Source organism: Nicotiana tabacum, chromosome 22 (genome assembly GCF_000715075.1).
Source record: "Nicotiana tabacum cultivar K326 chromosome 22, ASM71507v2, whole genome shotgun sequence".
In the NCBI taxonomy this organism is placed as follows: Eukaryota; Viridiplantae; Streptophyta; class Magnoliopsida; order Solanales; family Solanaceae; genus Nicotiana; species Nicotiana tabacum.
The window spans coordinates 52,107,853-52,179,941 of record NC_134101.1 but is presented as its reverse complement, the minus strand read 5'-3'; the positions used below and the strand labels follow the sequence as shown (position 1 = coordinate 52,179,941).

The 72,089-nt window shown below is 35.5% G+C and overlaps 3 protein-coding genes and 1 long non-coding RNA gene across 4 annotated transcripts; 2 read left to right on the top strand and 2 right to left on the bottom strand.

Annotated features, from left to right (window-relative positions):
- Nucleotides 1–12,267: 12,267 nt before the first annotated feature.
- Nucleotides 12,268–14,429, bottom strand: LOC107759299 (phosphoenolpyruvate carboxylase kinase 1). The gene is made up of 3 exons (XM_016577185.2): nt 14,016–14,429; nt 13,360–13,798; nt 12,268–12,764 (listed from the first exon to the last, which is right to left on the bottom strand). Exons 1-3 carry the CDS (start codon nt 14,358–14,360, stop codon nt 12,712–12,714), a joined length of 837 nt encoding a protein of 278 aa, XP_016432671.1. The 5' UTR covers nt 14,361–14,429; the 3' UTR covers nt 12,268–12,711.
- Nucleotides 14,430–18,058: 3,629 nt separating this feature from the next.
- Nucleotides 18,059–23,401, bottom strand: LOC107759298 (serine/threonine-protein phosphatase PP1-like). Its single transcript, XM_075244531.1, has 4 exons — nt 22,963–23,401; nt 19,516–20,075; nt 19,220–19,438; nt 18,059–18,431 (listed from the first exon to the last, which is right to left on the bottom strand). Exons 1-4 carry the CDS (start codon nt 23,135–23,137, stop codon nt 18,408–18,410), a joined length of 978 nt encoding a protein of 325 aa, XP_075100632.1. The 5' UTR covers nt 23,138–23,401; the 3' UTR covers nt 18,059–18,407.
- Nucleotides 23,402–32,071: 8,670 nt separating this feature from the next.
- LOC142176725 (uncharacterized) lies at nt 32,072–35,102 on the top strand. Its single transcript, XR_012705473.1, has 2 exons — nt 32,072–32,726; nt 34,767–35,102. It is a non-coding gene; the product is annotated as an uncharacterized LOC142176725 (long non-coding RNA).
- A 3,385-nt stretch (nt 35,103–38,487) lies between these two features.
- On the top strand, nt 38,488–45,211 carry LOC142175849 (uncharacterized). Its single transcript, XM_075242849.1, has 12 exons — nt 38,488–38,876; nt 40,643–40,874; nt 41,005–41,152; nt 41,402–41,523; nt 41,581–41,654; nt 41,761–42,223; nt 42,310–42,520; nt 42,593–42,741; nt 42,862–43,025; nt 44,481–44,661; nt 44,952–45,030; nt 45,075–45,211. The coding sequence occupies exons 1-12, from the start codon at nt 38,488–38,490 to the stop codon at nt 45,209–45,211; spliced, it is 2,349 nt and encodes a 782-aa protein (XP_075098950.1).
- The last annotated feature ends 26,878 nt before the right edge of the window (nt 45,212–72,089 follow it).

Below are 72,089 nucleotides of genomic sequence, written 5' to 3'. Positions count from 1 at the left end.
AGTTAATTGAATTTTAGCCATTTTTCAGGTGTAAATAATATATAAATAAAATATCCGTAACGTTAAAAAGCGAAAGCATCAGAGATCCGCTTTTGCATCTCTTCTATTTTTTTCGAACTCCAGGTTAGTATACTGAACTTCAATTAATATCTCTTTAAATTCCAGGATTATGTACTGAAATTCGAAGTTGAAGAACAAATTATGGAAGCAACTGAACGATGACTCACTTTCCGACTAACTCTTTATTGAACCCGATTCTATCTTATAAAGTAAGCACTGGCTCTTTTTTTAACTAATCTGAAACTGGCCAGCCCCCGTAAGTTTTACAAGAAGAATTGTTTATGTACAGTAGGCCCAATGAATTTTACTTGACACAATTAACACACTTTAGCATAATTCCCACTCACTTTGACTTAAAAATATGTTCATTTCTGACAAACGAACTGAAGCCACATCCATACAGTCAAACAACACTTGAATTTTGTATAGAAAAATTCATATTTGAAAGCTTCCATCCATAACTAGAGATCTTTGGTTCCAATTCTGGATAGGTTTTCAGCAAATCTATGTATAAATAAACATATAAAGGAATGTCACAGCAAATTATATCTCCTAGTTGCTATAGTCGAAATAATTGCATAAAGTGTGCCCAGATAAGAAATCAAAGTATACTTGCCTTTGTTTGGTTTCCATTTTTAATTATTTTCCTCAAGTAATTTCTTTTATTCATATAGCTCCTTTTACTTCTGTTGGTATGTAACCTTTCATCTAACTTGTAGGACATTAATAGAAGACTATTTTTTCACAACAAGAACTTTCTCTAATCACTTTTTATGCTGGCTGCTATACTCATTAAAGTTGACAATAATTGATTCTTCTCTTTTCCATCTTTTTTTGTTTCTTTTGGAGGGGAAAAAAGCAAGCAGGTAAACTTAAAATGGTACCGAGTTTCTATCCTTTAGAATCAAATACAATCTTTATATTTTGAAGTATTAAAGGCAGTTTTTAAGCTTGTTTTAATCTAGAGGATTAATGATTGATTGTTATCCACGGCCTATGTAGTATCTACTGCAACCGAGTCACTGACATATACTTTCTTTAGTAAGAAAGTTTTGTTTTTGAAAAGATTTACCAAAGGACCAAGCTTCACATATATGGTATTGTCTAGGACCCTGGGGATAAAAGTGTAATACAAATATTCGAAGAAGACAATAGGAGAGTCCTTGAAAAGAAAGGTGTAACAAGTGATTAAGATGTTCAGCCGGAAAATCTTAATAGCTTAGTTGGTTAATTATCCAAACTTTCATTTTATTGGTTGAGCCCGATTCTTTCTCCTATTTCCTCCTACACACTTTATAATATTTAAATAATAAATAATTAAAAAAATCTGTTCAACGCAACTTTGCTTAACCTAAATGGTTTTAAGCCAAAAAAAAGTACTTCATCATGATGTTTACTTAGTACCCAACAAGTTTGGATAAGATCGCATAAATGAAATGATAGTTTGATAAGAAATAGATTTAATCGATAAAATTATCTGTTCTTTTTATAAATATTAGTTTAAGTATACACGTGTTGCATTGTTTATCAAGTAGAAATGTATACATTAACGTTAAAATAAAATATAATTTATTTAAATAATAAAAATAATTTTCTCAAACCAACATAATAATTGTATTCAAAATCTTCTAAATATGTATAAATGATGAATTTAGTTAAATTAGTTGTACATTATTTTGTAATTATACATATCTTATAATATGATATATAAATATGTTAAATTGTCTCTTTATGATATCTATTTATGGATACATTTTTTATTCTGTTATTTCATCCTTATTTCTTAAAGTTTGTATTTAAAACAATTTAATTCTGATTTCTTTTAATTCAAATACTTAATTATTTTTTTAATCACTAAAGAAATAATTTATTTTTTTAGGATTCAAATTATGAATATTAGTTCCTGCTATATGTTAAATATTTAATTATAACTATATCTTTATCCACAAAAACTCTTGTCAAACGATGAAAAATCGAATTTTTGCATTTTATGTTTGTCGTAGTGTTAGTAAATGACTTTTGTCAATCACTTTTCTTTCTTTCTTTATCTTGCTATTATTAAATATTTTTCTAATTATATTTTAAAATATATATTAGTATTTATATCTAAGCAAATTATTGATCGAAAAATAAAATTAATAGTGAGTGGACCAATCTCACGTAGACTACTAATAGTATTTATAGGCTAATTACTAATTTGGGATAAAGAAAAAGGAAAAATACTTCCTATTTCTTTAATATTTTCTTTATTTTATTTTGTTTGCATCATAATTGTTCACCTAAAATTTAGCACAATTGTACAATCTTTTTTGCACTAAAAAATGTTCAATTATAGAAATTCATACGCATAAAAATTTGATGCTATTTAATCATACTTTAATTATACAATTTATATAAGGTAAACTTTTAATAATTTTAGCATCCTAATTATAAGGACTTCTTAGTTAATAAGAAAGATTTAAGTAATAAATCTGATTTAATTTAAAACTTTTAAATATTAGCTAGGAGAATAATCAAATGACTATTTTGTCTAATGTGAAAGATATTTTAAAAGGCAAAAAATAGCGAACGACATTTCTCTAAGAACCTTCGTGCTTTTAATATAGTACTAGTTTTTATGTACGTGCGTTGCACGTGTAACTCGCGTCTTGTTAGTATCAATATTATATAGAGCGAGAATAAACTAAGTATAATAGCAATTAACATCCAAATAGATTCAACATGCAGTTGAAATAAAAAAGTGAGTGTAATTACTTAGATGTAATAAGTGAATTTAAATATGTTGGACATCTTACCTAATATCTGTTTATAGACAGTGTTCTTGGTGTATGTCCTTTTCCATCTTGTTTTGTCATGACCAAAACTCTTATTTTTGACATCAATACACCTCTTGAAAGTACAACTTATAGTTACCCATGTGAAAAAATATATTACAGCAACTACATGCTTATGATGAGGATTGTTTGACCATGTGCTTTATTTATTGTCATTGAAAAATATAAACGTATTGATAATTATTTTTTGATGAATTTAAAAGAGCATCTTTTATTTTCTAGAGGCGAAAATTGAATTCTTGGGATAAATAAATGCTTGGAGGTATTTTGGCCTATCATTATATCATTCTTGTACCATTGCAGAAGCCATTTGAAGGATCCAAATTCTTTAGTAACATGATCGATCCATTTTCCTTTAATGCCAACCTGTTGTCACGACCTAAATTCCCTCTGTAAGAGGTCGTGATGACACCTAGTCTCTAAGATTAGGTAAGCCTATCAATGCGGAATAATAATAAATATCTAAAATAAATAAACTGTAATTCAAATAATTACAACTCCCAAAACTCGGTAGAAATAAGTCACAAGCTTCTAAGAATTTATTCTCTATGTCTCTATATATCAGAGTCTAAAACAAATAAAGAAGACAACATGGTAAGATAGAAGGGGACTCTGGAGTCTGTGGACGCTGGCAGATATACCTCAAAGTCTCCTCGTACAACTAGTTTACGGATGCCTGGTCTGATAAGACATACCTGGATCTGCTCAAAAAGATGTGCAGAAGCGTAGTATGAGTACACCACAGCGGTACCCAGTAAGTGCCAAGCCTAACCTCGGTAGAGTAGTGACGAGGTCAGGTCAGGCCCTACTAAAAAATAAATAATGGCATGGTAAGATGTTTAACAATATAATAAGATAAAATAACAATTAAAATGAATCAAGTAGTATGTCACCATTTAATTACACCAAATAATGGCAATTAATACCTCGTGGAAACAAAACAGAATTCTTTTCAACTTTAAGAAAATCAAAACAATAATCAAAGGCAATTGCGGCCATAAATCAATATCAATAAGGGCACTCCCGAGGTACCACCTCGTAGTCCCAAATCATAAATAAGTTCACAATATCTCATTTCCTTATAATACCCGGGAGCCTTCACAATTTATTTTAAAGAAAATATTTTTCTCGAAATAGCATCCCGCATTTTAGCCATCCTCATCACACCGCATGACTTCTAGTAGTTTTCCCTACTAGTCACGCGTATTAAGTCACCCTTATCTCACCGCATGCGTTTTAACACCCAAACCTTATACCATCGCATGCGTATCAATATCACAATTTGCATCTCAAGTGCTCAAATACTTCAATTTGCCAAAATAAATCAACAACAATATTTTTCCACAATAAAGAGCTCACGGCTCCATCACAATGGGTATGAAAATATCACCAAAAATATTCGGTAATAAATAACTCAACTAAATAATATTTTAAAATTTTAATACGTTGCTTCAATACCAAATTTAAAATTTCAAATAATTCATATTAATAATATTTAATTTAAGAAAATCAACCTTCAAATAATGCACAGAATAAAAGAAACCAAGTTTCAAATAAACAGGTAAAACAATTAGCAGGAAAAAATCAAGCAAATTTAAAGTATAAACATTTAAATCAATGATGAAAAATATAATAAGGTAAAATTATTTAATTGATATGCAACAACGATCTACACAATTTAAAGACATAATCTTTCACATTTAGCCGTGTACACACTCGTCACCTCGTGTACACGGCTTTTAACACACTTCAATTTATCACTTCAATACCAATCCTAGGAAAAAATTTCTCCACACAAGGTTAGACAAGTCACTTACCTCGACTTGCTCCAATTTAATCACGTATTATGCCTTTTTCTCGATTTTTCGACTCTGATCGACTCGTATCTAGTCATAATTAATTCAATACAGATAACAAAAATTATAAAATCAATTCCATAAGAAAATACTATATTTTTCAATAAAATCTAAAATTAACTCAAAAATTGCCCGTGGGGCTCACGTCTCGGATTCCGAAAATTTTCGAAGATAATCATTACCCATAACCTTATGAACTCAAATATATGACTTATGTCCAATCCCATGCTCAAATTCGTGGTAAAAATTCAAAAATACCAAATTCTAGATTTTCTACCAAAATCTCACAATTTCTACTAATTTTCATGTCTAAATCTATATATAAACCATGTATTTAACTTACAATAGGTGGGAATTAACTTACCTCCAAGTTGCTAGGTGAATGCTCCTCTCAAGAAGCTCCAAAGATCGTCCAAGAATGAAGAAATGAGTAAAAATGCTCAAATCCCTGCTTTAAACACTCACTGCCCTACGATTATCGCGCCCGCGGCAAATTCCTTTGCGCCCGCGGCTTCGCACCCACGGCAAAATCCTTCGCGCCTGCGGTGTCCGCACCTGCGATGGATTTTTCGCACCCGCGGCCCTTTTTCCGTATGTGCGATCACACCAGATATCAGCTGCCTCAACTCTTCTTCAAATTTCAAATTCGATCTGTTAACCACCCGGGGCCCTCGAGACCACAACCAATTATACCAACACGTCCCAAAACACATTACGAACTTAGTCGAGCCTTCAAATCACATCAAACAACACTAAAAATATGAATCACACATAGATTCAAGCCTAATGAACTTTAAAATTTTCCATTTCTACAAACGACGCCGGAACCTATCAAATCAAGTCCGATTGATCTCAAATTTTGCACGCAAGTCATAAATGACATAACGGAGTAAGGCTGGCAAGTGGACCAGTCCAGGCCCGGGACCGGCCCGGGACCGCGGGCCAAACGGGCCAGGACTGTTTGGTCCGGTTTTAGCGGGCCTGGTCCAGTCTCGTGGGCCGGTCCTATGATTTGGACCCGTCAGGCCCGGGATCGTTTGGCCCGCCAGGGACCGGACCGGGACCGGCCCGGTCCCTTAGTGGGCCTAGCGGGCCCAACGACTATAATATTTTTAAAAAAAAAGTTGGGCTGTCAAAAATAGCCGTTGGCTATTTATGAAATAGCCATTTAACCCCTCAACTTTGTTTTAACCCCAAACTTTTTATAATTACACTTTTTTCCTATTTTCAACTATAAATACCCCATTATTTTTCTTACAAAATCATCAATCTATCACAATCTCTCTCTAATTTACTTCTATAATTGCTACTATTGCTTACTTTATTGTTACAATTTGTGAAACAATTGTGAAGTTGGTGAATTGAAATCTTCAACGATAATCAATTTCCAACAAGTTGTTCGTCAATTCGGTAAACTCGTTCCAACTCTTAAGTTTTAATATTATAATTTTATTTATTTTATTTACTTTGCTTGATTAATTAAGATGGCTTATTCCTTAAAAAATATGTTTAGTAAAAATAAGAGAAAATCGAAGAGTGGTGAATCTAGTGGACAATATGTTCCTCCTCCACTTCCCCCGGCTCCCCGACCCAAACATGTTACCCGTCCTACACATCCTATTCTTGATAGCGATAATAGTTTATTACAATTTACCGAGAGTCAATTTTTCCATAATATTGCACCTGGTGAACAATTAAACCATGAATATATGAATGTTCTTTATGGTAATCCAACTATTGATGAAAATGATGATGAAGAAATAGATTTTGATGAAACGCAACCGGATGATGATACACCCACTAGTCCTGCTCCTGAAGTTAACCCAACTAATAATAATCTAGATGATCCCCCGTCTGACCCTCCTATTAGTGCCCCTACTTTTTCTAGACAACCTCCTAAACGGGCAGAAACATCTCTTGTTTGGCAATTTTTTACTCAACTAAGAGAAAAAAATAGGGCTAAGTGTAAAACTTGTGGCAAAGAGTTAGTTTTTCAATATGTTGGAAGTCGGGGGGGGGGACGGAAAGTTTGACTAGACACATATTGCTACACCCTCAAGATAAAGCTAGATATTTTCGTATGAAAGCTTTGGCTGAGGGGAGGGGGGACGGGAAGTTTGACTAGACACATATTGCTACACCCTCAAGATAAAGCTAGATGTTTTCGTATGAAAGCTTTGGCTGAGGGGACAAGTGCACCTAGTCAGGCTGACCTTAGTACCGGGTCAAATCAATTTCAACCGGGAATTAACATTGTTACCGGTGGTATTTTATATTATGATCCAAAAAAAGATCGGGAAGAATTGGCAAAAATGGTCACTGTTATGTGCTTACCCTATAGTTTTCCTTCTAACCCCCACTTTGTGCATTATATTAGAAAAAATTTATAATCCTACTTATAAAGGTTTTCCTCGCACAACCGTAAAGAGTGATATTTATAAATATAAACATGAATATGAACAATATTTGCGCTATTTATTTACTCATATAAATTGTCGTCTTGCTATTACAACTGATATTGGTAGAAGTGGTAATGACTGTGATTACCTTACTGTTACCAGTCATTGGATTGATGAGCATTGGTTAATGCAAAAGCGCATTATTGCTTATAGAATAATTAATTCACGTCACACAGGGCAGTTTATTTCTAGCACGATTGCGGATATTTGTAGATATTTTTGCATTAGTGATAAAATAATGTCAGTTTCAATGGATAATACTACTAGTAATACAAATGTTGTAGCCTTGCTTGCCACTATACTAAGTCCTGTATTTAGTAACATTTTTCATGTTAGATGTATTTGTCATATTTACCATTTAATTGTGGGTGATGGTATGCGAATTTTAAATGTTGAAATTGAAAAGGTTAAAATGGCTCTTAATTGGCTTTTTTATTCAAACCGTAGAAGTAGACTTAGAGAATATTTTAAAAGATGCGATGAATTTGGCCTAAGAGAAAGAAAGATTCCTAAACCTTGTCCAACTAGATGGAATTACATGTATGAAAGTTTAGTTATTGCATATGAATATAGAAACCCGATAAACTCAACGTTTAATGTTCATGTAAGTGATGATGATGAGCACCTTATAAATGCGGATTGGGCTAATGTTAAAATGCTTGTAGATTTTTTAGAAAAATTTTATATTGCTACAAATAAATTTTCTAGGCAACATTATCCTACTATTTCTAACTGTTTAGTTTATATTGCAGAACTTGCAAATTTGTTTGATCATTTTTTAGAGGGTGGGGAAATTTATCAACTTGCTATTGATTCCATGAGAAAAAAGTTTAAAAAATATTTTTTTCCTATTTCCCCTATTTATGATATTGTTGCATTGTTAAATCCTACTATGAAATTAGGAGGTCCTCAATTTTGGTATGAAACTGTTTATAATGGTTTAGCACTTGAAGATGAGGAGTTGTCTAAACTTCCGAACGCAATTGCCTCAATTAAAATAAATGTTCAAACTATTTATAATGCTTATCAAGTTGCATTAGATCATGCTAGACCAAATATTCCAACTCCTTCTTCTAGTTCTCAATCATCTAAAAGAACTGCGGGAGTAAGAGCACTTAGTGCTTGGGCAGGGTTCAGGGGTTCTCAAGGTTCTAGTACTAGTGATTTTTCACAACTAAATGAGCTTGAAGTTTATTTGTCACAGGGAATTGAGAAAGTGAATCCCGACGGCTTTTTTAATATTTTGGAATGGTGGAAGGACAAAGAAAAACACTTTCCGATTCTTTCAAGGATGGCCCGAGATATTTTAACTATTCAAGCTTCAACAGTGGCATCAGAGAGCGCTTTCAGTCAAGCAAGACTTCAACTCAGTGATTATAGAGCGTCTATGAGGGAGAGCTTGGAAAAATCAGTACTTTTCAGAGATTGGATCCGTTCGGAAAGAAGAAATTTTGGACTTGCTGAATCACAACCAGAGGTAGACGAAGCTTACGAAGAAATGCTAGCTGAACTTGCGGAGGATGATGCTTCGCCTGGAAGCGGTGATGAACAAGCTTCATTTCTGCCACCACCAACGAAAATTCCTCCGGACCTTAAAAGATTTATGAAATTTGTAAGAGATACCATGTAAATTAATATGTAACTTGTATTTTGGCACATCTTGATTAGTTTCTTTTTCTTCTCAATGGTGGTATTAGCACCTTGTTGTGCTCATTCCATAGGGAGGAGGAAGACTAAGAAAGATATTGTCATGATTTTTAATGCTATAATAAAAATATAACGCATTGATTTGAATATCTCTTTACAATATTTTTGTTAGAGATGTATAAGCTATATTCGATATACATATATATATAAGCCTATATATATACTATCGAATACGGCTTATATACTATAGTATAGTATAGTATAATATATATATACTATATATACAACTTAAGATATATAAACTATATTCGATATACTATATATAAACTATATTCGATATACTATATATACATCTTAAGATATACTATATATACTATACTATATATACATCTTAAGATATACTATATATACTATACTATGTATCGCGAAGCCCACTTTGGACCGGGCCCGGCCCACTTGCCACCCCTATAATGGAGCTATGAAAATTTTCGGAACTGGATTCTGACTCCGGTATCAAAAAGTCAACTCTCTGGTCAAACTTCCAAACTTAAATTCCTATTTTAGCCATTTCAAGCCTAATTTAACTATGGACTTCCAAATAAAATTCCGAACACGCTCCTAAGTCCAAAATCACCATACGGAGCTGTTGGAATCATTAAAATTCTATTCCGGGGTCGTTTTCTCAAAATGTTGACCGAAGTCAAACTTAGCATTTTAATGCCAACTTAAGGAACCACGTGTTCCGATTTCAACCCGAACACTTCCAAAACTCAAACCAACCATTCTCGCAAGTCATAAATTTATAAAAGTACATACGGGGAGTTTTATTTAGGGGAACAAGGTTCTAAAAGTCAAAATAACCGGTTGGGTCATTACACCTGTATTCCAAAAAAATATTTGTAGGTAATCACGCATGTGTAAAAAAGAAATATAGTTATAGAAAATAGACGAAGGTTCATTCTATTTGTAATTAATATTCAGAAGTCCATGTTTTTGGTTTATTATTTTTTTCATCGTTTCATAATATATTATATTATAACATATTGTATTGTATTTATGAATACAACATTTGAATTAATTGTATTATTTGTTGAGATTTATAATATATTTAAGTTTAATTTGACTTTGATATACCGGCAAGTTTGATAAAATACCCTTAATTACTATAACTATTGATTTTAATAATAATTACTAATAAAATAATTTAAGACAACTTATTTGTCCTTATTGATCACCAGCTATGCTTGTACATGTATTAAGTTAATAAATTCATGCAATTCTTAATGAAATTAAACAAGAATAAGATAATAACAAAAATAACTTATTTTTCTTGTTGAGTATTTCATGGCACCACTTTTCTTGAATGAAAATTTCCGCCCTGATGTTTTATCAGTTTTTAGTATTTTAAAATTTAATTACAGAATCGGCTGCTAATAAATACGGTCATGTATTGTCTTAGAAATGTGCTTTTGAAATAATATGTGAAGTTTCATTTTCTTCTATCTTTTCCTGGCATTTGTCTTTCATTTATTTAAATTGTTATTATTGAATTCTTTATCTTCATCATATTACAGGCTTGTTCTTATTTTTATTGGGTTGTTTTACTGCTAATAATATAATTGTATTTTAATAAAATAAGTGAATTTAGTAGTACTCAAGCCGAACTTGAAATAAGTTGTTTTACGTTATTTTATTTATTACCATGTAGTACTTTCTATTTTTTACTTTAGTCTTTATAGTGTAGTTTCATTTATGGAGCCTTCCCTAAGCTTCCAGCTTCTGCTATCCATACTTTTACCAAACCTTGCATCAGATAACTTTAAGGAGGAGCTCGTTAATCAATCTTTTAAGCTATTCTAGGCGATTATATTATTGGTATCTAAGTAGTATCTTATTTGGTATTTGTATTTTCAATTAATGGCTATAAATTTGGAGACATAACTTTAATTGTGCCTATTCCATGTGTGTGCTACATTTTGAACGTTTCTACTCTTATAAAAAAGACTTGAAATAATTAATAGCGCAAGTTCTAACGGAATACCAATAATTAGTGTACTATTGGAGCAAACAAAATTTGCAAAATGTTATAACATGTGCCACGAGAATCATGTTCACCGTATATTTTTAGATATGCTCAAAAGATAGTGAACCACAAACTTACCTATACAAAGAATTTCTAAAGTATTATGTTTGGACGCTCAAAGCAAGAAATGGACAAAAAGAAAAAGCAACGAAGAAAAATCCCCAAGAATTCTAAAACTAAAGGAAACAAAAACCAAAAAGGGAAAAAAAACCTTGTAAGGCAAGAATCTCAAATAGTGTAAATTCTAAACCTAAAAGAAAACGCATGGCAGTTTAAAACTGTCAAGTAGATTAATAAAATATTCTAGTGATATGAGTTAGAGTGCCTAACCAATTTTATGTGACGAATGCAACGATTCAAAACAACCTATATACCATTCGTATATGAGTCAATATTAAACCAATGATCATATATGAGATATTGTAAACAAAAATCATAATTGATAAATATTCAATAATAAAGCACGAACGACCATTATTAAGAATACAGTATATGATAGAAAATTTACCTTAAATCACAAATAAATTTATTTATGCAGACATCAATACTATGAACAGTTTATGATAAAGAATGTAGGATAGTGACTTCTTTTATAGAAGTGTTTAATTCCTCCTTATTCTAATCTGTTTTGGTTCTAAACTTTTTTAACATAAACAAAGTAAAGACACAACGTTACCATAAACTACGGTATACATTGAATCCTAAACCTACACAAAAGAGACAATAGAAATTGCATCCTAAACAAACACAAAAAGGAAAATGAAAAAAAGACTTACCGTAATTATAAAGTAAGAATCTAAGGAATCCTAAAACAAAATAAACAAATATCACGAAAAACAAATCCAAGAATCCTAAAATTAAAGTAAACAAAAACCAACAAAAAAAAAAATCCAAGAACCGTAAAACTATAGGAAACAAAAACAAAAGAGAAAAAAACTGCAAGAATGTCAAACAATGTAAATTCTAAAGAATTCTAAACCTAAAAGAAAGCACATGTTAGTTTTAATTTTGCTAAAAAATAATAATTAATAATTACAATTACAAGTACATCCAACATATAATGCACTTATGAAGGATAAAAAAAGCGAATAATATTTCGATAAGGCCTACGCATTTTTAATATAGTATAGATATAAATATAGATAGGATACATTTACAGTATAAGAATATTTATAAATTAAGTCATTTATAAAAGTAACTATAAATAAATTTTAATTAATAAACTTGTAAAAATGATAGCTAACTGATTATTATAGGTTAAAACTACATCAATAGTGTAAAAAATCTCTACACTGGTAATGCATATAATTTAAATCTTATATGCATCATGGCCAAAAAATATGATCTCTTAAACAACCTTTTGGCAACTGAATATACGTCAGGGGCAATATCTTCTTTCTAAATTAGACAAAAAGGAATATAAAAATGATGATAATTTAGCAAAATATCCCCCAAAAAAGAAGGTAATACATGTCATCTCCTTTCCCATTCGCAAACAGAAAAATACAGTGCAGGAAGGGAATATAATGGAAATTGCATTCAAACCTCGCAAATATCAACTGTTAATTTCACGCAGATGGAAGCCCACAAAGATAACTAGGTAAGAAGGTAGGTAGTTACTAGTTACTAGGCTGGTGGCTATACAGTAAATGGAGCAATACTAGTATTTACTAGGAGTAACTAATTCTATCTAGACGAACAGATTGCTCTCATTGCGGACCAAAAATTCCGATCGGTATGATCTTTTATCGGCAGACGCAAATCTCCTCAAGCTAAAATAGCGCAACTGTTCTAGTTTCTCCATTGCTAGTCATCCATGTGTGCCCTGTTTATCACCGCCACATTAACACAATTTAGTACCAGTAACTACAATAACAATAAATGGATATCAAAAACCAAGAACAATGATAAATATACAAATGACTGCTAAAAAGATCTACCTAAAATTATTTTAAAGGATAAAGTTAAATACATTGAGTGGAAAGATTTTTCTTTGACACTATCATTGAACTTTATCACAAGTTGGTTAATATTTTTACCAGATTACTAACTAAAATTATGTAACAAATTTATCTATGGTTGTGTATAAGATTAAACTCTATTAAAAACAATATGAGTCTAAGGTTATTCTGAGAGTTGGTCAAAGTCAAACTGATAGTCAATCCATAAGTGAGGAAGTGGATAAGAGATCTCAAAATTCAAAGAAAGCAAAAGAACAACTAACAGGGGAGTGAAATAGACGACGTTACTAAATCTTCCGGTTAATTAGGATATACGGAAAGATTGAAGTGCTAAGTAAAATCAAATTTACTAATCGACGTAATCAAATTTGAGATAACAAAAGTTTGATCATAGTAAAAGGTAGTAGTAGAGTCAATACAAGCTTATAAAAAATGATATGGTAGGAGAAGTACACTTACTAAGGACTTGTTCAGCAGAGAATCTTCTAGAAACGTCTTTAGAGAGCATTCTCCGAAGCAAATCCTTCGCAGCCGGCGACACCGACTGAAAGATCCTAGTCGGAAATCTAAGGTTCGCTCTGAGAACAGCCTCGAAGATCTCCGTAGCCGATTCCCCATAAAAAGGCGGGATTCCGGCAAGCATTATATACATAATAACACCAGCACTCCAAATATCAACCTTCTCACTGTAGTTCCTACCAGCTAAAACCTCCGGCGCCACGTAATACGGCGTTCCAACCACGCCGCTCATCAGCTGCCCCTCACGGAACCACTCAGCCGAGCCAAAATCAGCCAATTTCAGCTCGTTTGAGTTGTTGTACAAAATGTTATCCGGTTTGATGTCCCTGTGAGCAATGCCGAGCCGGTGACAGTGCGCTATTGCCTTCATCAGTGGTACCTATACATACATTATGCAGAAAATTTATCAGTAATTACGAAAAACTAAAATAAAAAAGCCGATTATGAATTCTATTTACTTTCTCCTCCAATTTTCGAAAATTCAACAAGGTGCTGCTTCGTAGATCGTTCCTGATTCAAGCCATTATACGAAGCAAAAGTAAAATTTCCCCTTTTTGATCAGCAACGAGTGAGATTGTGGTGATCTGGAAGAGTACCATAACATCAACGGCTTCAGACTCGGAGAAAACCGGTTGGCTACTGAGGCGTCGGAACAAATCGCCAGAGTTGCAGAGCTCTAAAACCATATCGAGGTGAGTATCTTCCTCGTAGACATCGAAGAGACGAACAATGTAAGGATTCGGCGAAAGCAAGTGCATGATTTTAGCTTCGTTGTAAAGGCATTGCCGGTCGATGGAGTCATCGGCGATGAGGCGCTTGTCGATGGACTTGACGGCGAATAGATCGCCGGTCGCCGCCGAGTAACACTTGTAAACGGCGCCGAATCGTCCCCTTCCTAACTCCTCGCTCACACGATAATTTCGCTTTAGTGACTCGCTCATTCCGTTTATTTTGTTTTTTACTTATTTTTGGACTAGTATTTTTTCGTTCATAGGGGTTGGTTTTATAGAAGAGAGGGTGTAGGAATTTTATGGGAGAATATTCGGTGGCGGGGTTTGGCCAATGAGATGCAGCCATTTGGAGATTTTTAACGGATTTGGAAGACGGCGTTAACTCTCAAGGAAGATTATAATCTTAACGGAAGATTAATAGTATCATTGATTTCCTATCTTTTAGGCACACAATTCGTTCTAACAACTTACTTATCTTCCTTATAACCAATTTATACTTACTCTAAACAGTTACTTAGCTTTAGATAACTAGTAGCTGAAAAATCGTTGCACTAAAATTATACTCACGACGGTATACATAATATGTTAATGATACTCTAGTTATCTTCATAGAAAAATAAAGGTGTTTAACTTAAGCAGTCAAAGAAATTCACAAATTTTTTTTTTGAAAAGGTGGAGAAGATAATTTGAAAGGATGTAAGAGGAAAGGAAAATAAATCATTTTCAAAATTATTGTGAAAGATTACACTGAATTAATTAACACGAACTGATTATTCATAAATCATAATACGACCTCAAGTTTTATTCTTATTCTTATTATTTTAACTATTTCAACATAGTATTTATAACAATTTTTGTGATTTAGAAAATATTTCTTGAAAAGATTCTGCTAATCACAAAAGGCAATTTAAAGTAAATAGCAATTAAGGATATGAAAATTTTTCTATTAACTCGCTGTCTGTGCTAGTAAATATTTAAATCTGTCCTTTTACGAGAAGAGAATTTATTGTTACCCTTAATTAGCCAAAGAAAAGGTAAAGATAATAGGTGAACGGTCGTTAGCTGAAAGCAAAAAATTACTATAGTACTATAGGGTATAGGAAAAAGTAGGAAAAGCCCTAAGAGTTGGCGATAATCACGGAACTACGAAATTTGAAATTCCGTACAGATCGGGTATGACTTTGATTACGTCCCGTCGTAAGGATTAAGGTATATCCAGAAGACTGTTGGGGTCCAACTTCCTTGTGGTCTGTGGACTTGAGGTTTACTTGTTTGTTTTGTTCTATATTTTTGGTGATAATATTACTGTTGACAACATAAAATAAAATTCTTTTATCGTAATTTTTTGAAATTATTTTAAATATGTGAAAGTATTAACTATTGTAACCTTTTATATTATTTCGAAATATGTAAATCTTATTTTAAGAAAAACTGAAATTTATAACTGGATTCACATTGTGGCATTTCTTCTAAGTAAGTACTGAATTTAATTTGCTGCAAAACTTATCCAAAATTTTGAAATTTTTAACCAAATACAATTAGAGAAAAGCTTTTAAATTTTGGAAAAAACTGAAAAGACCACTAGAGTAGTTTTTTCGCAAAAACTAAAAAAGTTTTCGGGCTAAGCAAAGGGCAGAGTTTTAAGTCAGACTGTCAAACCATAAAATAAAAAGTTACTCAAAACTCCTCTGGCGCATCTTCTCGCCTGCACAAGCAAGCAAATTAGCTCTCTCATTCTCTTATTATGTTGGTAGGTCGTTTGAAAAAAATAAAATTAATTTTTTTCATCACATATATTTGAAGCAAACGTCTTTGATCCTCGTACTTCAAACCTCAAGTAAAATAGAACGAAAGAGTAGTATTTAAGTTCGTCAAATGTGAGACTATTGCACTTTTTGTCATTTGCCAGTGCAAATACTTGAAGTGGGCTTGTTGGCCTGTATGTGGTCCACATGAGTCTTATGTGGCGCACCGATTTGAACCCTTTGAGAAGTTATAAAGCCAAAATGAGAGTCCCGTTAGCCTTTGATTACTCTCAACGGTTAGCAAAAGGAGGAATTTGAATGCTATTGGGGCACAAAAGTTGCTTTTCTTTTCAAAGATGTTTTGGTAGTAAATGTGATTTGGTTTCCCACAAACCTTAAACCACCAATTATTATAATGCTAATAACCCCATAAATTGCTTTATTTAATAATATTAAAACGTTCAGTCTCAAAGAAATATATAAGAAAATATTGCAAACATTGGGTGGAGTAAGTTTTCTAGCATATATGGATAGGACACCAAAGCAAATTCCGAGAATAAAATAATATTCATGAATTTTTTGTGTCTTATACGATAAGAGGAAAAAAATTCAAAAGAAGCAACATTGAAAGTGAAAGTTCCCCCCCCCCCCCCCACACACCTGCTTCTTTTTGTCTTTGTGAGTATAGTGGAAAGATCACTTATCATTTTGGGGTCGTCTGAATGGATGTATTAAGTAAAATAATATATGCATTACTTTTTGTATTATTAATTCCTGGTAGTATTTTTTAACATATGAATAATGTTCTACACTCTATTTAGTACTATTTATATACATAACAAACAATAGCATTACCAATACCAGAATTTTATAAAGACAGAATGCCCTTTCAAAACCTTTTCTAAATCCTTTCCTACGTTTTTGGAGGGTTTTGTAAACAAATGATTTTTAAACAAAAAATTATACAATGCATGCTTATTTTAATACATCAAACCAAACAATCGAAAACTAAACAATCGACGAGAAATAATCTCAGTATAATTAATTCAGGTTTAACTAATTCCAGCATAACTAATCTCAACATTACTACTACTATACCATATTCAGTACTATTCTTATATATCCCATACCAAACGACCCTTGTGTATATGGACAACTGCATATGGAATTTGTCTCACTCACAAAACTCTGAGATTCCAATATGAACTTTGTTTTCTGAGAATATGAAAATACTTCTACTATTAGTCCATCATTTAGCAATGAAAGGTTAAACTATAAGTCAGAATAAGTTCCTTACTGTCGGTAGTTCCTATTTGCAAGATAAAAGGATAATATATCTAGGCTCTAAATGATCAGAACACTATTAAAACGTAAAGAAAATATGGCATAACAAAATATAAATTACTTTAATGTATAAGTTTTCGACTTTTCTATCCCTATGTGATATGCAGCCAATATATCTCACAGCAAAAGCAATTGATAAGTCATTCTACTAATATTTGAATGGTCCGAAGACCCTATAGAGCATTCAATCTCTTCAAAATCAAAATTGGACCATTTAAACAAACTGTAATAGGTGCCATCAACCACAAATTTTGTGTTCATTGGATATTAACAATTGGAGAAAGTTCTTTTGAGTGCCTTTTGGGAGAAGCAAAGGGTTTAAACGTTTAGCTTATTTTCGTATTAAGAAAAGGATTTAGGTTGAAGTACAACGTGAGGTACAAAAGCAAGGACAATGACACGGAAAAAGCAGATTTCGACAACTTTGGCTTAGCAAAGACAACAGTCACATGTGCAACAAGATCAATTGTTGGACCAGTACTAGATTGTATACTCCAGTTTAAAATTAAAAGATTCAAAAATTTTTAAAGATAAGAATGATGTCATTCTTTTGGTCAAAAAGAATGTCATACAAAAAGGTGAAAGCACCGTTAGAAAATTTGCCCCTTCCATTATTTTTTAACTTGGTTTTGTTAGCGAGACTAAAGGTGCTCCACTTTAGCAAAGTCAAGGGATTAAAGATGCTCTCGGTTATATTTGAAAGACAAAAATGAACCTACTACCATAGATAAGGGACAATTTGAGTCAAAAACCCTACTTTAGGGTTCAATTGATAGTTTAATAATTCATCAGTTTAAAAAGTAATTGAAGACAAACAGCTAACTCAACAGAAGGTTGAACCACTAGAAGAGAAACATAAGAATCAAAGAGAACAGAGATTCAAGACATTTAACACAAAGGGTAACCTTTTTTCCCTGTATCAGACTGCAGCAGGAAAGATCCCTGAATAGACTAAAAGGGTTAGAAAATCTTTTGTTGGTGAACCATAGAGCTCGCCTCACTGGATTGGTTTATATTATACATGACAAATCAAAATTATTACAGATTTCCCGATTCGAATCTTAGGAATGCATATTCTTCTCTACTGCAATGCTTCCAAACCCGAGCCTCCATCTACATGTGATGGAGCTAAGAGAGGTAGTTGACGTTGATACTGGATTTGTTCATCTCATCCAATTTTCCCAAGAAATGACTGCAACGAAGTTTAGATAATCATTGTTAAAGTGGCTTTATGAGGCACAATCACATCAGTGTCATCGAGTGACCGTCAACTGTGTTAAATACCTTAATTTTACAAGCAACTACACAATAAAACAGATGCAACATCTATATAATCGCCTTGACTGAATTGCACATCTGAGATCATGAGACGGCTTGATATAGTAATTATATTCCCTAAGTAGCCTACACAATGATCTTTTGATGCCTAGAGACATTGACCAAATGCGGCAAAAATACAATTCTCTTACCCATCCAATAAGGAAACAGGGAAAGAACAAAGATCCAGGAGTGACGTTCTTGCATTATGACTTCAAGGGACACATTATTCTCTTGAATACTGATCAAAATTTGATGGTGGTGAAAAATAATAAAACACCTTTTACTTTATTGATGATTCGTGTATGGGAGTCAAAACAACAAAAGCAGGCTATAAGTTCACATTTGAAATTTCTCCTGTTAAAGAATTATTGAAATTAGTCCGAATGGATTTCAGATAGTTTGTCTATTGAAATTCTAACCCCTATTTTTATTTCTTCCGAAAGAGAGACTACAGAAGGAACTGAGAAAAATGGGTTCTACAAACTTTATCTAGCGCTTGAAAATAGAGGACCGAAATTTCCTGGGCACTTTTACTAAAAATGCTAACCCTTTGACTTATGCACTTGCAATAGATGGTGGGTTGTCTAATAACTGTTAAATAAATCATGCATACCAATAGGATCGACAAGTAAAAGTTGCCTCTTGCAGATATAGGTTTACCTTTGATTTTGCAGGAGTTGCATTTTTAGCAGTAGTAGTGCTCCCAAATCCAAACTTTGGCTTCTTCTCTGCGGGCTTTAATATCTGAAAAGAACACATCAGGGTCTCATCCACACTCATCATAGCACCAGCATTGTCAAACTCTCCACAATAATTAGGGGCTGAGAAAATCGTCACAAGTTGTCTATCAGCAAAAAATTCATATCCATCTTCCACAACCTGCAGTTACGCACATAGCCAGTAAGATTAAAGAAACAAAATTCCAGAAAACTTTATAAGTAATATCTAATTCAAACCTGGTGGGCACGACAAACAAGATCAAGATCTAGCTTCTGAAGAAACTCTGTGACCTTATCAGGGCCAAAGGTATAAGAAACTCCCCGGTCATTCATTCCCCACCCTTTAACTTCTTTACTAGGATCTGACCAGAGAAGATCACAGAGCAACCCAGTTTCAGGAACATCAGTTGGTCGTTGAAGGTTCCTTATCTGATCCAAATGGTTAAGATCAGGAGAGAGTCCACCATGCATGCACAATATCTTTTCATCAATCAGAGCTGCCACAGGGAGACAGTTAAAACAATCTGTGAATACTTTCCATAGACGAACATTGAACCTTCGTTTGCACTCATCATAGAATCCATATATACGATTCACGGAAGCACATTCATGGTTTCCCCTCAAAAGAAAAAAGTTCTCAGGGTACTTTATTTTATATGCAAGAAGAAGGCATATCGTTTCCAGACTTTGCTTCCCCCTATCAACATAATCACCCAAGAACAGGTAATTGGATTTTGGAGGTAATCCACCATATTCAAACAGCCTCAGTAGATCTGAATATTGACCATGGATATCCCCTGACCACATAATGCAAAGGAAAAATTAGCTAAAGCAAGTGTTTACCAAAAACATACTTCTTTTTTTTTTCTTTTGTGGGGCGGGGGGGGGGGGTGTTTAGGGGGGGGGGAGACAAAAATCTTGGTCAATATGAAATAACAGATGAGATGCAACAGAAGTAAAGCAAGATAGAAATCTATGAAACAACAGAATTCAGCAAATGAAATGCATGGGGATTTGGGGGGGGATGTCACAGTGAGCAGGATGCATGTACAACTTGAAGCACAGGATACAACAGCTCTTTCAGCAAAGTTCTTTCAGTCAGAGGAAATAACGATGACCTCACCGATTGGTCTAACTAGATGGCGTCATTGCCGATATCTTGGTGATATTAGAAATTGATTGACAATATTTGCTAAATTATTCCCAGCAGGACCAATTATCCAAAGAACATTAAAGCTAGAACTCTTCAGTTGAATCACACAGATCTAAATGCAATTAAAACAGAAGTCGTCAACTGTGAACTTTAACCACAACAGAAGGTATTAACTTACTTTGTGGGTACTACTAACACAATAAAATACAAGAGCATACATCATTACCCAACCAAACCAGCTTAGAGTCAATGAGTTCACCTAAATAACTGAAAGTGTAAATAGATGATGCATTTCTAACTATCACCAACCACCATTTTTCCAAACCCAAACTCCCAAAGATACCATTTGCTTGTTGTACAACTCTTCTTAAAATATCATCACGTGAACGCTGCAGAAAGACTACACTTCAGTAGATTTCTCCAAGAGCGTATGCTTATGCTCATTGTTCCAATCCCTCCCGACAAGAGATGCCTTTGAAAACACGCAGCACTGTGATTGGAGTACTTTTGTGGTTTAAACATACAGGAAGGTAACCAAATGGACACAACCACTGACCTATAGACCGGGCACGGTACTTGCTTAATTGATCAAGGTAGGTGCATCCAATCTCAGGAAAGGGTCATTGTCTTCTTCAAGCTTTGTATTAGGTAAACAAAACACTGAGTGGATAAATCAAACTGAATAAGAAATTCAAGGAAAGGAAATTACCTAAAATACTATGTTGCTATTTCTAATTAAGATTTAGTTCATTTCTCGACATTGTTACTTGCACTTTTAACAGGACGACAAAGCTAAAAGTTTTTAGTGTAGGTACATCTCCCAACCATTGAAGAGAAAAGAGAATAAGCAAACCTAGAGATACTGCTAGCTCATGCCTTAATTGGATAATGTAAACATGCAAGTTTAGTTGGAAACAAAAGATATGATAAGGGTCATAGATATATCATGTCACGTGGTTTATTAGACAACACAATCACCCACGATAGTGACTCCATGGTAATTGTACTCTGGCAACTATGGCAATTTAAAAAGGCAATTTGATTAGCTTAGGAACTCATAATTGGCAAATGGATAAATATCAAATGGGTAAAAAAGAAAGAAACACTCGACATGTTCACTAGTCAAAGGAGTTAAATCACATAATGGAGGACAGAACATGATAACGGCACTTAATCTTGCAATTGATGAATAAACTCCCTCCCTCCCCTCCCTCCCTCCCTCCCTCCCTCCCTCCCTCCCTCTTGGTTGGGATGGGTTCGTGTGGTATGGAACACTTTACACCCTCCGTAAGGCAGCTAATGCAAATTCAAATAGCTAACCTAACTTTAATTACTGTAAATCTGCTTAACATTAAATATAACAAATTTAAATATCAATTAGATGCCCTTCAGGAGAGCAACTCATGCCCGACTCCACAGCGTTCAGTTTGACCAGATAAGAGAAAAAAATAAAGGACTGCTAAAAGATGTCATCCACTCTGGATAATAAATTTGAGGAGAGAAATTAGGTGTGCACGAGGAGAGGCAGAAAAAGATGAGCCGTAGGGGTATTTTCCTAGTTCCATTAAGAAGTAAAAAGGAAATAGAAAGCAGAGGGGACACATTTTTCACATAAGGCAAGTAATCCAAACATTTACCTTTCTAGGCACATCTTGTCCCGTGGACCAGAGTCCAGACATAGTGTTGATGAGAAGCCCTTTACTCTGGCTTAGGCAGATTAAGAGGAGCAAGGACTACTCAAGATACTCTCAGAGGAATGATCAATAATAAAGTGGGAAGAGCACCATGAATGAGATTATCAGCCGAAGGCCAATTTCAATATTTGATATGCCAGGTGTAGACAACTAGAGAGAAACTGTCCAATTATATAAAATATAAGTAATAAGAACAAAACCACTTAGCAGTAAGAGGTATTATTCACAGATAAGGGTTTAAACCTCGTGCTATCACCCTACGCACTAGAATTGAGCTCATCTATCAAGTACTAGCAGGGCGTCCGGAATACAAATTATCTCTAAAGCAAGCCGATTCCTTCCTACCCATACTCTTCTTGCTAACTAAAAACTATTGGCCTCATAGATTAAGTTGAATACAACAACTCTAATCCATACTAAGCAGTAATAATAACCTTCAAACTAATTATGAACATCACTATATTGATGCAATTTGGGTGCATTTGACATGGAGGGGAAATGGACTTCGTAGAAAATGTTTTACCTTGAAATTTATCTTGTGGACCATTTTCCCGTGCTTAGTTGCATATAAAGTAAGTGACGCATGAGAAAATCATACACCTTAGCATTGATTATAGTAACAGAACGTAACCCTAACGAAGACCAAAGCAAGACTTATCCCCTTTAAACCGCTCAAAGCCATTTCCAGTCAACAACCAAATATTAAATTTTAAGAAGTTGCAGAATCAACTAAAACTCAATACAAGGAACTCCAATTCCACTCAAATAAAAATAGTAACAATCAAATTGAAAGTAACAAAAAAAATCCCACAAAAATCTAAAGCTAAGGAATAGTACCGCAGATCTTGATGGGTGCGTCGAGCTCAAGAAGATTGGGCTGCTGCAACAAAATTTCTTTGGACTTGAGACAAAGGTGTCTGATTTCTGCCTCAGAAAGTTGGACTTGTTTACCAGGCCTACCCCGAACTTCAAGCAACCGATTGATTATATCATCAAGTGCTAAAGAATCCATATTTCTTGCTTTCCTTCTAAACTTCGCATATAACAGAAAGGAATAAACTTCACATATATGTCAAGATTGATAAACAAGAATAACAAGTAGAATAAAGTGTAGTGGACAAGTAGATTAGCAGAGAGAGAGAGAGCTTTTTGAACTTTTAGCTGTTTTTGAGAGAGATTTTGAAAATGGCTTTTATTGAGTGGGAAACATTCGTGTCTATCTGTGAAGGCGAGAAAAGAGAGAAGAAGAAGAGTTGATGCCTAAAGTAAAGAGAGCGACCCACGTATGTCATTAGGGTAGGGCAACGTCTCTTCATTAATAATTTTGCTCCCACGCGCTCAATCAATTAATGTACTATAATTTCAAACAATTAATTAAAACTATAATAAATTAATACTGCTTGTGTTATAAAATAAAGATTATAAAAGAAATAAACTGAAGACAGGTATAGATGGAGATTGATATTTTATTCAACTTTCAAAGTTAGTTCATAATGAACTGAAAACTACTCTATTTATAGAAGAAAGGAAGCAGCTACGAGGCTTTTCAGGAAGTAGCTGCAAGGCTTTTCTTTAGCTGCTTGTAAGTTGTCTGCATGAGCTGCTTGCAACCTGCATGTTTAATAAGAATCTGGTGCAAATCATTTCATTGAGTTGCTTGCAACCTGCCTGCATCAGTTGCTTGCAACCTGCTTGCATCAGTTGCTTGTAAGTTATCTGCATGAGCTGCTTGCAACCTACCTGCTTAATAAGAAGTTATTGCAAATCATTTCATTGAGTTGCTTGCAACCTGCCTGCATCAACTGCTTGTAGATAAATTTCAACAGAGTTACTAAATGGATAATCTTCTTCAGGAAGATTATCTATAGCGGAGTAATGAATGGACATCCACAATATAATATTTTCATAATAGTCCCCCTTGCATGTTCATTAAAAAGATAAAGTGACTCGTTAAAACCTTACTAGGAAAAACCCAGTGGAAAAAAATCTAGTGAAGGAAAAATAGTACACATATTTAGTAATACGCATTTCTAACTGCCTCATTAAAAACTTTACAAGAAAAAACCCATGGGAAAAAATCTTAGTAAGGAAAAAAGAGTACAATGTGTATTTCACTCCCCCTGATGAAAATCTTGTTTCAAATATTTGAGTCTCCGCATCTTGTATACCATCTTCTCAAAAATTAAAGTTGGCAAAGACTTAGTGAACAAATCTGTCGGATTGTCACTTGAACGGATTTGTTGCACATCAATGTCACCATTTTTCTGAAGATTATGTGTGTAGAATAATTTTGGTGAAATGTTTTTCGTTCTATCTCCTTTTATAAATCCTCCCTTTTATTGGGCTATGCATGCAATATTGTTTTCGTATAAAATTGTGGATCTTTTATCACATTCCAAACCACATTTTTCTCGAATGAAATGAATCACTGATCCCAACCATACGCATTCCCTACTTGCTTCGTGAATAGCTATTATCTCAGCATGATTTGAAGAAGTAGCAACAATAGATTGCTTTGTGGAGCGCCATGATATGATAGTACCTCCACATGTAAACACGTACCCGGTTTGAGATCGAGCTTTATGGGGATCAGATAAATAACCTGCATCTGCATATATAATAAGATCTGCACTACCTTTGTTAGCATAAAACAAACCCATATCAAGAGCTCCCTTTAAATATCGCAATATATGCTTAATCCCATTCCAATATCTCCGTGTAGGAGAAGAGCTATATCTTGCCAGTACATTAACAGAAAATGCTATGTCAAACCTTGTAGCATTAGCAAGATACATAAGTGCACCAATTGCACTGAGATAGGGTATTTCAGGACCAGGGAGTTCCTCATCCTCTTCTGGAGATCGGAACGGGTCCTTATTCACTTCAAGTGATTGAACAATCATTGGTGTACTCAATGGGTGCGCTTTGTCCATGTAAAAGTGTTTTAAGACCCTTTGTGTATAGGTAGATTGATGGATAAAGATCTCGTCTGCTAAATGTTGAATTTGCAAACCAAGACAAAGTTTTATATTTCCAATATCTTTCATCTCAAATTCTTTCTTAAGATATTCAATTGCCTTTTGGAGCTCTTCTGGAGTTCCAATAAGATTTATGTCATCAACATAAACAACAAGTATAACAAATTCTGATGCCATTTTCTATATAAAAATACATGTACAAATAACACAATTTATGTAACCTTCTTTCAACAAATATTCACTAAAGCGATTATACCACATGCGCCCAGATTGCTTTAAACCGTACAAAGATCTTTGTAATCTGATTGAATACATTTTTCGAGATTTTGAATTTGCTTCAGGCATTTTAAATCCTTCAAGGATCTTCATATAGAATTAATCAAATGAGTCATATAAGTTATGACTTACATTTAAATGGCATGACATCTTCAGGTGTCTGGACTACATGTCCGATCCTCACAATCTTTTACAATATTGTGCACTATATTATATCAAATATATCATCGGTGATCATTTCGTATCACTTCACAGGCGACATAACTTGTTGAGATCTTATCACTTTCTTTATTTTCACGTACCTGAACTTCTTCTGGAGTTTCATGTAATGTTATGTCGTGGGCTCTTCCAGAGCTTATTTCCTCATTATTATGATCATTTCGATCATTTGCTCGTATTCTTTTCAAGGATTGTTACCTTTGGAACCGATTGGTCTACCACGCTTCATGCGTACAATAAACTCTATCCTTCAGGGACTTTAATTTTAATAGGAGCATTTGCAGCTGAAATATGGTATTTAATTTTAGATCAGCAAATGCTTCTGGCATTTGAATTGAATTATCTTCTAAGCGAGGATCATATTAATGATAATTCGATTCATATAGCATATTTTTCAGTTGTTTTATTCCATCATCCAAATGTTAGAAAAACTAACTCATATCCCCAATCCTCTTTGGGAAACATATCTTTGTGCATTGTGGCAGAGAAATTAATCATATACCACACATCAAAAGTTATTAGATAGTAAAAATATTTGGTTTTTGATCCTAAACCAATTGTGAGGAGAGGACTTATCATATTTTGTTGGTCTGATGCATACAAATGTTGTTGTATGCAATTTAGAAAATCTTAGACCAACACATAAGGCTTTGTTCTCATAAGCAATAGTTTAGCCATTAATATGATGTATTCAATACTAAACTAGCTTGGATATAATCCAGCATCATCAAGATGAACTATCTTGATTTTATAATCTGAAAATTATGCTCTTAATTGAGAAAGACAATTGCAAATGCCAAACTGCAGGTTGATAATAAACATACATGTAACCATCTTATATATGCATCTATAAGTGGTTCACATGATAAGTGAATGAGCCTATATTCACCTTTTATATATTTCAGAATTGGGGGATTTTAGTCCCAACTTTAGCTGGTATAATCAAGTTATTATGAGAACAAGCAAAACAAGAGAATTCTTGAAGAATATTCTAGTTCTTCAGTATATGCTTATCTGAATTCTCAAATAGCTCATTTAAAAATGGCAAATGAAAACTTCAAGTTTATCATGGCATGTGCTATCTCTAAGTAAACTTCTGGTTTACTATGGCATAAAATTTTGCATCAGTAAACTTCTGATTTACTGTGGCTACTTTTGTATCAGTAAATTTCTGATTTACTGTGACTGCTTTTGCATTAGTAAACTTCTGGTATATTATGATATATGATGTAGTACACATTTGAAGAATAAGGCAGGTATCTTCTCGCATACATATTTACCCCATATGATTGTGAAAACATGAAGATTTTCAATCTTTCAATTATTTGTAGTCTAAGTATGATAGTCATGTGTATTAGTAAATTTCGGTTTATCATAACATATGCTTTGACCACAATAATGACAAATAAGCTCTTCGGGGGCCTTCCATTTATTGTCCACAATCAAATATTATTCAGACACTACTTGTGTCATGTGTCTTCTAGACAAACAATTAGCTCTTCAGGAGTTTTTGTTGTACTACCAAATATTGCTCAGACACTTTTGGTGTCATGAGAGAAAATCATAATCAAATGAACAATATAAAGCTAATTCTAAATTTATAAATGACAAAAATTAATAATTTTAATATTTTTACCACTAACTTTGTGACAAATATCTCCTTCAAGGAGAAATATCATTAACATCTGAATATTTTATATCAATACAGCAACCACATAGTCATTGCATCTTTTAAGGAAAGATACACGAGTTGTTACTTCCTTCGGGGAACTCAATAACTAACCATAATATATTAATGTGGTTGTAGTAGAAAGCATTATACAAGAATACTTTTGCCTTAGAATGATACTTAATAAAATTATCCAAGATGTTTTACGTATAACAAGCACGTGTGGCAATGATCTTTATGCTATAAAAATAATATTTATATCCTCTATTATTCTACCTCTTCAGGAGGTGAGTTGTGGTTTTTCTTCATTCACTCCAGGGAATGAAAATGTGCTTCAAAAATAACTTTGAATAGCTCATTATTTTGTTTAAACACATAAAGATATTGCTTCAAAATATTTTCCTACTTTAGGAGGAAATCTCAATTGTGTTACTTCTTCAGGACCAAATTTAAAATACGAAATATTGAGTATATATTCTCTCAATCATATTAACTCTTCTGGAGGTGAATTGTAATATATTTACAATAAGAGCACGTTCATATTTACGACTTTATTAATATTATCACATTCACTTCAGGGAATAGATTAATATTTATCAAAAATTTCCATCCTTCAAGAAATCGAATATTTCCTTTAATTGTGATGCTTCAACCTCTTTTAAAATATTTACTACTTCAGGAGCAAATCGAGGCGTGCATGTAATATATAGAATATTTCTCTAGCTTATCTTTAATTATAACCATAGAAAGTCTAAATTATCACTTCTGGTGGTTATAGGCATATACCACTTCTGGTGGTTAATAAAATTTAGTTATAATGAGATACACGAAACATAACCACTTCTGGTGGTTGTATATTTCTTGCAAACTCTGCTGGAGTTTAAGTGGATCTAACAATGTTATCCACTTTGTAATCCTTTATTAAGATAATTAGGATGAAAACAAATACCAAAATAGGTACTATATACGTAATATATAACCAAGCAAGCGATGATAATGATATTAAAATATAAGCAAAAGGTTCAAATTAAATTACGCAAATTTGGCCACATCATATGTAAGTGATATCTACATCACTACTGCCAAGAAGAAAAACTCACCACCTCAAGGATATAATCTGCCTTATGATACTCGGAATGAACAAGATCTAACCACAAACATAAGAGTGTCGCCTTACATCGGAGATGAATACTGAAATAGAAATTAAATTCGAAGTAAGTGCTCAAAATGGCAGAATCTCGTGCTGATAACGTGTTATAAAATAAAGACTATAAAAGAAATAAACTGAAGACAAGTATAGAGGGAGATTGATATTTTATTCAACTTTCAAAGTTAGTTTATAATGAACTGAAAACTCATCTATTTATAGAACATCTGCAAGGCTTTTCAGGAAGGAGCTGCAATGCTTATCTTTAGCTACTTGTAAGCTGTCTGCATGAGCTGCTTGCAACCTGCATATTTAATAAGAAGCTGCTGCAAATCATTTTATTGAGTTGCTTGCAACCTGCCTGCATCAGCTGCTTATAAGCTGTCTGCATGAGCTGCTTGCAACCTGCATGCTTAATAAGAAGTTGTTGCAAATCATTTCATAAAGTTGCTTGCAACCTGTCTGCATCAGCTGCTTGTAGATAAATTTCAACAGAGTACTAAATGGATAATCTTCTTCAGGAAGATTATCTATAGCAGATTAATGAATGGACATTCACAATATAATATTTTCATAATAGTTTGGTGAATGTGTTGAAGTTGAATACTATCCCTTTTCAAATTGGACGAGGTATTCAAAATAAATGTCGCATTTTTAAATTTTAAAATAATTTAACTTTAAATCTTTTATTTTACTTATTTTATTTTTAATGAGAAACTTTTATAATCATACAAATATTATGACACCACAAAATTTTTACCCTTCAACTTTTAAGATCGTCAAACTCCGTTACCTTATCTAAGTTGAAACTAAAAAGTAATTTTTTTTTTTGTTATGATGGTATTGGTATGTACGTGTATGTCAGTTTATGGATAAGACTCCCCCTTATAGTCAACGACCCCATTTGGATTTGGGATGAGGAGATGGATTTCATTTTGGTTTATTTTGTAAAGAAATTAGTTTAAAATATTTTTTGAACAAAAGTTTTCTGTTTAGATTGAGATTTTTTTTCCCAAGAACATCTTCTCCTTTTCATGAGATTTTTTTTCCCAAGAACATCTTCTCCTTTTCATTTTTCCTTCTTCTCTTTTGCTTTTTGAGAATATCCTTTGCTTCCTCCATTCGGATGAGGGGAGCGGTGTTTGGTGCAATTTTAGTTTAGTTTGTGGAAAAGTTAGTTCTTTAGAAACTTTTTTTGAAAAAATAATTTTTTAAAAATTGTGTGCTTATGTTATAGTTTTTAAGAAAATATTTCTGGAGAACATTTGTTAAGTCTTTTGAGCATTTTTTTTTTAAATACATTTTGGTTTGATATATTTTCACTAAATGCTTTGTCTTATTAAAGTCCAACCAAAATAGCTAAGCATCCAAAAAGAATCAATACGTAGCTTTAATTACAAATTTAACGCTGAACGATCTCCGAAAAGATGTCACTAAGCAAAGCGTAATTCCTTCAAACTCAAATAATCATAATTGTCCTATACGGAATTGGACAAATGCTCCCTCTCTTTTTTGTTTTCCACTTGATTTACAGTATTCCTGCTAGGGGTGTACATGGACCGGATTGATTTGGTTTTTATCACAACTAAATCAAACTAACTATATCGGTTTAGATTGGTTCGGGGTTTGCCGGGTTTTTCAGATTTTTTTGTTGCATAAATATTATTTCAATCTTACTTTGTTAAATTTTTTATAAGTAAATATATATTTAGTAAAAATTAAAAAAGATTGACAAACGTATGATCTATTAACATATTCTTATGAGAGAATTTTCTTAGTAATATATGATAGTTATATTTTTAGTCGTATGACAATATATAATTTTTCGCTGATGTAAACTTTCAAGGTTAACTGAATTTAATAATTAAACATAAAGTCAATATGATACCTATGTAATAATATGTTCTATTTAATTTTAAATTATCAAAATACTACTTCAAATTCAAAAAAGATATAAGAATGTAATAGATCTTGACATATGAATATGAAAAAAATAAAGAGATTGACACATTTCACTAACACTTGATAAGAAAGTAACCATACAACCCATTATTGAAAGCTAATAAAGATAGAGCACTTCATATTTTACTAAATATTACATCACATAAGAGAATCTTAAATATTTCTAGATATTTTTTTAAAAAAAATTCTACGAAATTTTTTAAAAATATATATAAAAATTATATATTTATATGTCGGTTTGATTCGGGTTTTTTTTACTCAATACCAAACGAAATCAAACCAAACCTAGTCGGGTTTTTTAATCGGTTTGATTTGACTTTTCGGTTTGGTGCGATTTTCTGGTTCGGTTTGTACACCCCTAATTCATGTCATTCAATCTGAATTTGCGTCGAAAATTCTCACTTTTAAGGATAAGATATTTTTTACCAAAGACGATTCTATTTCAAAACTCGAACTCAAACTTTTTTAATTAAGAATGAAAAGATACTTATTATCCTATCATAACTTTTGATGGTGGCCAATGCTCTCTCATTTCCTTGTGTTGTGATCGGTAATAACCTCTCATAACCTATTGAACCACTTAAGAGCCCGTTTGGCCAAGCTGCCAAAAAATGCGTATTTTGAAAAGTATTTTTTTCTAAAAGTACTTTTGAAAAATAATAATTTGTGTTTGGCCAATTCATTTAAGAAGTATTTTTTTTACAACATTTGATAAATAAATTATGTTTGATCAATCTTTTTAAAAAGGGCTTTTGAGTGTCAAATTACCAAAAAGGATAGTACCAAGGTCCTATAATTATTTGAGATTTATATTCATATAAACTATTTGAAACTTTATTACCCCCTTACTCAAGTTTCAATTTAATTACATCATATATACAAATTTACCAATTATATACACTTTAGGAATTAAACGAGTATTCCTTTATATTATGAATCAATTATTTTTCATCCTTATTCTCTCTCCTTCATGCGCGCGCTCTCTCTCTCTCTCTCTCTCTCTCTCTCTCTCTCTCTCTCTCTCTCTCTCTCTCTCTCTCTCTCTCTCTCTCTCTGCGCTCTCTCTCTTTCTCTACGTCTCTCTCTATCTCTCAATCCCTAATTCCAGTAATGTAGAGCAAAGGAAAAGAGAGCAACAATTCCACCATTGACAGCCATTAAAAAGTTTTGAAACTTTGAATTCAAATTTGGGTTTTCAAAAACCATTATTTGTTTGGATTGCTGTAAGCACGTAATTTTTGACCTCTCGGAGCATTTAAGAGTAGTATTTTAAAATATTTACTTATTTTTATTTTAATAGGATTTTAGTCAACTTTTAGTTTTAATTTTAAAACATAAGCCTAAAGACACAAAAATAGTTTTGTAATGTTTCTTTTCTTATATATATTAGCTTATTAGTACTTTATAATATTTATAACACTTTAAAAAAATACCAAAAATATTTTTATTTTAATATATAGTTAACTTTAATAGTCTATTCTTATTAACTAAGATTAATTAGTATATTTTGGTTTTATTTTTATTTTTATTCAATGAGAAAGAATTGAATTTGGGCCAATTGGGAGCTCGTTTTCGGATTTTAGTGGCCCAACAAATCAAATGCTCGTTCTTCCAACCCATTAGCCCACTCTCTACTTAAATACAAAATTTAATCTTAGCCATCGATTCCCCTCTAATCTAATGACTCATGTCAATTCTTACATCCATATTTAAACCCAATTATAACCGAAGCCTAGCCGACGTTCTAATATCCTAAATTCCTCTAACTCTAACGAGAACGGAGAGCACCCCCAAACAGAGAACGGATCCCCCTTTTTACAAAAAGCCCTAGCCGCCCATCTTCTCTCTCTCTGAACCGGACAGGACCCCCTCCCCCCTTTCTAAAACTTAGCTGCCGCCGAGAATAGAGACGGACTTCCCACTCCCTCCCTCACATAACTGAGCCGTTTCTTCTCTTTTTTGCCGTGGCCTCTAATTGTTGATTCTCTCGCAATTCTCCGCATAATTTATCGTATATTTCATGAAATTTAAAGAATCTCTCATGTCCTTTTATCTGAATCTCACGACGAAGAATCTCTCAAATTAGAGCTTTAATGAACGCAATGAGTGCTGTGAACATCACGAATGTCGTCGTGTTAGACAATCCGACGTCGTTTCTTGCGCCTTCCCAGTTTGAAATCTCTTACGATCTTTGAGCAGCTTGCTCGATTTCTGTCTTCCTGAGGTTTTTGAAAGTCGTTTTGAGCTGTGGAATCGTTGTGCTGTCGTTGGTTTGCTGCGGTTTCTTTTGCTAGATTTTCCCCTATATTTCATACCTCTTTCGGTCAAATTTGTTTGTTCCTGCTATTAGGTATGTAGCTATGACTTTGTATGTTTCTGTTAAGATATTAATTTGAAGATCGGAATTACATGTTGTTTCCATGTTTAGTGTCATGTATCCATGTTGGTTGATGTTGAGGTTTATCCATACTGATTGTTTTAGCTATGATATGTTTGTATCTGCACTATGAAGCTGGCAATTCTGAGTTTGAGTTTGCTCATCACAGGCCGCTACCTCTTGCAATAGATCTGAATTTTCAGTTATGTTTCATGAGAATTAGATTAACTCCGTATAATTGTTGATTTAATCCGGACTTTATGAAGTGTGAGTTAATTTTATTTGGCTAATTGGATGTTTTCTGGTGTTGAGAAGAATCCTCAATAATTGAGTCAGTACCACTGAGAATCAAAAGAAATAGGATAGAAGAACATAAGCTTGGATTTGGCTATTAGTGTAAAGTGGCTATATTGTGACAATTAGCTTGTAGCCATGGGGAGGATTGGATCTGTAGTTTTAGTTTCCAGTTTGATGTTTGCATGGTAAGCTTGTGAAGAGTATTGACTCAAATGTGTAGTGTTGGTATTAGACTATCATGCAATCAGCAACCTAAACAATTTCACTGAATGTGGCCTTTTTGTGAAACATTTGCTTGGTTTTTCTAAAGTATGGTTTGTCAGAATATCATGACTGTTCTAAGTTGTTTTAGTATAAATTTCATTGCGCCTTGGTAAGCAACGGACCAGGGAGAACAACTTTAAAGAATCAAATTAATTTAGACATCGTAGATTGCTTTAGGCACAATTAATAATAAATCATCGTGAATATGGGTACGATTCCCGTGGCATGGTCACGATACGTAAACCCCAAGTTCGAGTGCACGTAAACGTGACTCGACCTTACAACTTCAAACAATAATAAAAATTAACATGTTGTAAATCACGAGTGCGTTTCACATGGCGCGATTCGCAACGTGTACAAAAACAAACGAGTGCGCGGCATCGTGACTTGTTCAAATAAATTTCATAAATGCTAAAAGCGATTTAAAAGTAAAGAATGCACTATAGGTTTCAAATATGTATTAAATCAGATAATTATGCCAATTATTAATAGTTGAGCGACCGTGCTAAAACCACGGAACTCGTGAGTACCTCACACCTTCTCCTGGGTTAACAGAATTTCTTACCCGGTCTTCTGTGTTCGCGGACCATAAATAAGAGTCAAATTTCTCCGATTTGGGATTTAAAACAAACCGGTGACTTGGGACACTATAAATTATTCCAAGTGGCGGCTCTGAAATTAAATAAATAATCCCATTTCGATTAATGTCACTTTAATTGGAAAAACTCCCCTACCCCTGTCCCTCGGGAAAAAGGAGGTGTGACAATTGAGTGTTGTTGCAAACAATTGAGAATATTGTTTGGAGTTTATATCTCAATTTTTAGAGTATTTTGGTGAAGATTAGACATGATTTTGGTTGAATTTCAGATTGAATTTCAGACATGACATACATTATACTTTCGAAATTGTAGTAAAATTGTATTTTGTTGTTTATATATATATTTTTTATTTAAATATTGTATGAAAGTTGAACAATATTTGTATAAAAATTGTATTTAAGTTGTATGATATTGTAGTTGTATATAATTGGGTAGAAATAATGTATGAAAGTTGTAGATAAGTTGTATAATATATAATTAGTTGTATTCCCATTTTTTTTTACTATGTATAAATCAGATACAAAATATACAAAAGACATATTGTATAAAATTTATATAAAAATTGTATTTAAGTGGTATGATATTGTAGTTGTATATAACTGGGTAGAAAAAATGTAGATAAGTTGTATATAAGTTGTACAATATATAATTATTATGTATATATATTATACTTTTATGCTTTTATTTTTTCCATTAACTTCAACCAATTATTGTCCAAATGCCTAGTAATGTGTATTTTATCTTTTTGATCAGTGGAAAGCACACCATTTTTCATGCTTTGATAGCTGCTTGGGGAGAAGGAGAGCCTTGTTTATGTTTTATCTGAGATACTCAATTTTTGTCTTCCTCGTAGATCACTGAGTGGCGAGGACAACTGCTGATGAAGCATTGCAGCTTGATGTCTAAAGATTAAATGATAGAATTGGTGGTGCATTTTCGTTGAACAGATTTGAAGATATCCTCTTCTTGTTCTGCCATTGCCGAATGTATACCAGTTTAGGAATTTTAAAATATGGAATTGGGCCAATCTTGTATATAAGAAAGAGAGAAGAGGGGAGAGGAGAGAAAAAAAGGAAATTGAAGGTATAAATAATGGATTGAGAGTCTTTTAATGTGAATTGTATATATTTTGTAATTAAAATATGTTTAGGTTGGGTAAATACCAAAACATGAACATTTTTCGTAATAAGGTTTCAAATAGTGTACAAGAATGAAAAAATCCCTAATTATTTTATAGAGAAAAATGAACTTAAATATTTATCGTGGGAGATTTTTATTATTATTTTTTAATTTAATTAAAATATAAAATATAAAGTAAACATATATATGAAAGATTTAATCAATATAAGATATATAGTTATACCAAAGCATATAATATTATCTAGTATAATTACTTATTGTCATCATTCGGTATGAATTAGAAGTCTATTCCACTAATTATTATATATTGATAATCCACTATGATATAATAAGCAAAGTTACTCACACATGATAATATTTCTCAATAATTTCATCTCTAATTCTATCACACAACGACTCCATATTAGTAGAAAACTTGCATTTCTAAAGGAATACGAGAAGGCCCATCTCCTTCCTCAATCTCTGAAGTAATGTCTCCATTAGTATAATAGTTGAATTCTTTATCGGTAGAAGAATATCGTCGGAGGAAATTATGTATAGCAATAGTAGTTGTAACAAGATGATTCTAAGTGTCAAACTTGAAAAATGGCATTGAGCGTAAAATATAAATAATTTTAAATGTATAAAAAAACATTATTTTCGTAAAAAAAATAGTTAAGCATGTTTAAATTCAAATTCAAAAAGAGTAACTAATTATTAATAACACATAATGGATAGTTTATTTATTTTTAAATTTAAATTTAAAAATAAACTAATTATTACCTAACCTAACTAATTTTCACCTAAATTGCCAAGTAACATATTGTGAGTGTGTCACTTGGCTTAATGTGGAGGACTTTTCTTCTTTTTCTAGTAATATATAGATTATGCGATGCAATTGTAAATTTATTACCTATTTATAGGTAATTTTCACAAATTAGATTTGATAACTTTTTTAAAGATTCGGGAATTAATAGCTTATAATAGAAGAAATTATAAATGATTATATGTAGGAAGAGAAATAATCCAAAGAAGGGTGTAGATAATTTGCTTTAGTATAGAAAAAGAAGAAGATAATTTAGAAAGTTACAAGACATTACACAAAGAAAAAAAAATCAAAAACAAGAAAAGTCAAAAAGAATTTGGAAAATTACAATATATTCATATATATGATATCTCTAATTTTAAAAGAATGGTAGAAACTAGAAACAAAAAAGAAAAGAAAAACCTTAAATTAGTAAGGGATAATTGAAAAATTTAAATTTATGGTGATGATAGTTTTGTCTTGAATAAATTAATTTTCTGCTTCTGCTTTTTGGAAGAAGCTATAATTTTCTGCTTCTTCCCAAAAGCAGAAAAACTGCTTCTGCTGCTGGCCAAAAGTATTTCTCCGTCTTGGCCAAACAACTTAATTTGGCATCTGAGGCCTGTCAGAGTTATAATTTTTCATCTTCCATAATTTTAATCTAGTTAATTAGATTGTTTTCAAGTTAATTATTAGTTGCTCCTACTTTGTTTTATAAGCCACTTCACCTATATTTCACCATTCATTATTTTGCTTCTCTGAGCGAACTATGCTGTTGAGTATTGAAGTTTTGATGATTAACAAAGTATGACTAAATGTTCATAGAACCAGGTCCTCAACGCAGTTGTTTAATTATTCTAAAGAACCAGCTCTTCAGGAGAAAGGATCAACTCCTCATGTTGATACTTATACGTCTGTACAAGACATTAACTTTATCTCAAAGTTACCCAGGCCCAAGTTTGGTGGAAGAAGGCTGCTATAAGTGATAAGAGTCGTTGTTCCAGAAAATACGGATAATTCAGTTAGAAACAAAAGTCCCAAAGCTTGTGGAATCTTTAGAGCAGTAGGAGTCCTATCAAAGAGAAAGCTGACTATGAATAGGACTCCTAGAATATCTCAAGTTGAAGCGTTTTAAATATGATCGACTTTGGACATCTTAACTATCCTTTCACACATCAACTAAAGAGTCATAAGTCGTTTACTCGAGTCGAGTACTTGCATTGTATTCTTCCTGAATCAGTCTAGTGAATGTGTTTTAGGAAATTGAGTTGTAATCAAGTGTCACAAATAATTAGTGAGTTGGAGTGAGTATTTTGCTTTACAAGTTAGAGTAACTTGTGAATCACATAGGAGTAGTAGGAGTATCGGAGAGCATTTAATTACAGTCTTGTAATTGATACATTTTAGCTCATTGTTCTAGTATAGTTGGAATTGAAAATCCTACGTGGTAGGTCGTGGTTTTCGCACCTTTTGAGCCGGGTGATTTTCTACGTAGAAATTACTGTGTTCATTTTATTGCTCGTTTAAGGACACGATAAATAACCAAGTTCATTAGTAATCCATACGGGCACTCAAATTAATAATTGGTATCAGAGCATGTTCTCTCATTTACATGGCTAATACCTAGAGAGATCTTGGAAGCAAGATGAGTGCTCCATCTGGAATTAATGAAGGACAATTAACTACCATGGCACCCATATTCAATGGAAAATATTATAATTAATGAAAAGTAAGAATGGAAGACTTCCTGACAGCTGAAGACTATGAACTATAGACAATAGTGAACTAAGGTCCTTTGATTCCTACTAAATAAAATGCACAAAATGAAACAGTTCCTAAGGACCCATCCGAATTTGTGGCAGCATATTTCAGAATGATGGAGAAGAATGCAAAGGCTAAGAAAATCCTTATCTGTAGACTTGATCCTGATGAGTACAATAGAATTTCTGTGTACCCTAATGTGAAGCAGATATATGAGATGCACTCCAAAATGCTTATGAAGGAACAAACCAAATAAAGAGATCAAGGATTGAGCTACTCATGAGAAACTATGAGATTTTCTCCATGAAAGAGTCTGAGCCCATCCAGGATATGATGACTAGGTTCACTATAATAATTAATAAACTGAAATCACTTGAAAATATATTTACCTCAGAAGAATTGGTTAGCAAAGTTCTAAGAATCCCTCCAGCTTCATGGGAATCAAAAGTCAGTGCAATCCAGGAAGCCAAGGAATTGGACAAAATCTCACTTGATGAGTTAGTTGGAAACTTAAAAACTCATGAAATGAGAAAGATAGAACTACGCAAGAAAGAACCAAAGAAGGATAAGGCCTTGGTTCTTATAGCGTTTGAGGATGATGAATATGACTATGATGATCCTGATCTAGCAATGTTTGCCAAGTTCAAGAGGTTCATGAAGAACTCCAAAAGCGCATCCAAGAGAGAGACCGGTAGAAAGTCTAAGAAGATCGACAAAGCTAACTATGACGGGTGCTACAAGTGTGGCAAGCTAGATCACATGGTCAAAGACTGCCCAATGTGGGAAATTGAGTGGAGGAAAGAACGAGCTGAAAAATAGAAACGGGAGAAGATGAGAAGAAAAGGGTTCCAACAAAGGAAAAATCCTAGGCAAAGGATTTACTGAAGCAATGAAGCAGGCATTCTTGGCAGCATATGAGGACAGTGGAAGTGATGAAGAGGAAGAAAAGGAGGATGAGGCTATAAGTCTCTATGCTGTGATTGATGAACACCAAGCTGTGAAGACAGAACCCCCAGTACAGCTTGGAATGCACATTGGAAGACCTCATTTGTTTGATGAACACCACTATGATGAATGGAAGATGCGTATGGAAACATTTCTTCATACTACTGACTTTGACCTATGGCTAATTGTTCTCCCAACCAAAATGGATAGTGAAGGTAACAAGTGCAACAAAAGAGAAGAGGAATATGACGAGGAAGATCGTCAGCTAGTTCAGAAAAATGCTAAAGCAAAGGACCTGCTCTATAGAAGCTTGTCTAGAAACACTAATTTTATGTATTGTAATTGATTTCTCTAGCATTGGTTGTTGATATTAAGTCAATTTTGGTTAGATTCGGAGGCAAATTTTAGAGAAAAGACCCCGGTTGAGCTTTGATTTACTTGCGGAGCGAGGTAAGTGTTGGGTCTAACCTTGATTTGAGGGAACTAGAAACCCTTGAGCTATGTGTTATGTGAATTACATGTGTAACGGCATATATGCGAGATGACAAGTGTATATACGCCGTCAAAATAGTTGTCTTCATGCTTTCCCGCATTTCATTAATTATTTTATTCCATGTTTTACTATTGCATGCTTTAAATTGCTCTCTATGCCTTAACTTGCTACTTGTCACTTATTATTCTCGTATTGAAATGTTTGTTTCTTCCATGCTTCCGTGATTAATTGCTTCTTGCCTTTGTCTTACTTGTAGACTTTAACTGTCATATATTTGGCTTGTCTTGTTACTTTGTATTAGGTGTAGCATTTCTTATTTTGGTACGAGGTTCCTTTATGGATTTGATTTCATGATTCTTTAATCGGGAATCGAGTTGTTGAATTGATTACATTTATTGATTTTGGTTATGGATCGGGTTGCACACCGCAATAGGTGGAATAATGGAGGATTTATATCGATATAGTAGGATCGGATTGCACGCCGTAATGGATTTATATGTTATTTCGATATGGTGAAATAAGGGAGGATTATGATATTAATTCTGATTATATGGTGGGATAGGGTTGCGCGCCGCAACGGATTTTATATGTTATATTTGATAATTGATATGGTGAAATAAGGAAGGATTGTATTTGTACGGTGAGATCGGGTTGCGCGCCGCAACAGATTGTGTATTTTATATTCATTGTTGCATTGTGTTAGCTTTCAGTGTTTCCATACGAGGTTCTGAGGAACGATGTATTTGGTTTTACTGATTTCGAGGATTAAGTTTATTTTCATCAGTTAACTGCCTTATCTTTTATACGTTTCCTTTCTTGTTATTATTATTATTATACTGCATACAAGTTATTGTATGTGACCCGCCTTAGCCTCATCACTATTTCGTCGAGATTAGGCCCTGCACTTACAGAGTACATGGGGTCGGTTGTACTCAGACTACACTCTACACTTCTTGTACACATTTTAGAGTTGGTCCTAGCAGCGGTCAATAGATTACTCGGATTGATTTTCCGACGGAGACTTGAGGTACAACTGCTCGGCGTTCGTAGCCCTGAAGTCCCCTTCTACCTTATTCTAGTTGTTTATTTTATTTCAGACAATTTTACTTTCATTCAGACCATTATTTGTATTATTCTAGTCGCTCGTGCACTTGTGACACCAGTTCTGGGATTGTATCTAGATATCGCAATTGTTGTGATTTTCTCACTCTATTTCAGTTATTTCAGTTCTTGGTTATTATTTAAATTGAATTGTTGAAAATGGCTAAAAAAACTATTCTACCGTTGGCTATCCTAGCAAGTGAAATGTTAGGTGCCATCACAGTCTCGAGGGTGGGAATTTCTGTTCGTGACATTTAAGAACCAGGTTCTTGAGCTTATTTCTAAGAATGAGAAGTCTCCTGATATACATGGCAAAGTAAAAATGAGTGATATGCATAATAAACTTGAAAAGGAATTAAAAATTGCTAATAATATTCTTTGTGATGCTGAATGTAGAAATAAAGTCCTGCATTAAAACCTAGAAAAAGGTTAATTATGAACTCTATAGACTAAGAAAATGGCATAGATCTTGTGATGCCTTGAATTGGTTGAATGAAAACTGTAGCTCTAACAAATCTGGAATTGGCTACAAAAAACTTGTCCCTAAATTTGACCCAAAGTATGTAGGAATTTCTGATTATAACATGTGCATTCATTGTGGGAGAGTAGGACACTTTAGAGACAATTGTCCTACCTTAATTCATGCTCAGTTTAGAAGCACCTTTGGTATTGCTAAAAATGTGAAGAAGGAAAATGAGCTAAAGGTTAATCCTCATGTCCATACTAAGTGGATTAAGGTTAACAAGAAAATAGCTTCTAATCTTCTCCCCTTCTGGGCAAGAAGGGGTTTGATTCATCCTTTTTTCCAACAAAAAGGGACCCATGCTTGTATGGGTTCCCAAAACTAACTTGTGAATTTTAGTGCAGGCTAAGGTGAGAGGAAACAATCAGGACTGGTATCTAGACAGTGGATGCTCAAGACATATGACTGGAGAAAAGAAAATCTTCCTCTCACTAATAACCTTCCAAGGAGGGAGTGTGTCATTTGGAAATGGCAAAAAGGGCCAAATAGCAGGTATTTGCAAGGTTGGCAAGTCACTCTCTCATGCTATAAAAGATGTGTATTATGTGGTTCTTCAACACAATCTTCTTAGCATCTCTCAAATGTGCGACAAAATAAATGAGGTAAAATTTAATTCCAAAATTTGCACTGTCACTAAGCTTGATACTAATGAAATTGTGTTAAAGGGTAAGAGACATAACAATGTCTACAAGATATCGATTATGTCACTTCCCTAGAGTGAGCACACATGCTTGAGTGTAGTGGAAGATGATCCATTGCTGTGCCATAGAAGACTTAGACATGCCCGTCTCTCTCAACTCAACAAGTTGGCAGCAAAGGACTTGGTCCTTGGGCTATCTAAACTTGAGTTCACCTCTGACAAAGTAAGTGATGCATGTGTTAGAGGAAAACATGTAAGGTCATCCTTTAAATCTTAAAAGTTTGTAAGTACTTCTAAACCTCTGGAACTCCTTCACATGAACCTATGGACCAATGAGAATAAGGAGCAGAGGAGGTAAGAGGTATGTGTTTGTGATTGTTGAGGACTTCTCCAGGTATAGCTGTACTTTATTTTTGGGATCCAAAGATGAAACCTTTAATGTTTTATGTGTATTTTTCAGAATGATTAAACAAAACCTAGGGTGCAATGTATTAAGTATAAGAACTGATCATGGAACTGAATTTGAAAATTCAAAATTCCTTGAGTTCTGTGGCTCAAATGGTATTGACCATAATTTCTCTGCACCTAGAACTCCACAACAAAATAGGGTTGTAGAAAGAAAGAATAGATCCTTAGAAGACATGGGGAGGACCATGTTGATTGCTAGTGGACTGCCTAAGTGCTTTTGGGCTGAGGCAATCAATACTGCTTGCTACCTGCTAAATAGATGCATGGTCAGACCCATTCTTGAGAAAACTTCTTATGAGTTACTTCGAGAAAGAAAACCCAACATCACTCACCTGAGAGCATTTGGGTGCAAATGTTTTATGTATAATAATGGGAAAGAAGCTCTAGGTAAGTTTGATGATAGAAGTGATGAGGGAATTTTCTTGGGTTACTCTCCACATAGTAAGACCTATAAGGTTTTTAATAAAAAAACTATGTGTGTGAAAGAAAATATTCATGTTATTTTTGATGAATCTAACAATTGGCTGAGAAATGTCTGTAGGATGAAGATTATGACATAAGATTCATTGGTGATGGAAATACAAAGGAATCTGAACCTCAGTATGAAGATGGATCTGAAAACTACAAGGAAATTGACAGTGATCATGAGGAACAAGAAGAAGAAAGAACTACTCTAACAACTGGCAAGACTAATGAAGCCACACCTACTGAACCTACTCATTTGGGTCACTCCTCGAGTGAATCTTCTCTAGGTATATAGATCAGACCATGGAAGCATCAAAGCTCACACCCTCTTGATAATATCATCTCTGATCCAAATGCAGGGGTGCAAACCAGGACTTCTCTAAGAAATCTATGTGCACTCACAACATTCCTCTCACAAGTTGAACCTAAGACCATTAAAGAAGCTCTAAAGTATCTAGACTGGATCATAGCTATGCAAGATGAGCTAAATCAGTTTGAGAGAAGCAAGGTCTGACACATGGTACAGAAACCCAAGAACAGAACTATCATAGGTACTAGATGGGTGTTCAAAAACAAGTTGGATGAATAAGGAAATATCACAAGGAACAAGGCCAGACTGGTGGTTCAGGGATACAATCAAGAGGAGGACATTGACTATGATGAGACATTTGCACCTGTAGCTAGAATGAAAGCTATAAGAATCCTGATAGCCTTTGCTGCCCACATGGAGTTCACTTTATACCAGATGGATGTAAATAGTGCCTTTTTGAATGGTTACCTGAAAGAGGAAGTGTTTGTGAAGAGCGCAAAACACACACTTAAATATGCTCGCTAGTCGAATATAGTATAGAAAAATATCGTATCCACATAGATTGGATTTGAATAGTGTTTTCGTAGATTCTAGTTTTATTGCTATCCAAGATGATCGACAATTTAGATTTGTGTGATTAAAACTAAAATTAACTAAAAGTCTAAACTATTGGCTAATGACAATCGCAACAAGAGTAAGCAAAGAAAATATCAATGGGAGAAAATAGGGGTTGATTGGATAGGTGCAAGATACTTGTCTGGGGTTTAAATCTAGTCGATTCACTTATAAGGTTAAAGTGAGTCTCTCGAATTCACTCAATTATTAGTTCAAACGTTCAGTGGAAACTCCTCTCTCGATTAAGTCTCAACCTCACAAGATGAACTAAGTTAAGCTCTGTGAAGATATGCAGGAATTCATTGTGGATTGGTCTTTAGGAGAACCTCTTCTGATTATCCTCCTAACTAGGTCTAAACAATAATTCAACTAGCCGCTTTCGATTACTATGAAGAATCAATGAATTCAACCAACAATATAATACAAAAACATCACAAGTTATGCCTATTTCGATTACATGAATATGTGAAAATAGATGCAATAATTAAAATACCCAAAACGATCCAATACATAAAAACTAGAGTTAATATCCACAAACAATTCTCAATACACCAAATCCATCAATCCCTAAAGAGAACTACTCCATAGATATGGAGTAGTTTATCATAAATAAGTTTAAGTTAAAGAAAAACATATAACGATCCAAACTTTTGTCTTGAGTGAGGATTGAATGATGAAATCCTTTGTGCTCTTCTTCTACAACTTCTCCTTACATCTTAGATGTGTCAAAAGTCCCAAAATACCGTTTTCTATGTATATATACCAAGTAGGGTCGGGCCCAAACAAACACACCTTCTCCTACGCGAGATAGGACTCTTTTCGGAATAGGACGTGCGCGGACGCGCACATGGGAGTGTGCTCGCGCATATGGCCACGCACTTTGGAAGGTATTCTTCCTCACTTGCGCGCCCAGTGCACACTCGCGCACCTGGGTAGCGTCCTTCTCGATTCTCCGTTTCTTTCGTTAAGTGCATGATTGTCCGTTGATCCCCGAACACGATCCCAACTTAATCCTTGAGATTTTACTCAGACTTCAAAGTTCCAGAATAGCTTGAATTCATGCCATAACATCTACATAGCTCAGGATCACTCCTACAAGGCATAAAAATATAATTAGTATAAAATACTAGCGATTAACGCTCAAACTCAATTAAAGTGCAGTAAATTAGAGTGCGATAAGCAACTAAAACACGCAATTATAGCCTACCATCAGTTTTTCAAATAACCTCCTAGATTTGAAAGTGAAGATTTCCTGACTATGTGTTCAAACTGGATAAAGCTCTTTATGGACTGAAACAGGCTCCAAGATCTTGATATGAAAGGCTCTCAAAATTCCTCTTAGCCAACAACTCTGTAAGAGGAAAGGTGGACAACACTCTATTTCTAAGGAGCAGAGGGAAGAATATTTTGATTATGCAAGTGTATGTGGATGACATTATCTTTGGGGCTACCAATGAAGCAATGTGCAAGGAATTTGCTGAGATGATGGGAAATGAATTTGAAGTGAGCATGATAGGTGAATTGAACTTTTTTCTGGGGCTGCAAATCAAGCAAACACCTACTGGAACCATGATATATCAATAGAAATATATCAAAAAATTACTGAAGAAGTTCAACATGGATTCCTCTAAGTCCATTGACACACCATTGCAACTGCAACAAAGCTGGACATTGATAAATAAGGGAAAAGTACAGAACATAAACTATATAGATGAATGATTGAGTCATTGTTGTACCTCACAACAAGCAGGCCTGATATAGTGTTCAGTGTGGGATTATGTGCAAGATTTCAGGCAAATCCTAAGGAATCTCACCTGAAGGTTGTCAAAAGGATACTAAGACATCTCAAGGCTATCTATGGTATCCCAGAGGGTATATCTTTGATCTAGTTGGTTATGTTGATGCTGACTATGCAGGTTTTCATGTTGACAGGAAAAGCACTTCAGGAACAACTCATTTTCTAGGTTCTTGTCTGGTGTCTTGGGGAACCAAGAAGCAAAACTCAGTGGCCTTATCTACCTCTGAGGCTAAATATGTGGTAGCAACATCCTGATTGTGCTCAGTTACTATGGATAAGACAACAGCTAATGGACTATGGTATATTTGTTAATTGTGTTCCCATTTTCTATGATAACACCAGTGCCATAAACATTGCTCAAAATCCATGCCAGCACAAGAGAACCAAGTACATTGACATTAGACATCACTTTCTCAGAGACAATGTTGAAAATGGGAATATCTCAATTAACTTTTGTAAAACTGAAGATCAAATTGCTGATATTTTTACTAAAGCTCTCAGTAGGGATCACTTTGAAAGGAATAGACTAGAACTAGGTCTAATCAACTCTTCCCACTAAGTTGAATCTCAGCGATGGCTAGAAAAGGCATAATTAAATGTAGATAATTGAGTACCATGTGTTTGATTTAGTTTTGTTCTTGTATTAAGCTCACTTACTTGCTTGGAAAATCTAGCTGATAACTGTATTCCATGATACTAATATGAAGTGCTGAAGCTTTCTTGCAGAAACAAATAAGGAGTTGCTTAGGAGTTGGTTCTTTGACTCAGGTATGTGCCATACTGTCTTAAGTCACTAGGACTTTATATCCTTAAATTATTGCTATACTCAGACTTCTAATCCCGTTGGCATCACTTCCAATCGTCTTCTAGTCAAAGAGTAAGGGGGAATCCTAGTGCAATTAGAATTCAATTACTTCTGAAATCCTAACAGTCAAAGTAACCGTTATAAGAGTCCCGTTAGAACTCAAATTCGGTCACCTTCTCTCTTCTAGTCAAATCAGGAGTAATGTCTTTAAAATGCTCTTATGAACAACTTCTCAGATCTCATTGTTTCTCACAAACCCTAAGCAAGAAAAAAAGCAGTTATCAAGAACTAATTCTCTCTTTCTCTTCTTCGAGTCTCTCATCTGATCACCATGCCTAAAGCTAGTCAAAAACCCTCTAAATCCAAATCATCAATCAAGGCTGAAGCAAAACCCAAAATCATGAAACCCAAATTAAAAGAAAAATTCCAAGCCATCAAGGAAACCCACACCTACACCCACACCCGTTCCTTCTCCTTCAATATCCTCCACTATACCTACATCATCATCCCATGTTCCTACTGTTCATGTTGTTCCTATCATTCCTACATCCACAGTATCCCTTCCTCCAAAATCAACCACCCATACACCTGAGCTTACTGCTAAAAATGCCTCTAAGTCAACAAAGGTCAAGGCCACTCCAAGAAAATCTGTCAAGAAAGTGCCTGATGCAGCTACGCAAGGTGACACTGTAGCCAAGGAATTTGTGGTTCAGGGGGAATCAATGTCAGTCACTATTGATCAAGTACAACATCCTCCTTCCAAATTAGATGTTTTGGTGTCTACTATACATGTTGTACCCCTAGATACTCTCCCACCCATGAGTGAAAAGCCACCAGTGGAGAAATTCACTATAGAAAAGGGTGTAGGGGATCTGGGTAAGGAGGTAGATACTACAGCTGTGGAGCCTGTGGTTGAGGGGGAAGGAAGTAAAGAACCTGTGCAAAAGAAGGCTTCTGATGGCTTTTCTTTTAGTTGGACTGAGGTTAAGGAAGATGATGAGGGTAAAAAAGAAGAAGAAGCTGTGAACAGTCATGAGGTGCATGATGCTCAAAACATAGCCAATGAAGAAGAAAAGAGTGAGAATGAGGGAGTATCTGGAGATGAGAAGGAGAGTGATACATATGATAAGACAAGTGAACAACTTAATGATTCTGCAGAAGAAGAAAATCTTAGTGAAGAAGAGGACTCTCTAAGTGAGGGTAAGGATCAAGAAAAGGTAAGTAAGAGTGAAAGAGGTGATGAAGAGAGTGAGGAAGAAGATGGGAATGTGAGTGAGGAATATGAAGGTTCCATGACAATTGGGAACACTGTCATAGCCCCTTCAGAAAAAACTGGTGAAGACAAGGGCTAAAGAACCTGGGTCTCTTTTAACTCCTTTCACTGGAGATGAAGAAGCTAGCAGTGATGAAGATGATGTGCCACTATCTGAGGTAGGGAAGAAACCCAGGAAGACCATTGGGCAAGCTACAAAGTCAGCAGTCTCAAAAAGGAAAAGGGTGGCTCCTACTGCCAGAACTCCTCTTACAAGGAGTAAAAGAAAGGTTGTTGATGCACAAATCATTAAGGAGTCTAGAAGTGCAAAGAAGCTAAAGAAGAAGGTCTCAATTGTGGAACCTATTGTTGAGGTGGATGGAGAATATGAGTATGACTCTGCCTTGCCAACTAAGTCTTCTACACCAAAGAGAAAGGGTTCCAAAGTTAGAAAATCTGTTACCCCTTCTGCAAGGGCAGTAGGGGTAAGACAAGAAAGAATGTGCCAACTGCAGTTGATCGACTCACAGAGTTCGGGAACAGAAAAGTGCTAAATGGAAAGATTCTTGGGAACATTGATGAAATTTCAAATTGAGCTACATGGGTGGAAGCACATGTTTTTCAAAGCTTTCCCCCCAATATGTGTTCTTACTGTGGTGGAGTTCTATGCAAATTTCAAATTTGATGGGAAAGTAGTCAAGAGTAAGGTAAGGGGCTTTGAGATGGAGTTTGATGCTGATGAGCTGGGGATGCTTTTGGATATCTCTTCCTTGGGATTTGACAATTACTTGAAGGAAAAGTGGTCAGCCATAGACAATGATGTTGACACTAGCACTGTGGTCACAAGAAAGTTCTCCCAAAAGTTTGAACTAGATGCTCCCCAGAAAGTGTACAAGACTGATATGACTCCTTTCCACAAATTATTGTTTCATTTTGTCAACTCCTACATACTTCAGAGGTCTGAGAGAAGACATGAAGCTACTCTACTGGACATGGCTGTGATAGAGCTACTTGACATTGGTAGACCTATCAATCTTCCGAGCCTGATGATTCAGCACATGGCAAGACCTGCAGACACTTCCAAACCCAAGCATGCTATGCCTTATGGTTATATGTTGACTGAGTTGTTTGACAAGCTCAACATTGCCTTACCTAAGCTTAAGTTTTGAAACCACAATGGCATTTTGGATGTTGTTACCCTCAAGCAGTGTGGGTATGAGGAGATCAAGGCTAGAGGACCCACAAGATCTGCTATTCTACTTGGGAGCAGTAGAGCTGCAGAGCTCAGTAAGAGGTTGGAGTTGGCTGTTGAAGAGAATATCAAGCTTCGTGAAGACAATAATGAGTTGAGAAAGAAAACAAAGCAACTCAGGGAAGATCTCAGAAGATATAGGGAGGCTCATGCCCAACAAATTGTCACCCTTGTGAAAGCTTTGACCCCCTCTACTTCTCACCCACGAACCTGTTCCTTCCTAGTGTCTTTAGTTCTTTTGCTATTCGAGTGATGCCTTATCTTTTTGTTCTTTTTTGTCTTAGTCTAAGTAGTTTGCAGTATGCTTTGTTTATTTTTTTCTAATGATGAAGACAAGGCCCTGAGTTTTTTTTTGGCACTACTTAATGTCTCCTTTTGCTCTGCTTTACTGCTTTGTATTATATTGGATCATCAGCATAGTCTATTTGCCTTGATATTTCTTAAGCTTGTGCAGTAGCCTATTTGGCCTTGAATCTTACATTATCTGTGCTTAATGTCTAACAAATTTTTTTTTTTTTTTTTTTTGTGTTTTTGATGATGCCAACATGGGGAAGATAAGGTTGGAAAGTCATGGGTTGTGAACATACATGTCTGTCAATAGTACTTGTCACTTGTTGTGATTATCTGGTTCTTTGGTGTGATTACCTGATTCGGCTGTGTACAAAGTTTATCATCATCAAAAAGGGAGAATTTGTTGAGTATTGAAGTTTTGATAATTAACAAAGTATGACTAAATGTTCAAAGAACTAGGTCCTCAACGTAGCTGCTTAATTGTTCTGAAAAACCAGCTCCTCATGTTGATACTTATACGTCTGTACAAGTTAGTAACTTTATCTCAAAGTTACCCAGGTTCGAATTTGGTTGAAGAAGACTGCTATAAGTAATAAAGATCGTTGCTCAAGAAGATACAGATAATTCAGCCAGAGACAAAAGTTCCAAAGCTTGTGGAATCCTTAGAGTAGTAAGAGTCCTATCAAAGTGGAAGCTGACTTTGAATAGGACTCCCAGAAGATCTCAAGTTGAAGCGTTTTAAATGATCGACTTTGTGACTTCTAAACTATCCTTTCACACATCAACTAAAGTGTCATAAGTCGTTTACTCGAGTCGAGTACTTGCATTGTATTCTTCCCGAGTCAGTCTGGTGAATGTGTTTTAGGAAATTGAGTTGTAATCAAGTGTCATAAATAATTAGTGAGTTGGAATGAGTATTTTTCTTTACAAGTTAGAGTAACTTATGAATCAAATAGGAGTAGTAGGAGTACGGGAGAGTCTTTAATTACAGTCTTGTAATTGATACATTTTGGCCTATTGTTCTAGTGGAGTTGGAGTTGAAAATCCTACATGGTAGGTCGTGGTTTTTGCACATTTTGAGCCGGGTGATTTTTCACGTAAAAATCGATGTGTTTATTTTATTGCTTGTTTAATTACTTTACGCTTAAGGAACATGGTAAAGAACCGAGTTCTTTAATAATCCATACGGGCACTCAAATTAACGTATACCAACCATGGGGAGACCCCGTTTAGACTTTAGATACGAGGTGGGAAGTTGCAAATATTCTGTGAATTAGTGAAAGCGAACACAATAGATCTTGCCCAAACACCACTGTTATTTTTTTTTAAAAAAAACTAATAGCATTATGCCTACAATCTATTTGCAAAAAGATGTGTTTTTGTCCATACATATATTTAGAAAAACATGCTTGATACGAGTATGAATGATATGAGGACGAATATTATAAAGAGAGAATTACTAATAATAAACGAATGTTATACCGCATTTCTTGGTGTTGCCTCTTCTAACAACAATAAATACATTCAGGATAGGCAAAATAAGACAATATGATCATTACATTATAAACCCATTTTTGCACACAAGATCAGGTCTCTACAATGAGGTACCTCTGCCTATTATTTTCTTTTCCCCATCTAGAATGAAGTTTCTCTCCCTTTTAACACAAAGAGAACATTTATGCAAGATTTTTCCAATGAGAAATATTTAAAATCGTACATAATTTTTGATATATTGTTCTTGATCTCTAAGAGATTTTGTTGTTTGACACTTGTTTGTTCACAATTTTTTTTTCCATTGGCAGAAGGGTAGCATCAAGATGGTATCAGTGGATCATTTTCCTACTGATTTGTTCAGTAATGAAAGTAAAAGCAGAAGTTTTACCAAACAAAGTTGCTAAAACGCTTGTTCAAGATGCCTTCTCAAAAGGAGCTGGTCAAATATAATATATCCTTAACTCTTAATCTTAATTAAATCAAAGTAAACAACTTTTATAGAGTAATACTAACTTGTTTTTCCAAAACAATTACAGTTTGTTTGGACGGAAGTCCAGCAGCATACCATTATGACAAAGGGTATGGAGATGGAGTCAATAATTGGGTAGTTTGGCTTGAGGTGAGCCATATATCTCCACAGCTTTATTTTCGTGCATCTCGCATTCTCGCTAATTTGGCTTAACTGATTGAAAGTAGCTGATAAGCGCATCAAATCCTAAAAATACTTTTAAGTGTTGAAATTAAATTGATAGACAAGTAATTACATATTTGGACATAAGCGCGTACCTATTAATATCGTTCTACTGCATCAGGGAGGAGGATGGTGTAAACGTGTGGAAGATTGTGGACGCCGGTTTAACTACAGCAATGGCTTCTCTAACCATATGGACAGTAAAAGTTTCTACGGGTTGCTAAGCAACTCGACAACGTCTAATCCAGGTATGGACATGTGAAAACTTCTTAAGTATTATCGTCAGTGTAAACATCTTTTATACGATTAGGTCACTAGTTTTTTTTTTTAAGATTACAAATCCACATTTTAAGTATAAAATTCTTGACCTAATTCTTTACACTAATGATATATATAAAAAATTCGTGAATATTCATGACCTGATAGTGTAAAAAATTCTTTACACTAACGATATATATAACTTAAACTCTAGCTAATTTATTAAATAACTATGTTGACCTATTGATTATGTGCTTTGATTTCCAGAATTTTACAATTGGCACAGAATTATGATCAGATATTGTGATGGATCTTCTTACACAGGAGACGTTGAATTAGTCGATAAAGTATGTCCTTCAGTTCGATCTCAGTAACTATGTTAATTTCTGCTATTAGTGCAAATCAAATATAGGAGGGCAATTCTATTAACATGTCAAAATTTCAGGCTACCAATCAACATTATAGAGGTGCAAGGATTTTTCAAGCGATTATGGAGGAACTACTAGCCAAAGGAATGAAGAATGCCAAAAATGTATGGTCAGTTAGTGGAATTTATCATTTTAATAAAAAAAATTACAATAAAGAAGTTCCAATGTTGTACATTGACAAATATATACGACCTAAAAATAAAGTAAATAACATGCTTCTATACATGACTGACTGTACTGTTGTGATGGCAGGCTATTCTATCGGGTTGTTCAGCTGGTGGATTGGGAACTATGTTCCATTGTGATCGTTTTCGATCTCTATTACCAAGCACAGTTAGAGTAAAATGTCTCTCAGATGGTGCCTACTTTTTGCTCGAGTAATATTCACATATATAACTCTAATTAACCCTAAAGCACTGAATCATATAATTTGTTGATAGCAACATATATATAACAATAGTCACATTTTCTTTCTTTCAGCAATGATTTCAAGACAGCCAAGATATTGGAATCAACCTACCGTGGAGTGGTTAACTTACATGTACTCTCTCTCTCTCACACACACACAACACGCTAACAGAGTAATTGTTTTGCGTTATTATATGTTAACTAGTTATAATAGGTAATTTGCCTTATTTTCAGATAATTTTTAATGAAATTGTAGTAATTTACCGATATTTCATATCGTCTTACAAAACACTAAAGCTAACAAGTTTATATACTGTAATACCACGTTAGCGAATTGAAGAAGAGAATGGGGTTCTGAATACAGATTGCTGTTGTACTACATTTGATTATTTGACCATCTTTAAAACTTGTGCAAAATGCTTAAATCCACTCTTTTAATTTGGTTACAGAATTCAGCCAAAATGTTGCCTCCATCATGTACTTCAAGAATGAATCCAACATCTGTAAGCAATTTCATTTGCATGCAGTTAATTTCACTTCATATATAATGGACCTAGTTTGTTACTATATATTATGTAGTGTCATGTAAAAATTTCTCGATAAAATATATATATACTTGCAGTGTTTCTTCCCACAACATATACAACAAGATATCAAGACCCCACTTTTCATACTCAATTCTGCATATGATTCATGGCAGGTCAGTTTAATAGTACTATGTTTGGTATCACAGATATTATTTTTGCAAAATGTTTTTCCATTTTTTTTTTCTGAGTTTGGTTGCCAAAAAATATTTGTTAACAAAATTTTTTTCCATCAAAAGGAGGAACATATTGTCCCTTACTTTTGGACATATAAGTCACTTTTCGTTACAATTATCTCAACTATTAACTTCATATCACTAATCTAACAAGCTTTTAAACATTATTATCAATCTTTAACGCTCAAAGATTTTGATCAGAACACTATTTGATTTGCTAAAACTATTGTTAGGTTTAAGCTTGGTTTAGCTTAAAATAAAGAGTGAATAAGAAATGGAGAGAAAAATAAAATATTTGAATTTCCCTCTTTGACAAAGGAATATTATCCCATATTGGAGAAGGAAAAGAGTTTTGATAGGTATATATACAATTGCTCTTTCTTCTATCTCTTAAAGAGTTAAGAAGAAGGCAAGCCTCGCGCCGTCGTCGCTCGCTCGCTCAGATTCAGTCAAATGATTTGATTGATTGATTAATTTATTGGACCAAATTTATTTGTTAATATTAAGATTAACGTAATATTATTTTAATCCAAATTAGCCATTTTTGTAACGGTAAATTAATATTCCTCCGTGTTTGATTTTGCGTAAATAGCCATTTACGTAATGGTCGTTTTTACGCGAACAATCATAACAGTCATTCTGAAGAGTGCACTTCTTCGTTTAAACCCAACCTGTTGGCTAGAAATAGCAGACCATTCACTCAGATTTTTCTTACGAAATTCTGAAATCTCTTTCTTTCTTCTGCATTATTTTAACTACAAAGAAAGCAACAATAAGTGTGATTTGCTACCGATCATTGTGTTCGTTGAAACACTGGGGTTTGAAGTACCGTTACACCAGTGTGTAATCCATTCTATCCAGAGAGAAAATAATCCACAACCTCGGGTACTAGGAGGGGATTAAGTTCCTTAAGAAAACACTATGAATTCAGTGGGCTCAGATTAAGAGGGTGTTTGGCTAAGCTTATAAGCTAGTCAAAGTAGCTTATAAGCACTTTTCGGCTTATTTACGCGTTTGGTAAAGTTAAAAGTGCTTATAAGCCAAGTGCTTATAAGTCAAAAATAAGCCAAAAGCCATAAGGTGGTCACCCCTAGCTTATAAATTTTTAGCTTATAAGCACTTTAAGTTTGACCAAAATTTTTACTATTTTATTCTTAAATATTCTTTTTTAGAACAAAACTCTTGCATCAATACTCACCGCCTCAAGTACTATTTCAACCTAACCCCCTCCCTCCGCCTCTTCAAGTCTGCAATACTCATTGACTATTTAAGATAAGCAAATTCTCTATTCCTTTACATATTTATATCTATGTGATTGTATATTAATCTTTGAACTATATATAATAAATGAGGACATGTCAAATATTTTGTTATGTTGCTTTCTAAGTGTTGTGCTGATAAAGACAGTGTTTGTTTCTCTTCAAATATTTTGTCCTATTTAGGTTTATTTTTTACTGAGAAACTTTTATCAATTTATTAATTATTATAACTTATGATTATATGCTTATCATAAAATAAATTATATTTATCATAAAATTTATCTTATCTAACCACAATTGTATTTAAAATAAAATGACAAATAAAATATTTTGTATTTGGATCGATTTGGAATCTAAAATTTTGAAGATATTACGCCCTTATAGGTGTAAACACTTATAAAGTTATTTAAGTCATTTTAACAGAAAAAAGCTTATCAACACTTTTTTATCAAATACTGTAGCAGCTTATTATCAATTTCAGCACTTGTATCCAAACGCATAACTGCTTATTTATTAAATCAGTTTCAACACTTAAAAGTGCTTTTCAGCACCTAATGCTTATCAGCTATTTCAAATCAGCTAATCCAAACGGGCTCTAAATTTTGTTTCTTCTACAATATTTATGTTTTTTTCATTGTTTTTCATGTCCAGAATTATTTTATAAATTCAGATTAATAAGAACTGCATCAATCATTAACAAACGTTTCTTCAAAAAGGATTTCCGCTCACTAGCCAAACATTTGAAAAACATTATTTTTCAAGAAATATTTTGCAACTGAAAACGACTTATTTTCCCGAAAATATTTTTGAAAAAAAATATCTTCCATCATACCAAGTATATTCCATTGCTTTTCCAATTTAACAATAATCTTAGTTATTTTTATCTACTTCTGAGTTTATCAGTGTAATTTCTTCCATTATAGTTTAATATTTATTTTCAATAGATGTATCAAACTCTTGTGATATACGTATTGGCAGATAGTAGACACCGTTATACCATTCGCAGACCGACAAGACTTTGCAGAAAATTGTAAGAAAAACTTAAGTAAATGCTCCCCCGATCAGCAAAAGATGTTACAAGGTACGTACGTGCCACAATCTCTTACTTAATAATTTAATTGCTTCATGTTACAATGAAAGTAGATTACAACGATAACTAATTACTTCAAAAGGCAATATATATATTCCTTATTCTTTTGCTTTTTTTATTTCAGGTTTCGGGGCAGAATTTTTAAGTGCATTACCAAAATCATATAGCCCTTCACAGAGAGGAATGTATATCAACTCTTGCCTCATGCATTGTCAAACTGACCATGATTGGAGCTGGAATAGTAATAGTGACTTGTTGAATAATAAGGTAATCATAGTTCTCATAGTTTTTCGAATTCCGTATATTGTTAAAAACGCAAAAAGGAAAAAAAAAGAAAAAAGAAAGGAAAGAAGGTGGGTGCAAGACAAAGTAGGACATAAAAATTGTAATTTTTTGAAACAAAAAGTAATATTTAGATTTAAGTTGAAAAATAGTATTTGAAATTTAAAATTATGTTTAGTTTTTGAAAAACTCATTTATGAATTTTTTTCAAAAACTTGTAAAATTTCACGGACAAACATATTTAAAAATAAAAAAAAATGGAAACAAAGGAAATATTTTTTATGGACAAACGGGGACAAAGTATTTGGAAAATGTTGTCAAACTTTTATATTTTCAAACCACAAATGTGAAAGCTACATTTCCTTTTTTTTTTTTTTTTACAGACAATTGCAAAGGTATTTGGTGACTGGTTCTTTGAACGAGATCCCTCACGAGAGATGGTCAAACAACAAGATCTGCCACAAATCTGTAGTCCGCCTTCTTAACCGGCTCAAGCCCAAGTTCATTAAAGATTTCTTTAAGTCTCATTAAAATTCCAAAATTTTATTATATTATTAAATATGTAATTTTTGTATTTTCTTCATTTTATTATACATAATGTTGTTTCATTGGACATAGACCGAGTTTTTTTGCACATGACGAAATGACCATTAGAATTTTATTCTTAAATATGACATAACAATTCTATGACTAAGAGCATATCGTCAAAGATAAAATGACATTTTAAAGTTAAATAATTTTTAAATATAATAATATGTCTTTTTTTTTTTAACAAACAAAAAGAAAGACTTTTATATAAACTAAAACAAATTGAGCAATTATTATTAATATATATATCTGAGTTTTAGTTGAGGTAATTCAGATATTTGAGTTAGTGTGAACTGACATATATGCCAAACGAGACAATTGGACTAGGGAAAAATTACATCTAGGCAAAGTAAAAGCCTTGCAACTTACTATAATGAATCTTCTGCATCAGATAATGGTATATTTTAGTTCATGTTATGAAAATATTATATTGGAGATGTCCATTTATTACTCCGCTATAGATAATCTTCGTTTCTTCTGGACACTCATAAAGGTCAAATTTTTATCATTCTTGTTTAAAACGTTAAATTATTAATTTGGTGCATCCATTTTGTTTATGTAGTACTGGAATTGGATACATGCTCCATCTGCCACAGGTTTTAATATTTTATCAGTTGAAATTCATCGTTTTTTTATAAAAATAATTAATCTAAATAATTGTTCACTCAATTGTTTAAACTAAAATAGACGGCGGATGTATAATATATGCGTAATTCATATATATGATTCATAAATCATATATGATTAGTTTATAATCTACGTATATTAGCTATAAAAATTAAATAATGAATTGGTTATATGCGTAGAGATTCCTTTTTTTTTGTCCTCCCACTTCTTCATCTTCATCGATGCCATTTTTCTACTTTATAAATTTTTTATCTCGACTTTGCAAATATAAATTAGGAAAAAAATATCTGTCAAATTTTTGCACTATACGAATTAACCCTAGCCAATTTTGTTTCTTTTTGCATCTGTAGAGTACGTCACAGCTTCATATTGTAAATTTGTAATCTTCAAATTTAACACCGTTAATTATCTATATTTACACTATTTCTATAAACAAATAGCATTACATCAAGTTTTGATAATTGTTTCTTTATATATAGTCTTTAGAATTTAAAGTAGTGACATATATAATTACGCCTCAAAATGACGATAGTAATTGTTTATTGCTAAATCTACATATACCAAAGTATTTACTGGAATGGATGCACTTTTTCTTTCCGTTCATCAGTACTTTACTTTAAAGTTATTACCAACGCACAACAATTTCATTCAGAATTATATTGTCCCTTCCTTCCCGAAAATATAAGATTTGCCCAAACTTAATAACACTGAGGTTTACTCTATTATTGCCCCACATGTAGTGACTTTGATATCATATGTAGCAGCGCAAGCGCAACCGATAGTAAAATCTTCCATTTTGCATTGGTGATGGAGGCGGATCCACAACCAAAGATCGAGTTTCAATTGAATCTCTTTCGTGGAATTTGTTTGATTCCCCACTTTATAATTCCTTTTTATTTCTCCATCCTGTTCCCCTTATATAAAAGAGAATTTAATCATTTTCGTTGGAAAATATTAGAACACCAGGTAGTTCAAAAATTGCTTTAGATCCCAAGCTCGAAATTTTGAATTCCCTTGAAGAAAATTTTAACTCTAAATAGCAGGTTCAGATATCTCTAATTTGAACTTCACATAATACTAGGTTCGAACGGATAATCGAATTTGATTACTGTTTACCCTCAAAATCGGATAACAATTGAATTTATAAGTGGTTTTAAGGATACGTGATTTAATTTGATAATAAACGACAAATCAGATTGCAATTGAAATAAGTAATGGAAAAGTGAATGCAAACCGCTTAAGTTAAACAGTCTTAGCCTTTGAAGGTTAGTCATCCTTGAGCAAAAATGCTTTTATTGGTAACACAACAATAAGAGAGTAATAATAACTTGAAGAGAATAGTAATATATTGCTTTGGGATGCGTGTTACAATGTCCTTTATAATTAATCAGACTCTCCTTTATATAGTAGGGGAGTCCTATCTTAGATACAATTCTATAAAAGGTGAAAAATCTCCTGGTTTGCTGATTTGCCTGTTTTTTACTGACACGTGCCGAGATTCCCGCCGAAATATCCGATCGGCTACGAATATTTCGGCCTTCCGTTATTTCGGTCTTCTATTGTTTTATACCGACAATATTTCCTCGAGCTTATTCGAGGTCAGGGTCGATTCCGGGATCACGGGCTCAATGTTCCTGAGGACGGATATTCTGACTTCGTGTTCTGGTTCGATAAGATTCGAGGTCGATCTTCAACCCTTCGCGTTCTGAGCCCGATCTGTTGTGCAATAGTCGAGCCCGAGTTCGACCGTATATAGATAGTCCCCTCATTTTTTGGAGAGTAAACGACGAGAAACGATATGAGCTTCCGATATCTCCCCTTGGTACTCCGCGTCAGAAACGACAAAATGAACGAAACGTCTTGTCAGTCACGTCTTCATGGCATTAAATATTCGTCAGTCGCTGGTCGGCCACTTATGGCTTTGAACCGTCATTTGAAAACTATAAATACCACCTTATTCATTCATTCAAACTTTTACATCCAAATCTTCTCTACTTCTGTTTCTTAGAAATTTCAACACTTTCTAGTATTAAATTCCCGGCTATCAAACTTGATCTTTAAACATCTTCTCTTTCCTTCATCTATCAAAGAAATGGCAAAGAATTCAAAATCCGTTCCCCAAAAGGAAACTCCCTCTACCTCGCGATGGGCTATAGAGGAAAACATATCATCTGCTGCTACTGAAGAATCGACACCGGAACCTCCCCTGAAGATGTTCGTTCCTACGGGGTGCCCAATCGGTGCTGATTTCAAGGTCGAGAAAACCTCCTCGGTACTGGGTTGGTGTGAACCGGTCTCGAGATATATATGCTCGGTCACTAATAGTTTCCTTTCTAAGGTCAAAGAGGATTGCAACTAGGTTAATAATCATGTGGTGGTCCCTACGCCCGAGGAAGCGATTACTACCCACGTGAAGGTGTTTTTAAGTGTTTACACTTATCCTTTTACGCTGGGCCCCTTGGATCCGGTCATTATTGCCTTCTATAAGAGGTACGAGGTGATCCTCGGTTAAATTCATCCTTCTTTCTGGAGGATAGTAATTCTCCTCCGCTTCTTCGTAAGCAAAATCAAAGGGTGCCCCTTCACCATCGACCATCTCATGCATTTGTATAGTCCGCAACTCTATCGAGGGGGATTAATCAAACTTGCCCGTCGGGCTAGTAAGGCCCCATTCTCGAGCATCGACGAGGATTGAGACCGAGTCTGGTTAGGCCGATTCATCCGAGTGAAGACCTTGGATTTAATCCAGACCGAGTATATGCCATTTCCTGAGAAATGGAACATGACACGTAAGTATAACCTTGCTTTCAAGATTTCGTTTATCGCTTTTCTTTTTCCTCCCTTCTAATTGATGTTTTGTGGTGGTGCAGTTGTTGCTCGTATGCCAGCTGCAGTTCCTCAACTCAAGGAGTGGGTCGAAGGCATCGTGTCCCAGAAACCATATTCTGAGCGCGCATGGCGCAAACTTTGGAAGGGCCGGTGGGAGGCCCGTTCTCACGGTGAGATTTCGTTCTCGTGTGAACAACACTTAGGTTTCCTCCATGTCGCTGAGCCCTTACTCATTTTCCTTTTCTTTGCAGGTCTTCCCAAGGATGTTGTGGTGGCGAGGATTGCCCCTCCGAGTCCCCTGCTTCGAGACAGGGTGAGGAAAAGAAGAGAAAAAGGGCTCCGAGTTCTCCGAATTCGGAGAAGAAAAAACCAAAAAGAAGGCTGGTGTACAAATCCAAGGAAAGCACCAACGCCCGGGAGATCCCATCGGACTCACTCAGTCGACTGAGGGACGAGTCCGAAGAAGAAGAAGAAGCTTCCGAACTGGTGGCCCGCGTGCAAAGCGATACCAAACTGCCTCAAACCAGGGTGGCTGGTGAAGAGGCAGTGGCCGAGGCCTCCGAACCAGAGACGGGCGAGGCCGTTTTTCCCCAAGCTGGGGAGGTCGACAAAGAGACCACGGCCGGTGCTTCTCGGGCAGAGGATAACATCCTGAAGGATGCGCTTGGAGTGATAGACCTCTCCGAGTCGCCCTCATTTACCGACTCCATGATCAACGAGGCCCAGATGCTGAAAGGACGCCTAAACGAGGGGCCCCAAGGGGTGGAAGACTCTTTTAACAACTTCTTTGATGGCTTAGATTCTACCGCCTCAGAGGACGTCACCGGGTTGGGTGAATTACCGGTACCAAAGAAGAGACCGTCTTCGGGAGCCAACATGCCTTCTTCAAGTCCAAAATTAGTAAGCCGGTTCCCAGCTCCAAGCGCAGATCCTAATCGGAAGCGGTCAATTATTATGTCTATTCCAGAGGATGCCCGGGTTCTCTCTACCCCCATGGGGGTTGCCAGCTATCTTCTGTGCCTGGTGACCGAAGGGGATCAAGCCAAGATGGACGGGGTGGAAGCGCCCTGCCTGTTCAATGAAGCAAACCAAGCGTTGAATCGGGTAACTTTGAATGCCTCTTGTCGACCTTTATTATGTACTTTAAATTAAGTTGCAAATAATCGTAACTCTTTTCTTTGTGCTTGCAGGCCTCAGTGCTTCATCATGAGACTTTTCTCCAATATCGAGAAGAGTTAAACTAACACGAGGCCGAGACTCGAGGGTTCACTAAGAAGAGGGATGCTTACAAACTTCTCAGTGAGAAACTCCGGGATGAGCTAGAGGCGGTCCGGAAGGAACATGCCGACCTAGTCGAGCAGGTAAGAAGAGTATTTGAAGTTGGTGATGATGAGTCAAATACAGTGGCTAACGGTCCGAACCCGCAGGATCAAAAGAAACTTGATCAGATCGAGCAGCTCCAGGTGGAGGTAGATGTAGTGAAGGCCGAGGCCGAAGAATGGAAAAGAAACATGGACCGCTTGGCCTCGGAAAAGGAGGCTACCCGGGCACAATTGACTTCGGTTGAGGTTCAGCTTCGGACTACAAAGGAAAAGGCTTTGGTGCGGCCAAAAAGGTTGAGGGGATCCAGTCTTAGCTGATTTCGGCTGTGTCCGATCAAGAAAATCTGGCCAAAGAGTTTGAGGCGGCCAAGTCAGAGGTCGTCGTAGTCAAAGCTGAAGTTGATGAAAGGGTCGCCCAGCACAAGGCCGATGCCAAGGCAGCTCGAGTCCTTGTAAAACATATGGTTGATCATATGAAGTGGCAATACTGAAGAGAGGCCCTCGAGGAGATTCACGCTCGGGGTTTCGATCTATCGGCTAAGATCAATGATGCCAAGGTGCTCGAAGCCATGACTAGGAAGCTGGCCTATCCCAAGGAGGAAGATTCCGAGGAGTCTGAAGATTCGGGTGAGTCCGAGGGTGGCAGAGACCCTGAAGGTGATGATGCGGTCCCTGACGAAGACTAGGCCACTTAGGATTTTTTTTGATGTTTTTGTCTTCTGTTTTTGTTGAGGCCGTTCGGCCTTTGTAAAAATTTGTATCGGGGCTATTTGTCCCATAAAAAGAATTTTTGATATGTATATATAAGGATTTTTCCCATTCACAGCTTTTGAATTTTCCTTTTGCTTTTTTTTTTTTTGTGTTCGCAAAGATCGAAATGCCTTATCATGAAATAGTTAGGTTATGTTCGAAGGTTCGAACAAACCTTGCCTTTAACATTATTTAGTTTTAAGGCATCGTGGGGATTCGGTACTACCAAAAACTTTTTCCCAAGGTAGTTTAGATTATAGTTTACCGAGGGTAGCCTTTAGAACCGGTTATGGAATTATTTGAAGGCCTCATTTTTGTTGCGGGTCTCGGACATCTCCGAGCCGCGTTAATATGGCCATAGCCTTTTTCATTCGGGGTGTCGCCTAGTAGGCTTGCTTTACCGAGTTATCTGGTCTTACCTAAGATAACATTTCCCGAGTGGGGGTGGCCATGGCCTTTGAAATTCGGGCATTGGCTAACAGGTCTTATGCCCCCGGGGTCTGATAGCTCGGACCGTCCGAGTTTGTTTTCGGACGGAAGTCCCCCAGTGAGAGTGATTGTTTGAACTCGGATTAAGGTGGCCCTTGGGTTCGATACCTTTAGGGGATCGTATGTAGGAAATTCTTTGAGAAATACAAGAAATTCTTTAAAGGACAAGATGTTTGTGCGCAAGGAAGAGACCTCTTTTCATTCTTGTGCATAATAGTTATACATGTATACATGCTTGGTGCCAGGGTTCGAGTAGTCTATGTGGGCATAGTTCATTTGACTATTTGGCCCTTACAATAAAACCTATCGATTGAGTCTCTTTCCATGCTAAAGTTGATATCCGAGGATAATGCTCCTCAGTGTTCAGGACTGATCGAGGAGAGGCCTCGAATACTGTTGTGATCATCGTCACCGGTTCATGGCCGGCCTTCAATTCTAAGTTAGCATTATTTACTTGTTGCCTCATTAAAACCTTGACGGAAAACCCATTTGGGACAAAACTGGTTCAAGGGAAAAGGAGTGCAACGTGTGCTTTCTGACCTAAAATCTAGTATCGTCCCTTGTTGGTTACCTGAAAGTGTTAGCTTAAAATGTGAATAAAATAAAGAACGGGGCCGTACCTTAGCAGTAATATCGCTTCAAGTGAGTTATATTCCAGTTGTTTGGCAGTTTCTCGCCGTTTATTGTTCCGAGTTTGTAGGATCCCTTTCCGGTGATCTCGATAATTTGGTATGGTCCTTTACAGTTCGGCCCCAATTTCCCTTCGTTCGGGTTTCGGGTGCTCAGTGTGACCTTCCTTAGTACCAAGTCCCCGGTATTAAAGTGTCGAAGGTTGGCCCTTCAATTGTAATACCTTTTGATCCGTTGTTTTTGGGCGTCCAACCGGACAAGGACGGCTTCACGCCTTTCATCTAATAGCTCCAGTCTCGTACTCATGACCTCGTTGTTTTATTCCTTTGTCGCATATCGAAATCTGATACTTGGTTCTCCGACATTGATTAGTATTAGTGCTTAGGCGCCATAAACCAAAGAAATTAGGGTGGCCCCGGTACTGGACTTCGAGGTTGTACAGTATGCCCATAGGACTTCAGGTAGTATTTTCTTCCATTTTTCTTTGGTGTCGGTTAACCTCTTTTTAAGGTTTTGGAGTATGGTTTTGTTGGTAGATTCAGCTTGTCCATTCCTACTAGGGTGATAGGGTATTGATATGATCCTTTTGATCTTGTGGTCTTCAAGGAATTTGGTTACTTTGTTGCCGATGAATTATTTCCCATTATCGCATACAATCTCGGCCGGCATTCCGAATCGGCATATGATGTGATCCCAAAAGAAAGCGATGACCTCCTTCTCCCTGACCTTATCGTACGCCTGGGCTTCCACCTATTTAGAAAAATAGTCAGTTATAAACAATATAAACTGAGCCTTACCGGGTGCCCATGGAAGGTGGCTGACGATGTCCATTCCCCACTTCATGAACGGCCATGGTGATAAAACCGAATGCACCGGGTTGATGAATCATTAGAGCGTGTCTTTGGCATCCATCACATTTTCGAACGAACTCCTTTGCATTTTTTTTCATGTCGATCCAGTAATAACCGACTCTGATTATTTTTTGAACCAGCGATTCGGCGCCCGAATGATTCCCACAAGTACCTTCGTGGATTTCCCTCAAAACGTACTCGGTATCCCCTGGCCCTAGACATATTGCGAGTGGGACATCAAATTCTCTTCTAAACAGGGTTCCGTCTTCGGACAGGCTAAACCGGGCTGCCTTAGTACGCAAGGCCCTCGATTTTTTTCGATCCGAGGGCAGTTTTCTGGCACTAAAATATTCTACATACTTATTCATCCAGTCCCAAGTTAGGCTCGTTGAGTTGATATCGACATGGATTTTCTCTACCACCGATCTCATAAGCTATACGACTGTCCTCGAATTGAACTCGTTATCTTCGACCGATGACCCTAAGTTAGCGAGGGCATCGGCCTTACTGTTTTGATCCCGAGGTACGTGTTGTAAAGTCCATTCTTTAAACTAATGTAATGTTACTTGCAACTTGTCTAAGTATCTTTGCATTCATTCTTCTCTGACCTCGAATGCTCCATTAACTTAGTTTACCACAAGGAGGGAATCACACTTGGCTTTGATTACTTCTGCCCCCAAGCTTTTGGCTAGTTCAAGGCTTGCAATCATGGCCTCATATTCGACCTCGTTTTTAGTCAATTTCACAGTCTTAATAGATTGTATAATTATATTGCCTGTTGGCGGCTTCAATATGATGCTAAGTCCGGACCCTTTCACATTTGAGGCACCATCCGTAAAGAGGGTCCAGTTTCCCAAGGAAGTCCCTGAGTTGATTAATAACTCTCTTTCAACCTCGGGTATTAAAGCCGACGTAAAGTCGGCCACGAAGTCTACCAAGATTTGAGACTTAATGGCGGTTCGGGGTCGGTATTCAATATCGTACCCGCTTATTTCCACAGCCTATTTGGCTAACCCGCTCGAGAGCTCAGGTTTATGCATAGCATTCCTCAACGGGTAAGTAGTTACGATGCATATGGGTTGACACTGGAAGTATGGTTTTAGCTTACTAGAGGCGCTTAGCAACGCGAGCGCCAGTTTTTCTAGGTGAGGGTACCTAGTTTCGGCCTCACGTAGGGTCCTGCTAACATAGTAAATTGGAAATTACGTACCTTGCTCTTCCAGGACTAGGACTCCACTTACCGCTATCTCCGAAACCGCTAAGTACAAGTACAGTTGTTTGTTTGCCTTCGGTGTGTGAAGCAGCGACGGGCTCGATAATTACCATTTGAGTTCCTCTAAAGCTCTTTGGCATTCCGGGGTCCATGAGAAGTTATTCTTCTTCTTCAATAGTGCAAAAAATTGGTGGCTCTTATCGTATGACCTCGAAATAAATTGCCACAGGGCAGCTATACACTCGGTTAACCTTTGTACGACTTTCACGTCATCCACAATCGTGATATCTTTGGTGGCTTTAATTTTGTCGGGGTTGATCTCGATTCCTCGGTTGGATACCATGAACCCAAGGAATTTACCTGATCCAACTCCAAATGCGCATTCTCTAGGTTCAGCTTCATATTGTATTTCTTCATTATGCTGAAGGTTTCCTGCAAATATTTTAAATGGTCCTTTGCTCACAGGGACTTGACCAATATGTCGTCAATGTAAACTTCAATCAATTTTCCTATTTGTTCCTCGAACATCCTATTTACTAGGTGTTAGTAAGTGGCACCGACGTTCTTTAAACCTAATGGCATCACGTTGCAGTAGTATGTGCCGTATTTTGTGATGAAGGAGGTTTTCTCCTGATCACCCAGGTCCATACGTATTTGGTTGTACCTGGAGTAGGCATCGAGAAAACTGAGGAACTCGTGGTCGGCCGTGGCATCGATCATTCGATCTATGTTGGGCAAAGGAAAAGAATCATTAGGGCATGCTTTATTTAAATCCTTATAGTCTACACACATTCTTAATTTGTTCCCTTTCTTAGGGACTACTACCATATTTGCTAACCAATTGGGGTATTTAACCGCCCGAAATGACCCTATTCTAAAGAGTTTAGATACCTCATCCTTGATGAAGGTATGTTTGACCTCGGACTGGGGTCTCCTCTTTTGTTTTACCGGATAAAACTTCGGGTCCAGGCTCAGCTTGTGAGTGGTTACCTCCGGTGGGATCCCTGTCATATCAAGGTGGGACCAAGCGAAATAATCTTCGTTAGTTATAAGAAATTGAATGAGTCTTTTCCTGAGCTCGGAGCTTAACCCCGTGCCCAGGTATACCTTTCGATCGGGCAAGGGTTCTCTCAATATGACTTGTTCCAATTTCTCGACCATCGATTTAGTGGCATCAGAATCATCGGGGACTATAAAAGATCTGGGGACCCCGTAATCATCATCTTCACTTTCCCTTTGTCCGTCCGAATCTGTCGAGGATGGTATCAGTGATTGCTATTTGGCCCCGTTTTTACCATCTGGTTCGGATCCTTCGATATTGTAGAGGCTGGTATCATCTCCTTGACCGCGAACATTTCCTTGGCAGCCGATTATTCGCCGTAAACTATTTTGACTCCGCTAGGTGTTGGGAATTTCAGTGCCTGGTGCAGTGCCGTGGGCACCACCCTCATGTTGTGGATCTATGGCCTCCCGAATAGAGCGTTGTACCTCATGTCTCCTTCGATCATGTAAAGATTTGTTTCCTGGATGGTCCCGATGGTGTTTACTAGTAACATTATCTCGTCCTTAGTGGTTTCACATGCCATGTTGAATCCATTTAGAACCCGGACTGCAGGTATGATTTGGTCTTCGATCGAATGATGTTGGCCGAGCTACCTGGATCAATTAACACAAGTTTAACTCGAATTTTATTTACAAGTACAGATATTACCAGCGCATCATTGTGGGGATGTACAATCCCTTCCGCATCTTCGTCTTTGAAAGATAAAGTTCCTTCCGGTATGTAGTCTCGTGTTCGTTTCTCCCTAGTGATGAACACTTTGGTGCGCTTCAACATCAGCCCCTGTGGGATATCATCCCCACCGATGATCATGTTAATAACGTGATGAGGCTCTTCGTATTCTATCTGCTTGTTAGAATCCCTGTTCCTGAAATGATTTTTGGCTCGGTCGCTCAAGAATTCTCGGAGATGCCCATTGTTAAATAGTCGGGCCACTTCCTCTCTTAGTGTCCGTGAGTGCCATGGTATTTGAACATCTAGTTAGGATCCCTTTGGGTTGAATCGGATTGTATAGGTCGAGGCCATTTGGTATCTTTGATGCGCCCGATAGCTGATACAATGGCGATAACATCAACATTAAAGTTGTATTATGATAGCCTCAGTGCTTCTTTAGGTCCGATGGACTTCTCAAAGCTGTTTTTAGTCATGAGTCTCCGGTTGTTCTGACCTCGATCATTTCTCCTTTCGTTTCTCATTGAGTTCTGCCCGGACCTGCTGCTTCTTCGATCTCCATTATATGGCTGATACCGATCTCTGTTTGGTCACGGTTCACAATCGATGTCTCTCTTGATTCTGTCGAGGGTCCTAACAGGATAAACAGACCCTGAAGGGGCTCCGAGTTGATCATATTCAACTCTAATTTTTGATTGATACTGGTTATGCACGTCGGCCCAAGTAATGACCGGGTATTCTATCAGGTTCTGCTTCAGCTGCTGTGAAGCCACCGAGCTTCGAACATTGAGTCCCTGAGTGAAAGCTTGAACAACCCAATCATCAGCGACCGGTGGTAGATCCAATTGTTCTATTTGAAAACGGGACACAAACTCTCTGAGCATCTCGTTATCCTTCTGTTTTACTTTAAAAAAGGTCTGATTTCCTGGTCTCGACCTTGATGGCACCAGCGTGTGCTTTCACGAAAGAATCTGCAAGCATAGCAATTGAGTCAATAGAATTAAGAGGTAAGTTGTGATACCATATCATAGCTCCCTTTGACAGGGTCTCCCAAAATATTTTCAACAGAACAAACTCAATCCCATCGTCCTCCAAGTCGTTCCCTTTGATGGCACATGTATACGAGCTTACATGCTCGTTTGGGTTGGTCGTTCCATTATACTTAGGTATTTAGGGCATACAAAATTTCTCGGCTTTGGAGCCGTGCTCGGAGGGAAAGATTTTTGCACGAACTTCCTGGAATCCAGGCCTTTCAATATTGGAGGTGCTCCTGGAATTTGGTCTATCCTGGAATTGTAGGTTTCCACCTTTTTGTCATTAGCTTTGATTTTCTTCTCCCCTGATTCTATCTGTTTTGTCAGCTCCTCGAGCATTTTTATGATCTCGGGGTTAGCCTCCTTCATGTTCATTTGACCTTTCTATGACTGGTTCATCCCTACGGGTGACTTCCCAGGAGGATCGGGCTCAACCCTGCTCGGTGTACGACTTTGGTTCTGCAACTGAGCTATCACTGCCTGTTGAGCCTGCAGTATTTTGAAAATCACCCGTAGATTGATCCCGTACCCTTTAATGTTTTGTGTGTTTTAAGTTGCCGATCGGGCTCCACCACGGACGCTATTTTCGGGGTCGGTAGGCAAGTTTGCGTTGCTAGCTACATGTGAATTAGCATCAATCGGATCTACGATCGAAATTCCAACGGGATCAGCAGGCGGTACCTCGTTATCGGGTGCTATATTGTTATTTTTACCTTGGTGACCGGACTCGTTGTCAACCTGTAGGGGCGCTGATTGAGAGTTTGACATTTTGTGTTTTAGCCTGGAATGAAAGATACTTCAAATAGCAAGTGTAAAGTAGTGTGTGTTATGGAGATTTGTACCAAACAACCACTATTATCCTTAGCGCCACGGTAGGCGCCAAACTGTTTACCCTCAAAATTGGATAACAATTAAATTTATAAATGGTTTTAAGGATACGTGATTTAATTTGATACTAAACGACAAATCAGATTGCAATTGAAATAGGTAATGGAAAAGTGAATGCAAACCGCTTAAGTTGAACAGTCTTAGTCTTTGAAGGTTAGCCACCCTCGAGCAAAAATGCTTTTATTGGTAATAAAACAACAAGAGAGTAATAAGAACTTGAAGAGAATAGTAATATATTGCTTTGGGATGAGTGTTACAATGTCCTTTATAAGTAATCAGACTCTCCTTTATATAGTAGGGGAGTCCTACCTTAGATACAATTCTATAAAAAGTAAAAATCTCCTGGTTTGCTGATTTGCTGGTCCTTTACTGACACGTGCCGAGATTTCCGCCGAAATTTTTCATCAGCTACGGATATTTCGGCCTTCCGTTATTTCGGTTTTCTATTATTTCATACCGACAATATTTTCTCGAGCTTATTCAGGGTTAGGGTCGATTCCGGGATCACGGGCTCAATGTTTCTGAGGACGGATATTCTAACTTCGTGTTCTGGTTCGATGAGATTCGGGGTCGATCTTCAACCCTTCGCGTTCTGAGCCCGATCTGTTGTGTAATAGTCGAGCCCTATTTAAATGTATACAATTACGACTTTGACGAAACTTCCATTCAAAGGTTAATATTTTAGTGGTACTAAATTAATATAAAGTAACTAGAAATTCAAAAAAGATCGGTTAAATTAAAAACTTCATCTTAAATTTTACTGTATTCTGAGGTCTGTTGATGTCGCTATAATTTCATATATTTTAACGTTATTTATCCTACTTGCTTGTTGTTTAATTTGGATGCTAATTTGTGCGATAATTGAGTTTAATAGAGTTTATTATAAGTATAAGAATGCTTGGACATGAAGTGGAGAAAAGTTGCACGAAATGGTATCTCAAAGCTACAAAGTGGAGCAATAAAAGAAGACGTGCAAGGCAATAAAAATTCATGGCCATAGACAGTGCAAGGCTTTGTCTAGGGCACTATCATTGTCGCCTCTGATAGTGCCTCGCGCGGGAAAATGTGGGCGCGGCTGATAGTGCCTCGCGGGGGTAATGTTGGTGCCTCTGACAATGCCCCGCGCCGACGATGCTATCCGAGCCAATTTTATTTCCTCGCTATTTTTGGACGTGTAGACTTCGGCCCCAACCCTATAAATACCTCATAAACTTAGTTTTTAGAGGGTGAGACATTATTGGAGAGGCAAGAGGCTACAGAACACTTTGAAAGCACGAATCACTCGAGTTTTTCTCTCCGTTGTTCTTTAATCTGGGAAATCACCTATATATTAATTGATATTGGAATGATCATATCACTTCAACACCAATCAAGATCTTTGTTTTTGTGTGCTACCAAATTTAGGACAAATTAAAATACACTAGCTTACTATGAAAAGGAAAAACTATAATTTACATGGAGGGAAGTTCTTCTGAAGGAAAGAAAGTCATGCAAGAGAATGAAGGTGGCTACAAAGGAAAGGGCAAAGTGAAGAACCGCGGCGTTCGTAGGCGGCCGTGGGAGAAATTCGCGGCGGAGATGCGCGATCCGAGGAGGACGGACAGGTGCCCGATTATGGCTCGGAACATTTGAAATAGCGGTGGACGCCCTATGACAGAGCTGCATTTAAGCTAAGGGCCATCTTGCTGTCTTGAATTTCCCTGATGAGTATTACCCTCAGCTCTCAGTAGAGGAGGAAATAAGCTCATCTCAGTAGAGGAGGAATAAGCTCATCAAGATCAGAACAAGTATACTTAAAGAAGTAATTGAGTTTGAGTATTTTGATAAAAGTTTGTTAGAGGAGCTTCTTCGAGCAGATGATGATGACTGAAATGTACAGCATGCATGGTTAAGTGTTGTGGCCTTTCAATGTTCTCCCCCTAATGAATTTCTTTTCTATTTCTCAATTCTTCCAAGACAAAAAAGCCCCCCAAAAATAAAATAATCTTATAGAGAAAGGCATTACTTTCGGCTTTCTATTGTTCTGAAATAGCTTTGAAGAAGCTAAGAGGAGTAGTTAAAAGTGTAGTATTATATATACGTATATAGTTATGGGAGAAAACTTAAGCACACCCATTTATCGCACAAACAAATTGCTAAGAGATATATGTTTTTATATATATATATATATATATATATATATATATATATATATATATATATATATATATATATGCTTTTATACAAAGTTTAAGTATTTTTGTATTTTGATTTTGATTTTTTTTATAATTAATATCCCTCTGTTTCAATTTATGTGAATCAATTTGATTGAGCACATAATTTAATAAAAGAGAGAAGATTTTTGAATTTTTGGTGTAAAAAAAGACATATATATTTTGTGTGGCTATAAATCATTGGATAAAGATAAATTGTTTCCAAATAAGAAAATAAATTATTCTTTTTGAAACGAACTAAAAAGGAAATATGTACACATAAATTGAAACGGAAGAAGTAATATTATTTGATGTAAACACTGTGTTAGCTTGCAGTAGTAACTATTTTCAATGGGCTCAACATTTAACGGTGTGACGACAATTCGTGCTGAATGAGTACTTCTCATTTTTCCTACTTAGGTGTCTTGTCTTTCTGTAACCGGTCAACACTGAGCATGCAAACTGAAGTATTACAAAGGCGTGTCGTTCCTTTAGGGTAGATTTCACAATTGGTGATTGTTTATCCGTAAAACGGTATAGTTAAATTTATACGTGATTTCTAGATAAGTGAACTAATTTGATCTTGAAATAATACAATAATCGAAGAAATATACAATACTTAACCTTAGAATGTAGGTGAAATAGCAAAGATGGTGATTCTATGAACATGGTTTCCGGACACAGTGATAATAAGATTAAAAAGCAATAAGTAAAATTATATAAAGTTTTATATAGAATAAAGTGTAAGTTTTGCCAGAAAATTCGTATTCTTTACAATAGTAACTGAGCTCACTATTTATAATTATGTCTAGGAAAAAAGTCCTAGGATCGTGCCCTCCTTTAATGTCAATTATGAGGTTCATTGATGAAGATGTAACGGTGAACATAAATGCCAAATTCTCTATAACGGTCCGCCTCTCTTAATGCTGCAGAATATTCCTTAGTAAATGCTACCGGACGCAGAGAATTTAATACATCTTTACGAACGTTATCCTTTCCGGTGACAAGCAGAGTGGCTGCGTTCGGTCCTCAATCATCCCATCTTGGATTCTACGTGTCCTCCTTTTAGTCAGCCACGTGTCATATCATATTTTACCCTATACAGATAGTCCCCCTGCTTTTCGGTGACATAACTTTGTGTTACCGGAAAGTTGGTAGAAACACTTTTTTGGCGAAAATTACTCTAACTCCCTCTGAAGGTCTCTGACGGTCGATTAGACGCACATCTCTCCGCATTTAATATCCCGAACACGCGTCATCCTATGATTCAGTACAGTTTTTGTCGATTATCGAGGTAATCATGACCATGAATTTAGCCGCCAAAATTTTACTTATACGCAATTTTCTTTTCCTTTGCATTTCACAATTGCTTGAGTTTCTGATTTGCATCCTTGTTTTTCACCCTTTTTCTAATTTTCTTCAAACACAAAATCTTTTCCTTCTTCTTTTCCAAGGGCTTCTTTCTCTAAGCGTGCTGGTTCTACGAAGAGCAAGAACAAAATCGAGGATTCTATTTCTCCAACAGTGGGTTCCATCATCCCAAGAAGGCTTAGTACTTTGAAAGATTTTGAAGAGAAATTTCTTATTGCTAACCCTCGTACATGGGCTGTTAGCAGGTACCCTTCTTCCATTCGTCCTTCCAATATTCCTGCTGTGAAGGAGGACTGCCGCTGCAATGAGTTGGAAATTATTGTTCCCGATCTAGCGGAGCGAGTGAC

Excerpts from the sequence above, each read along its gene's own strand:
- LOC107759299 (XM_016577185.2), bottom strand. The coding sequence starts at position 14,360 with ATGAGCGAGTCACTAAAGCGAAATTATCGTGTGAGCGAGGAGTTAGGA. Across the intron at positions 13,799-14,015 it reads CTGAAGCCGTTGATGTTATG|GTACCACTGATGAAGGCAAT; the intron begins GTACTCTTCCAG and ends ATGTATGTATAG. Across the intron at positions 12,765-13,359 it reads CTCTGCTGAACAAGTCCTTA|GGCACACATGGATGACTAGC; the intron begins GTAAGTGTACTT and ends GGTGATAAACAG.
- LOC142175849 (XM_075242849.1), top strand. The coding sequence starts at position 38,488 with ATGAAGCAGGCATTCTTGGCAGCATATGAGGACAGTGGAAGTGATGAA. Across the intron at positions 38,877-40,642 it reads TCTAGAAACACTAATTTTAT|CTCTAACAAATCTGGAATTG; the intron begins GTATTGTAATTG and ends TGAAAACTGTAG. Across the intron at positions 43,026-44,480 it reads GGTTACCTGAAAGAGGAAGT|GCTCTCAAAATTCCTCTTAG; the intron begins GTTTGTGAAGAG and ends TTGATATGAAAG.
- LOC107759298 (XM_075244531.1), bottom strand. The coding sequence starts at position 23,137 with ATGGATTCTTTAGCACTTGATGATATAATCAATCGGTTGCTTGAAGTT. Across the intron at positions 19,439-19,515 it reads TTGTTTGTCGTGCCCACCAG|GTTGTGGAAGATGGATATGA; the intron begins GTTTGAATTAGA and ends GCGTAACTGCAG. Across the intron at positions 18,432-19,219 it reads CAACTCCTGCAAAATCAAAG|TCATTTCTTGGGAAAATTGG; the intron begins GTAAACCTATAT and ends ACTTCGTTGCAG.